Genomic DNA, 72089 nt, shown 5'->3' with positions numbered 1-72089 from the left:
ATTATGGCATCAATCTAAAGAACCATGATGGCACCTTTAATTTTAAGAGATATGAAAAAAATCTTAATTGAAGGTTAACACTGATTTTAAAAGAACATTTTTGTTTTTTTAGTTTTGCACTAATTTTGGCATTGTGTTATTCCAGACACAAATTTTTTAACATTTTAATTGTTAATTTGTATTGTTATTTATAAAACAAACATAATTTTCTACCACACACTGAAAAAAGTATTGATGTTGCTCATTCAATGTAAATTTTCTGTTTCAAGCAACATAAGATTAGTCATTTAGTGTAGTAGCTTGAAATATTTGGTTTCAGATCTCAATCAAAGTAAAAAGTTTTGTTTGTACCAAAGTAAGTTATGGTGTATGGAATAAACATAAAAATCCTATTTCAGTTAACCTAATATATTAGGCTGTTCATATGCTGTGTGGTAGGGGCTGTTTGTATATTCTTCCGGTCAAACTTTCCAGCATGCTGGCTTTCCAACTACCAAAAAAGAAGAACACTTTCCCAAGTGGAGTGGACGTGGCTAAACAAGTCTGGTCATTTTCAGCAGCAGACTTTTACAACGGAGGATTTCTGGTAAGTAACCCTGTTTCTCAACTGTTAATTTTAAGTATAAGAACTCGTAACAAAACATACTTTCAAGAAAGCTGTAGAAACGTTTAATAATTTTTTGTTGTATATTTAAGATTTACACTGCAAAATGCTTGTGTATTTGCACTAGATTTTAAAATAAATGTAAAAAGTACAGCATTGGAATGTGTTATGTTCATAATATTTCTAATAGCATAAAAAACCTTACAATCAAAAAACCATTTTAAATTGTAACAACTTAAAAAATAGATTTACTTCCATATAAAACAATTGAATTACACCCAATCACTCTAAATGATTTGCCTCAACTTAAAAATTGTGGGTTCAATAAGATAAAAAGAATTATATTGATTCAGATTGAAAATATTAAGTGTGAATCATTACCTCAATTATTTTAAGTTGAATGGAGGTTATACTTTTTTCAGTGCACTGCTCTTCTTTCTGGATAAGAGGTGAACAAACAATAGGTTTTAATGATGTCTCCAGTGCCCCCCAAATTAATTTTGTCCCAATCCAGTTCCGTTTAACTCTTGAACCCAAGATCCCAGATGTTGTTTTATATGAAAACCATTAAGCATTCATTCGTAGTGAAGAAAAGCTGGTTTCCTTTCTGTTTTCTCTTTTTTTAAATCGTCAATGTGGAGAGCAATTTCAGTGTCAGGAAATCATACCTGGCTATCTCAACAAACATGTGTCTTTTGGAGGCTGCTATTGTTGAGGTTTAGATCAAGGATCAGTATGCCTTGTTATTGGTTTTAGAACCATTGACTATGAAAAGGAGTTGCTTGACATCTTCTTAAGTGGCTTTGACAGGCACTAGTAGTTTACAGGCTACTGCTTTTGTTTTTAATGTGGCCTGCTTGCTTTTACTTGTCTTTTGTTTAAGGACCAAGGATGCAATGTTTTAAAGGGAATTAAGCAAACAAGCTTTTGTTTTGGGACATGGTGGATCTGTTGGGCCTTTTGAGTCACCAAAGTTTTAACAAGTTTTTGCTAACCTTCAAGACCCTAAACTTAAAGAAAAATAAGTAAACTTGCAGGCTAGCGCATAAACACTTTAAACATATAAAAGTTTTAAAATTGAATTTATATATTAAGGCTCATGAACATTTCAGGTGATCAGATTAAAAGCAAGCTGTATTGTGTTTCTTAGATTGAATTATACAGGAGTTTTAAGAAATGATTACAATACAATACAATACAGTTTATTTTTGTATAGCCCAAAATCACACAGGAAGTGCCGCAATGGACTTTAACAGGCCCTGCCTCTTGACAGCCCCCCAGCCTTGACTCTCTAAGAAGACAAGGAAAAACTCCCAAAAAAACCAAGTAGGGAAAAATGGAAAAAACCTTGGGAAAGGCAGTTCAAAGAGAGACCCCTTTCCAGGTAGGTTGGGCGTGCAGTGGGTGTCAAAAGATGGGGGTCAATACAATACAATACAATACACAGAACAGAACAAATCCTCAATAAAAATTAAAAAATTTTTTAGAAGTACGGAGCAGAATTTAACAGTAGATGAAATCACATAATAAGATTTAGATAATTTTAGACTCCTGGAGACCTCATCCATCAAGCTGCCTCCGCCATTTGGTCATTTCACAGCTGAAACAGTGCTGGGCTAGCCAGTCCAATGAAAGGATCCCTCTTTCTCATGATTCCTGTGATCCTCCATTAGGGATGACTTTACCTTAGGCAGGCAAAACAACTTGGCAGGTGGGCCGTGGCACCAAGTGCCACATTTGAGTACCGAGAAGAGAAACAGAATAGGTGAGGGTTAGTATCCAATTCTAACTATCATGTTACTTATGTTTTAGTGCTAAAGACTAACAACAGAGATGCAGTATGTACAGTTAATCAGCAGCTCTAGTCAGGATATGCTAAACTGAAGTAGTGAGTCTTCAGCCGGGATTTAAAAGCTGAGACCGAAGGGGCATATCTTATAGTAGCAGGCAGACCATTCCACAGCTTAGGGGCCCTGTAACTAAAAGCTCGACCTCCCATTGTTATTTTATTAATCCTTGGGACCATAAACAGGACAGCATCTTGAGATCTTAATGTGCGCTCTGGTTTGTAAGTTATGATAAGTTCAGAGAAGTAAGCTGGACCTTGGCCATTTAATGCTTTATATGTTATAAGAAGGATTTTGAAACCTGCCCTAAACTTAACCGGGAGCCAGTGTAAGGATTTAAGAACTGGAGTTATGTGTTCGTATTTTCTTGTTCTTGTAATAATTCTTGCAGCCGCATTTTGTATTAACTGGAGGCTGTATAAAGAACAGTTTGAACATCCAGTGAACACTGCATTGCAGTAGTCAATCCTACTAGAGATAAATGCATGAATTAATTTCTCAGAATCCTGTTTATTTAGAAAGCGCCTTCATTTCCTAACATTTTTAAGATGGAAGAAACATGTTTTGGACAACTTTGTAATATGCGCTTTAAATGACATGCTAGAGTCAAAGATAACTCCTAGATTGCGGGCTGATTCAGTAAAATTAATTGGGATTCCAACTGAGTTAAATGATGACAAAATATTGTTATGATCAGCGTCATTCCCTCCAACAATTAACATCTCTGTTTTATCTGTATTTAAAGACAAGTAGTTCTCATTCATCCACTCCTTTAATTCGCTAACACAACTAATTAAAGACAACATCGGAGAAACTTCATCTGATTTAAATGAAAGGTATAACTGGGTGTCATCTGCATACGAGTGAAAATGAACATTATGTTTCCTAATGATAGATCCCAGTGGAAGCATGTAAAGTGAAAACAGTAAAGGTCCCAGTACTGAGCCCTGCGGAACACCATATTGAACTTCTGTGTATAATGATGGAGTACTGTCAGCACATTTTTGTACATATTGGAATCGATTTGATAAATAAGAACTAAACCAAGCGAGCACGGTGCCTGTAAGCCCAACATCATTTTCTAGCCTGTGTAGTAAAATAGAAGGGTCGATGGTGTCAAATGCTGCACTTAAGTCCAACAACATAATTACAGTGGAGTTTCCTTCATCAGAGGATATCAGAATGTCGTTTACAACCTGCGTTAGTGCCGTTTCTGTACTATGACCAGTGTGAAAACCAGACTGGAATTTCTCAAATAAATTGTAATTCGTAAGGTGTGACTGAAGCTGACTGGCGACTACATTTTCTAGTATTTTAGAGAGAAACGGTAGATTTGAAATAGGCCTATAATTATTTAGTATGCAGGGCTTGCAAAATCGCTAGCCTGACGTCCCGGGGCTATTGTGTTTTCCAGTCGGGCTACCAAAATCTATCTCAGCCCTGCCCGTCGGGCTATCATAGGAAGGAAAAATATATGTCAATGCTTTTGCATTCTTTCGCAAATGTAGCTGGGTAATTATGTCATTTTCGGGCATCGATGAGCCACTGTCAATATGTGAAATATTGAAATCGCGTTTGAATTCGCGCTTGCTTTTTATTTTCACTTTCACTTTGCGATCGCAAGAACTGTGTATAGACAGCGGCAGTACTGATTGGTCAGTGACGGATTAATTGCGCACCAATTCCTCTGACATCGTCTTATCACTCATTAGCTTACTATTCAAACGTGACAAGTGAAATCTCCCGCAGCAAGCTTAAACATGTGATAGAGGTTGATTGCGCAGAGAATTTAAAAAATCGCTGACCATTATGTGTGTGCGTGTGTAAAAATAGATGGATTTACGCAAGTGTTTTAGTCCTGCTGAGCCAAATAAGACAGGTCAGGGTGAAAAAGGGACAGCCAAAGAAAAGCCTACCACAAAGCGGAAAAGTTATGACAAATCAGACTATGAGGCAAAAAGAAAGCGCAGCTTTTTGGTTTCATGGACAAAAGAATTTCTGAGGCTGGAATATGACAAGCTAAATAACATAATGTTCTGCCGGGTGTGTCGTGAGTTTCCCTCGATTTCTGACTCGACAAGCGCCTTTGTTACTGGGACCAGTAATTTTAGGAAAGACCCCATCAGAACCTATGAGAAATCTCTGCATCACAAGAAATGCATTGGTGCTCAGTCTGCAGCATCTTTCCCAGAACAAACACCAATTGCAAAAAACATACTAAAAATAAACCAAGCACAACAAGAAGTCCTGAAAAAGCTGTTTAGAACAGCGTACTATGTTGCAAAGAGTGAACTACCATTGGCAAAATTTAGCAGTCTTTGCAATCTTCAAAAAGCAAATGGCCTAGATCTTGGTTCCACTTACCTCAATGACCATGCTTGCAGAGAGTTTATTGGAGCAAAAGCACAAACTTCAAGAGACCAGATCGAAAAGGAAATTCAAGAAAGCAGGTTCTTATCCATTCTTGCAGATGGCAGTAGAGACACTGGTATAATAGAACAGGAGTTGGTTCATGTCAGATATGTGAGAGATAATGGTGACATATCCACATACATGATCAAATGTCAGCCAGTCAAGAGTGCAAATGCTGCCTGTATTTTAGAGGCTATTGATGAAGCAGTGAACACCATGGGTATCAGAGAAGACACATGGAAAAAGAAAGTAGTGTGTGCAAATTTTGATGGTGCTGCAGTGATGATGGGTGAGAAAACAGGAGTAGCTGGGAGTCTGGAACAGAGGATACCCCACATCATAACAATCCACTGTGCCGCTTCCAAGCTGGCTGAGATGTCTGAAGGCTGTGGAAAAAAATTACACTCCCACTGTTGTTCATATGGAGAACATGGCAGGAGGAAGTGATGTCAAGTCCAAGGATGCAGCCAAGGCTAAGGGGGTGGTGCAGGAGATGAAGACTGAGAAATTTCTTTGCTTTCTGCATTTCATGTTGGACTACAGTACCATCTTATCCAAGTGCTGTACTGATTTTCAGCATGATAACCTAAACATCACACGAACAAATCAGTTAGTTGAGAGCACCACATCACGCTTACTCAGCCAAAAAACAAAACAAGGAGAATACCAGAAAACCTTGGACACAAAGTTCACAGCGAACGAGGAGGGTAGCATTTGCTACTGTGGAACTCAGCTCACAAAAAGTCAGCAACCTGCTAGAAGAGGTGAGGGCACAGACAAAGACACCTTTGGTGGAGAGATTCAGAAGATTATTGAGAACACAGTCAAGTACATGGACAACAGATTTAAAAATCTGCATGAAAAGCCTCTCTCTTGTTTCAAGGTTTTTGACCCTTCCACTCTTCCCTACCCCTGAGAAGAGCTGGCAAATTATGGGGATGAAGAGGTAGACTATCTTGTCACATATTTTGCCAGTTTGCTAGATGAGGAAGAGAAAGAGAAAATTCCACAAGAATGGATGGATCTAAAAATGTGGCTTGCAGAACACCGGGGTAGCAAGGTAGATGATTGCTTGTACAGAGATCTCCTCTCTGGGAATCCAGAACACCTCTCTCATATCTTGTTGATGGTGAAATTAATGCTGACACTTAGTCCATCAACAGCCATCTGTGAGAGAGGATTTTCTTGCATGAACCGAGTGAAGACAACACATCGTACCTCTCTACACCCTGAAACACTGAATGACTGCATGCAACTCTCTATTAATGGGGAAACAGTTGAATCTTTTTGCCCTGACAAGTCAATTCGTTTCTGGATGTTTTCTGGAAAAGGTTCAAGACACCTGGATCATAAAACCCCGACAAGAACAAAGAGCAGTGAAATGGAGGCTGATGCACAGGAAGAGAAAGCTGATGAAGGAAATGCTATACCCTCAACGGCGAGTGGCATTTTCTCATCCGTGATTTCAGTGGAAATTTCAGATTCAGAATCTGACACAGACTGATTCATGTTCTACACAGTTCTTACAAGTTCATAGAAATTTCTGTTCAATTAGAACCAAATATTTGAGTTAATGATTGTAATTTTTATACAGTTGTTGTAATGTGTGTTTTAACAATTTTTTGATTGATGTTTTGTTTCCTTTACAATATTATACATTAAAAATAATCTCTTTTTTATTCGGGCTACTTAAATTTATTTTGGACTACCAAAAACTGAAGAGTGCCTGCCTGAAGGGCTACCAGGGATTTTGAAATTTTGCGAGCCCTGGTATGTGTGGGTCTAGGTCTGACTTTTTAAGTAATGGTTTAATGACTGACACTTTTAGTGTATCAGGTACTGTGCCATGCAATAATGAACTACTGATAATGTTTAGAATAGGCGCTGCAAGAACATTCATTGCACTTTTTACTAGTTTTGTTGGCACTGGATCTAGGGAACAAGTAGTGGGCTTCATATTAGAAATTAAAGTTAAGACTTCCTGCTCAGTTACAGGATTAAAATGACTAAAGCGCTGAATGCAATGTGAGACAGGGTCTGCTAAGCCAGTATTTGGTTTGTAGTGTGATGCAGAGATCTGGGATCTTATATTTTTAATTTTCTCATTGAAGAAGTTCATATAGTCTGTACTGCTAATATCTGTTGGTATTTTGCACTGTTGATCTGAATTTCCATTTGTTAATTTAGCCACTGTTCTAAACAGTACCCAAGGATTTTTATTATTGTTATCTATTAATGTAGAATAGTATTCTGAGTGAGCTTTAAAGAGGGCTTTTTTATATTTATTAACATTCTCTGTCCATGCAATTTGAAAGACATGTAGCTTTGTTGTTCTCCATCAGCACTCCAGTTTTCGACACTCTAATTTAAGAGCTCGAGTGTTTTCATTAAACCAGGGAGAGTTTCTATGTGCTTTGATCACTTTTGTTTTAAGGGGAGCCACTGTGTCCAGAGCATCTCTCAAGGTCACATTGTAATGTGATGTTAGCTGATCTAAATTGTTTTCCACGTTAACATTTGATGTTAACTGATCTGGATGGTTTTTCGCAGTTACACTCGACTTACTCAAAGTATCTATAAATTTTGAAGCAGAATTACAATCTAGATGTCGCACTGTCTTTGTTTTAATCTGGGAGTGTGTTGACAAGGGCAGGACTAAATCAAATGTAATTAAGTAGTGATCGGAAATAACTTCATTTAATGGAGTAATAGTTAAATTTTGAATTTCAACTTTGTAAGTTATAATTAAATCTAATGTGTGGTTATGATTATGAGTTGGACCTTTGACAATCTGACAAAATCCTACTGAATTTAACAAATAAGTAAAACATTTGCTAAAAGTGTTAGTGTCCACATCAATGTGTACATTAAAATCCCCCATCAGTACTACATGATCATAATTTATAGCCAAATCAGATAAAAGGTTGCTAAATTCAGTCATGAACAATGAATATGGCCCTGGTGGTCTGTAGACTAGCACTATAATTGTGTTGGAATCTGTTTTAATATTTAAAATGAATGCCTCAAAGTTATGTAAAGTTGCCTAAATTTTTAGAAGTGATTTTCATTTTGTTACAATGAATTATTCCAAGGCCTCCTCCTCGACCAGAATCTCTAGACTTATGAAGGAACGAGTAGCCATCTGGTGACGCCTCAGCTAGGGGAACAGTGTCACATTTACTAAGCCAGGTTTCGGTGAGAAGACACAGATCACATTTTGTACTTAATATAATATCATTTACCAAAACAGCTTTAGTGCCAAGAGAGCGAATGTTCAATAAGCAGCATTTAAAACTGCATGGTTCTTTCTGAACTGCTGATATATTTTTTGTTTTAATTTGAAGTCAATTTCTATTACAGATGCCCCTGGTGGTGGGTCTGGTTTTATCCCTTGGTCTAATTATACACCTTATTTTTTGGTTATCAATTAATTTAAGGTTTGTATCAAGACTGAATTTACTGGATGCCCCATGACAAGGATTATGGGTAACAGCTTCAGGAAAGTAACAGGTGGGATAAACAACAGCCTGTGATTTAAGATCACATGACTGCAGCCTGGATGGTGCTCTAATCAGTCAACCAGGCAGTTTTGCTGCCATATTTTGGGATAATACATAAGATCCCCTCCAGTTAGGATGAAAACCATCTCTTCTGTAAAATCCAGGCCTTTCCCAAAAATCATCCCAATTGTTCACAAACGCTGTGCTTTTGTTTGCACACCAGGTTTCTAGCCAGCAGTGAAGGGAATGCAATCTGCTATAAATCACATCCCCTCTATGTAATCTTGGTAAGGGGCCAGATACAACTAAATTCCGACATTTTCTTTTGGCTTTGATGCATAGAGAGATGAAGTCCTCGTTAATATCTCAGATTGCTGTAAATAAATATCATTAGTGCCGACATGCAGCAATAAGGTAGATACTTCATCGTCGGCGACACGGTCCAATGCGGCCTCTATGCCAGAAATCTTGGCCCCTGCGAGGCACTTAACATTAACTTCTGGTTTAACACAGTTTGGAATTCTAACATTCCGCACTATGGAATCGCCAATTATGAGCACTTTCTTATTCTCAGTTTCCACAGGCGCGCTGCGGAGTGCTGAGAATCTGTTCTGGGTCCGAATTGGTGACCTGGGTGCCTGGGGACTACATTTTGGATTCTTAGACCCCTGTCTTACTGTTACCCACTCGCCCTGTGGTTTAATTGGTGCTGGTGACTTCGGCCGTGCACTGACTACAGTGTGACCAGGAGAGACTGAAGCCGAATCAGAAGTAGCCGAATTGTCTAAACCAGGGGTAGGCAACGTCGGTCCTGGAGTGCCACAGTATGTGCAGGTTTTTGTTCCAACCCAGTTCCTTAACGAGAACTCAATTATTGCTGATGAAGCACATATTGCTTAAGTGACATTTTAATGCTTCATTTTAGTGGTCTCGCTTGTTAAGGTTCTCCAACCTTAATTGCTTATTTCAATCTTAAACTGCTGCATTCAGTGTTGTAATTGCTCCTTATTAGCAATAAGATGTAAAACAGGGGTAGGCAATGTCGGTCCTGGTGAGCCGCAGTGGCTACAGGCTTTCATTCAACCCAATTGCTTAATTAGAAACCAATCATTGCCAATCTCAGACCTTATTTAATTTTATGGCTTGTTAGGCTGTGCAATGTAAGGCTTTTATATCGTAGATTTTTTTCCTTTCCAAGGATATCATCCAAATGATTTGAAGCCTAAAACAGATCATTTTCAGTCTGTCACATTTTTCTATTAAGTGTTTTATTAAATCAAACCATGCATGATGAACACACACAGATGTAATTGGAAAAAAGCTAGCTGGAGAACTGCTGGCTGCTTTGTCTTTTACATCTTATTGCTAATAAGGAGCAATTAAAACACTGAATGCAGCGGTTTAAGATTGAAATAAGCAATTAAGGTTGGAGAACCTTAACAAGCGAGACCACTAAAATGAAGCATTAAAATGTCACTTAAGCAATATGTGCTTCATCAGCAATAATTGAGTTCTCGTTAAGGAACTGGGTTGGAACAAAAACCTGCACATACTGTGGCACTCCAGGACCGACGTTGCCTACCCCTGGTCTAAACAAACCGAGTCGATCCAATTTTCGGTTTGCCTAATCGCTATCAGATTCCAAACGCGGTCCTCCAATTCGCGTATTTTCCCGACCAACTCTAAATTAACTAAACACTTTTGGCAGGTGAAGCTGTCCACAATGTCGGCCGGAAAACCTGAACTATACATCAGTGGCGACTGCTCTAAGACTATAAGGGAAGCTCTGCTTCCTCTACTATGTCAGAAAATAAATGCTCATATATGCACTGTCGTATTTATATTGGTTTTAATAAAAGTGCGCTAGAATGCGTTCAAATTCATGACTAGCTCGTTCAGAATCAGGTATTTATTGTAGATTGTTTGACGCGATTTTCTTGTCATACATTTCCGTGCAGCACAGCACATTAAACACTCCTGAAGCCCAGCTTTACTGGAGCTCTATGGGCAAGCACAGAGGAGCTTCTTTCACTGCAGAAAAGCTGGAGGGTAATTGGATAAATGGACCAAAGTCGTCACTTCCAGGGAAGCTCAGCTTCTCTGGGAGTGAATGGAACAGTGGGCGGGCCAGGACGCTGGGCTGCTGCATGATGATTGGAGGAGGTGTTTAAAGGGCGGAACCACTTTTTTGATTGACAGCATGTCTTAACTATACATCAGCACTACAGAGATTCGAGTTCAGTCCCATGCGGATTTGCAGGTGAAGTCGTACGACAAACTGCTGCACTCTGCATTGTTTGCTGGTGATATAAACCATTTTTGTTTGTACAAATCATTCTTTAAATAATAAAAAAACATATTATAGCGTTCTTGACTTTGCTCCTTGTTTCAGCATTGTAAAGTTAGTTCCTTCATATAATTAAAGTAGCTCGTGGAAGGGGAAACTAGCCAGCTAGCAAGCTGTGCATAATGGCAGACGCTAATATTGTTGACCTGCTTTTGGCAAAACCATTTAGTATTCTTCCTTACGAGGAGAGACTCAGGGCAGACCAACGCCCAAGATTGATCTGGTGCAAAAATCAGGAAAAAATAACAGGTCTTTTGAGCTCTCCTGGTATGACAAGGTGAACTGGCTGACTGGAAGTGCTGTGACAAAGAAAATGAACTGTTGGCCATGCCTCTTGACGAAACCTTCTCAGGGAATGGGATGTGTTTGGTCAAATGTGGGTTTTGGGGATCTGGGTAACTTTGACAGGGCATACAAAAGGCATGACAAGTGCAAAGAACATGTGAGTTCATGTGCAAGGTTAAGTTGTCTGGGCAGAGTCAGGGTTGAACATGCAATCAATGAAGGTCTTCGCATTCAGGTGGCAAAACATAATGAAACAGTAAAAAAAAAACAGGGCCTTCCTAAACCGTCTAATTGATGTGACTTCCTTGCTTGGCCGTCAGGAGCTGGCATTCAGGGGGCATGATGAGAGTAGTGAATCAGCAAATAAGGGGAATTACAGGGAATTTACAGAAACATTAGCTAAATATGACTCCGTCTTGGCCACACAATTTCAGTCATCAGCTGTGTTTTCTGGTATGTCCCACTCAATCCAAAATGACTTGATCTCTGCTCTCGCAGCCACTGTTTCTGATCATATAAAAGGTGAAGTTCAGACTGCTCCTTTTTTTGCATGGCAGGTGGATAAAGCAACTGACATATCTTGCCATGCCCAACCGTTCTGTCATTGTTAGATATGTGGATAGTGCAGGTAAAATTCAAGAGTGCTTCATTGGATTTTTGGATGTGTCAGGGGGTCGAGATGCTCAGTCTGTGTTTGAAGTTGTAAACGAGAACATGCAGGGCTACAGTTTTAGAGAAAAACTTGTGGCACAAACCTACGATGGGGCTGCTGTCTTTGCTTCATCTCTCAATGGCCTACAGGCCAAAGTTAAAGTAATAGCCCCTAGTGCAGTGTTTGTGCATTGCTATGAACACAGACTGAACCTGGTGTTGTCCCAGGGTGCTAAATGCTCGCCTGAGTCAAGAATATTTTTTGCATCTCTCTCTGGGTTCACCACATTTTTTTCAAAGTCCACAAAAAAGATGTCTTTTCTTGAGTCTGCAGGGTCTTCAAGATTGCCCAGAAACGCTCCTACTCGATGGAATTTCATATCACGGATAGTGAGCACTGTGGCAAACAATTATGATGGCCTCCTCCAGACTTTTGACAAGATTACCCAGGATGAGAGCCTGGATGATGACACATTAGATGCTGCCAAAGGCTTCATAATGAAACTGGAGGATTTTGAGTTTGTGTTCATGTTGTACACATATGAACAAATATTCTCTGAGACAGATGTTGTCTTTGATATTGTCCAGCAAAGGGCTATGGATGTTCTTTACTGCAAAAAAAGAATTGGGTCTCTCCTTGCTTTTGTCAAGGAGAAGAGGTCAGAGGAGGCTTATCAAGCAGTTTATGCAAAAGCAGCAAATCTCACATCAGACCCTCGAGATGAACCTATTAGAAAGCGCCGTCTGTCACAATTACAGGATCCCCAGGACCGCTACAGAAATTTGTACATGGCCATCCTAGACAATCTCATGGAACAGATTTCTCAGCGTTTTTCAAATTTTGAAAGCATGAGCTTCTTAGAATTAGTCAATCCAGGGAAATTTGATGAAATGAGACAAGTGTTTCCAGAGGAGGCATTTGAAAGTGTGCTGAAAAGTTATGGCCATTTCTTTGACTCAGGGAGACTGAGATCTTAACTTCAAGTACTATATTCAGATCATGACTTACAGGGGAGCAGGGGTAAGCTGTGTGATTTCTTGGTGTTTTTTAAAGACATGCTGTTGTCGTTAGTGGCAGCAATTTGCACTACATCAGCAGGTGTAGAGAGGAGCTTCTCCTGTTTAAAACGGGTCAAGTCATACACCAGCAACACGATGGGCCAAGATCGTTTGAGCAACCTTGCTCTCCTGGCCATTGAGAGGAAACTGGTTAAGTCCCTGGAAAAGACGGCCAATTGGTACGACAGGGTCACAGACCATTTTCTGCAAAACTAACAGAGGGCAGAATTTACGTACAAATAACATAATGAATTTTATGATGAAGGCCTAATATGAGCTTCCCGTTTTAAAAGCTAGCAGCCGCCACTGCTGTACATGCTGCAGGACACACAACATATAAACGTGCCCTCAATGGGCAGAGAGCAGATAGAACTTACGTTTAGTATTGATGTCATCTTCTCCGTTTTTTGTAGTTACTTAAGTGCTTTCTGCTTCAGAGACCGTCGGCTTTAAGTTTCCACCACCCGCTGAGCGATCGACTTTAGTTTCTCACTGCCAGTTATTTCTACTGGTCAGCTGCCGGCTTTACTTCAGATGAACTTGCTCGGGTGTTTGTGAAGGGCTACATGCCTGTGGGAGACGCCGCTGCTCTGTGCTTCCACTAGGTGCTACGCTCGTGCTTCTCCCTGAGTGAGAGAGAGAGAAAATCAGTCAGTGTTTTCTGTTTTTCATATGTGGATCATCCTGGTTCCAACTTAATTATGAGGGCTGATCAGTTTAAAGGCCTTCAATTTTTATTAGCTCAAGATTGGGAATGTGAGTACATGAGGTATGTAAAGCATAATCAGATGATGGCCATCTCCAGGCCAGGTGGCAAGTCCTAATGATTGTTATGAGAAGACTGATGATTATTAGGGGAAATAAGTTTACAAGGCGAGGTAAATGTTATGAAAACATTTACAGCATGAGGTCATTATTATGAAGATAACAGGTACGAAACAGGGATATTTTGTGATTAGAACTAAAATAAAAACACACCGGACTCACTCCATGAACTGAGATGACTTTATGTGATTTTCAATTGCTTGTATGCTCTGCATAAGTCTAAATTCTGACTGCCTTTCTGAAGACTCTGCTTGTTTTTACTGAAGATTTCTCCACAACATTAGCTTCACACATAATTCCTAAAAAAATAATTAGTAACGTTATATGTGCTATACCTTGGCTGCATCTGTAAAGAAAGAAAACAATCCTGTTTAGTTTAATCCAGTGATTTTATTCTTTCACCACCAATGCTTTGCTCTAAAAACGTACCATATACACACACATACTGTATATACTGTATATATGTGTGTGTGCTTGTGTTTGTTTTTTAAAATATAACCTACATATTCGTTTAGAACTTATTATTTCACCTGTTCATTTTTGTTAAGATTTGCAGTTTAGCACAATCTAGCGGCTATATTTGGAATGTTTCCTACTTGCCCCTTGCTTCCTGTCACATGAGGTAATCAGGAATTTATTTTAGTGTTATGGAGGCTGCTGTACTTGTGCATGTAAATGCACCAGTTGCAATCTTCTGTTATCTTCCCTTATCTTCATTGTTCAGATAGTATCATCTGTATGTATTACTTTACTTTAAAGTTAACTTTCCTTTTATAAATATTTTGCAGACAGAAGTAATTAGTTCTTAGTTTAATAATAATTTTTTAGGTATGATGGCATAATAATGGACATTTGAAAGGCGTGTTTGTTATTTAATTTAAAGTCACTTTGTGTCTTGTGTGTTTTTCTCTGTTTTAGTCTCATGCTTTTAATTCCAATAAACTTTGTGACAAAGAAATAGCAGTGCACAGTATTTTGAATAAAGAAACACATTTTTCTCCCTGTCAAAGCACATAGTCAGTGTGGAGGAAAGAATACCACACTACTTGTGATTTGCTTTAAAATTTTGTTGTGTTTTTTTTTTTTAATTAGAAGCTAAATTTTTGCTGTTAATGAAAGTGTTTGCCAGATAAAATATAATTAGGAGGAAATACTTAAAAATTGCAATGCAATGTTTAGTTCATTCAGTAACTCCATTTCTGAAACATGAATAGACTCACTGTGCCTTGACTTATATAAAACATAGATGGGCGTCATCTATAGCTCATGTCTTTTGTTCCCAGAACCAGAAAGGCATGTAGATGAGTAAATGGCTGGAGGAAAGAGAAGGATGCGGGGGACTAAAGTAACAAATACATTTAACATGTTTAAGTAATCGAGAGGAAGTTTATTTCCCATGGAAAGCATCACAGGGCATGGGGGAGGGGGAGGATTTGCCTAAGCTTACCACATGACAATTTTTTGAAAATAATTCTGTGAATGGTAAGCCCTTGCTAAAATCTGGCCATGTGTTGTACAAAGTTTTATTACATGCAAAATCCAAAGAGATACAAAGTGATGTCTTAAAAAACAACTGCGGAAGGGTCAGAAAAAATCTTTCTATTTGTTATGAAAATTCAGTTGAGAGAGAAGGAAACAACAATACAATATAAAGTAGAATGAACTTGCATGACTCTATGACCCTGAAATGGATTGTGCAGAATCAAAAATGGGTGGATGCAAAGGTGAAGTTTGCATGTATTAGTGAGCAACTACGAAAGACTGGGCATTAAGGTATCTATATCTTTTTAGGATAGTGTAATACCATCATCAAGCATCAAAATTAATCTGTTTCATTTAGCATTTTTCACTACTCGCTCATCACTTCTCACTCGTTGCTCTTATGCATATTCATTACCCACATGCATCAATCATGCATCACTACTGAGTACTTTCCAAAAAGACAATACTTTATAAAGATTTGTGTGTTTATCCAATAGATACATTTCGCATTATCAGTATAAATCTCTCCTGTTATTGCTTTATTGCTTTATTCTGAATAATTACTTTAAAGAAAAATATTAGCTTTCTGATAGTATATTTTCATGAAATGATAATACAACTCTGACTTTGAACTATGCGGGTTAAAGAAAATTAATAAAAATTTTGGCTTTACATTGAGGATAATGTACTCATAAATATAGCACGGCAACAACATGTGGGACAAATGCAGCAATAATCCCCTTCAGTAATATTTTTTCCTTGACATATACCCAGGGCTGGATTCAGAGTCAAGTAGTCAAATACTTCAACTCCAGCATTTGAGACTCAAGTCCTTTATGTAAAGAAACAGAACGACAACAGCGATATCTCTCTGTTTGTTAAGGGCCTATAACACCAATAAAAATAGAATAATACACAAACAGCAAATGTAATCTGGGTTAAAGGTTTTCCACCTAAATTTTATACTGAGTTTTGCAGGATCCCATTCCCAATACAAAGCTCTCATGTACTTCTTCCTTTGCTAGCACCTTCACTTTCTATATAATTTGCAACATGAATGTCTGTGACTTCATTTGCAACAGTATAACTTAATAATTAGGAAATAATCAGAAAAATAACATTTTTAATTAAAGCTATGGTTTGAAACATTTTGTATAATACAGCTGGAATCATTTTTCTATGACTTGAATTTACAAACCTTTTTATACAGTACACATATAAACTGAATTTCAATTAGATAGTTTTATTTAATGTAAAATAAAATAAACTATTTATTATTCAAATCTTCTACATGAAATGAAGACAAGGTGTCAAAAAACTCAAGAGAAAACAATGGTTAATTTCTCAAAAGCAGTGTAAAGTTAAGAGCATTACAAACTTGAGTTTAAGATCAGTCATTAATTAATGGGTGTCCCTCAAAACACATCACAACTAAAACAGTTTGTTACATCAGTCGTAATCTGCATGTTCCCTCACTAACACATTAATCAACAAGTGCTTCTTAAATTGGTTATCTCTTGCATTAACCGTATTGACAGGGAAAATTGGCATGCAGAGCACCCTTAACTCATTTCATGAAAATTCTCTGAATATTTAGAATATTAAAACTTTTACTTGAGATGATATAATTTTCTAGATGATATGTTTTATTGCACTTTTATGATTACATTTTATAGATACATTGTGATTTTCAATTATTTCTACTCATTGCTAGAGTTGGAACCAAAGTACTGGCAGTATTCTGTTTATGGTAATACATTACAGTTCAATTGAAGAGCAGAGATAGAGTGTATCCCCAAAACTTCAAGTGCCATAGTACACTAAGAAACATTGCTAATACTCTACGTAGAAATTGAAAGAGGTCACCAGCCCACTTCAGGTACTATTATTATTGGTAATAATTGTATATATGTAGAATGGTCATATTTCTTTGTTCTTTAAAGGTTTCAAAATGGAAATGAAAGGAGATGAGGACTGGAGAGAAATAGTATGGCTGCAACATACTAATAATATACTAATAAGAATATCTATTACTGCACTGTGATACCTGTACATGCAATGTTGCATGATATTGGCTATAAAAGAGTACGGGTGTTGGAATTATAAAATTTCTCTATTTTAGGGCAGAGAGTTTAACACCTGGCTGGTGTTGATGCTAGGCAGGCCACCATCACTACCATTTAAAATCCCTTTAAATGTTTTCTACACAGGTGAGATTCTGATAGGGTGATACAGTAATTGACATCTACAAGAGTGACTTGCTCCCTACAGGTGAGGAAGGGGGGTGGCTGCTGCAAATATAGAAGCTCAAGTACCTCAGGATGTATTTCACCTAGAAGAGGGAAAGATCAAGTGATTGGTGCTAAACAAGGTAGACATTATCCATTTTCAAATATTGTGTAGAACTGTGGTGGTGAACCAGAAACTAAGACCAATTTACCTGTCAATTTAAATCACTACCCTCACCTTTGGTTGCAACCTTGGATAATTAAAAAAAGAAGAGCATTTTAGGATTAAAATTGCATTAATGTGTAGAATTCCTTTATTTACTGTCTTTTATAGAATGGGAAGCCTGACAATATGTGAAGATTAGAATAGAGCTACTGCTTCTCTTGATATGAATTGGCCAGTTGTGATGGTTTGAACCCAATGTAAAGAAGCCTCCCCTGAGAAAAAGCCACATTTGATTTAAGAGACACATAGTCAGACCAAAGAAACAACTAGGAGATAATGGACTGGCTTTTTGAATACCTTACACTGGTGAGAAGGGTCTTACACTGATAAAAAGAGTTTGTGAGACTCTCACTGACTTTGTCAATATGACTTGCACTGACAAATGTGAAAGCTCCTGAGAGTTATGAGCTTTCAAGTGGAATAATCTAAATGTCTCGTATCATGTTTGTGGAAAGTAAATTACTATTTTGCTAAATACCATGTTCTAAACACTCCAAAATTTTCCTCAAAAGAGTCAAAGATACAGAATAGAAGCAAATAAATGTTTAGAAAACATATATTGGTAGAGTATGTCAGGAAGAACTAGTAAAAAATATTATTTAAATAAGTACAATATCTACACTGCAAACTGCTATTAAGAAGCAAACAAGATGGCAGTTCTCCTGACCAAAAAATTGAAGCTCTGACCACTCAAAAAAATGCCTTACTAGAATTTCTTTTTCGGAATGTTCCAGATGATGTACTTTCTCAGCAAGTCAATCAATTACCAGTGTGTGCCTTGCCTGAACAACTATTTCACAACACTACAACAGGCCTGCAGATATTCAAAAGAAGGCTTTTATGCAATTTGTGGGTTTCCAAATATGACTGGTGTTGTTGATGGCACACGTTAAAGATCAGCCTCACATCTACTTGTTACATTCTTCCAAAAAAGTGTAAATCAACAGTGAGAGTAATCTAATTGGAAGAAGTGTTGTGGCCCAGTTGCACAGAATTACACAAGATGCAGCAATGTGGGAGAATGCAATTTCAGGCAAAACAAGGTGGGTGGATTTCAAGTTTGAACCCGCCACTCTTGAAATTTATTTTATAACAGTTCCAAATGATTGATCATAGACAGATTATGATTTGCATACTTTCTCACCTGGTTTCCCCACTGACTGCAGTGTTAAGCATTTGGGAGGAAGTGATTATCCCATATCTGTCTATCACTATGTCTATCTGTTGATACCTGTGAAACATCCGTTATTCTTGGCAGGGCGACTCCTTCGCTTCCAGTGTCTTCTTTTACCTCCTCTAACCTGCATTCTTTCAATCATCATTCTCTCCTTCTGCACTCATGCTTCTCCTTTTTATAAATGGGATGTGGCACAGGTGTGGCGATTAGTAGCTCTCGGCATCAATTACAGATACAGACGATTCCTCACCTGTGCACTTAAGTGAGTAAACGCCTGCATCACATAGCGTCCAAGAACCACTCCGGCCACATTACCATGCCCCCTTTATAAGCCGTGAGTGCGGTGATTATGTATATGAAAACTGGCCTTTTCATCTAAGCCGTGGACCTGCTATACCACAAGGAGGAAAGAGCGTGTGGTCAGAGCTGCGGTAGTGGATAACTCCAGCTGAGCACTTTAGAGAGCTAGAGCAACCAGAAGGTGTGCTGCTCGTCGCATAAGCCGAGAAGGCACCAGGAGTGAGTGACAGAGGTTCCGATGGGGAGGACCCGAGGCTGGGTCTGGATTGGGGGCCGGGTGTTAAGCCATGGAAACAACAGGGACCTGAACCTGTTGACTGCAGGATGAGGGAAGGCTGTGTCTGTCAGGTAGGCATCTCCTTACCTGCAAGGTCCATGAGGAGACATCAATTACTGTAGAAGATGGCAGCAAGGCTCATGTTTTAATGGACTGCTTCCTGAAGTTGTTTTTAATCTTGTTTTAACAGATTAAAGTGATTTTTAACCTTAATTAAAGCACTAGAACACTTTTCATCATCCCCTTGCTTTATGTGTGTTTGTCCTCATCTGCCTGGCTCATCCCAGTTATGACTATCAATGGTATTGGGTTTAGAGGCTCCTGGTGAAACTCGGTAGCATGGGGCTAACCTGCATTGTCACACTTAGCCAATCATGCCTTTTGAAAGGAAGGTTTTGAGACCTTTTTTCACTTCATGAGTGAGAGATTCATTGATCTTCTCACAAGCCTTCAAGGAATAGATGAAAGAGATTGGTGAGAAACTAATGAGAGGAATGTGAGTGAAACTCTCACAGTTCATTACCAAGAAACTGGCCCAGTATTTCTGCTGACAGTACTTTGGACTTTCACAGAAAGAACCAGAGTGTGGGTGCGTGTATCCTGCAGTGGGCTGGCACCCTGCCCAGGATTTGTTCCTGCCTTGTGCCCTTGTTGGCTGAGATTGGCCCCAGCAGACCCCCATGACCCTGTGTTAGGATATAGTGGGTTGGAAAATGACTGACTGACTGACAATGCCTAACTAATTTTAAACCCTAGAGTATCTATGGTTAGTGTTTATTATTTAAGGCCTCTTTTTGAAATATAAATTTTAGAAAGCAAAAATAGGGCTATTTATATCTGTAATATTAATGATGGACAGTAGGGGACACTTTTTCTTCAACCCCTACTGCCTAAATGATTTTAGGAGCAGAGTTTTTAACCAGATTTTAAATATATTTTAGGATTTATTTTAAGATATAATACACTGAAAAAAGTATAACATTGATGTTGCTCATTCAACGTAAATTTTCTGTTTCAAGCAACATAAGATTAGTCATTTAGTGTAGTATGTTGAAATATTTGGTTTCAGATCTCAATCAAAGTAAAAAGATTTGTTTGTACCAAAGTAAGTTATGGTGTATGGAATAAACATAAAAATCCTATTTCAGTTAACCTAATATTTTAGGCTGTTCATGTGCTGTGTGGGAAGGGCTGTTTGTATATTCTTCTGGTCAAACTTTCCAGCATGCTGGCTTTCCAACTGCCAAAAAAGAAGAACACTTTTCCGAGTGGAGTGGATGTGGCTAAACAAGTCTGGCCATTTTCAGCAGCAGACTTTTATAACGGAGGATTTCTGGTAAGTAACCCTGTTTCTCAACTGTTAATTTTAAGTATAAGAACTCGTAATAAAACATACTTTCAAGAAAGCTGTAGAAACGTTTAATAATTTTTTGTTGTATATTTAAGATTTACACTGCAAAATGCTTGTGTATTTGCACTAGATTTTAAAATAAATGTAAAAAGTACAGCATTGGAATGTGTTATGTTCATAATATTTCTAATAGCATAAAAACCTTACAATCAAAAAAACATTTTAAATTGTAAATACTTAAAAATAGATTTACTTCCATATAAAACAAGTGAATTACACCTAATCACTCTAAATGATTTGCCTCAACTTAAAAATTGTGGGTTCAACAAGATAAAAAGAATTATATTGATTCAGATTGAAAATATTAAGTGTGAATCATTACCTTAATTATTTTAAGTTGAATGGAGGTTATACTTTTTTCAGTGTAAAGTCATTTGCAGGAGGATATTTTAAAGGGTTTTTAGACGTTTTTAGGATAAATGTAGGACGGGCTACAAAGAATCTAAATAACATTTTATTTTCAGGACTAGTGTGCCAGTGCCTTGCCTTTTAGGCTTCCATCACCAAATCTAAACCAGTCTGAATAATTAACAGGTTAGTAAATGATGCCACACCCCTTTCTCCAAACATTTTTAGAAACATTTCCTATAACAGAAAAGACATTCATTTTTCAGGTCTTGTTTTGAATGCTTTTATAAAAAAAATTAATTTCATGTTCACATCATCTGTGTTGGATCATGGGTGATGTATAAGTTGCAAGTGTTATAATCTCTGTCATCCTTGACCAATGAGTAAAAGTGACATCCCTTATGTATAAACTGCCACCATTAAAACTGTGGAGTTCACAAACCATGAATACTATCAAGGCAGACTGACAAGATGTTTTGGAAGAATTACTTGGAGAGAACTGCACTGGTACTCTTAACACAGCATTGTGTTTTTGTTTGTATTTAAAATACTGAGTGAAACCAAGTATTGTTTTTATCCTGAAAAAAAATTCTTTGAAGAAAAGATGGCATGATTTTTTTTCAGTTCTTTTTAGATTTCTAGATTAGCATGTATCAAAAAAAGTTACTAAAAGATTTTCAGGATAACGCAATTGATTATTGACAACTCCAACCAGATAATATAATTATTACATAGCAATCTCCTTTAAATTAAGGTTTAAAATAATAAATTAAACAAATTGCTAAACAAAACAGCCTTCTTCATTGCCCTTAATTTCTACAGAAAGTAATTTTTATCATGCAGAGTGAACATTACAGACTAATAGATTAATACAATTGAAGAAGGTAACACACAAAAAAACACAATTCTCAATACATGCTAATGTTCTCTTACTTTATTGATCCTTTGTGAAGACTTTTTCTTTGTGTTTAAACATCCTCCACAATTTTTAATACTTGTTTACCCTCACACAGGGTAAAACCTACTTTGAATTTTACATATTCACTAACATTGAACAGAAAAACCTCTCAAAAAGACACTGCATATTTCTTTCAATTTGCTGTAACTATTAACATTTTAAATATTTTTGATGTGACACAGATAATTATTAAGTTTTATAAATCAATCAATTAATTTTCCAAAGTAGGATTAGGAGGACCCATAGCTTTTCCCAGTAAGATTAGGCACAAAACAGGAGAAATATACACACAAAACTTAGAGACCATACAGACTTTCTAGATAATCTTAACAGATATGTCTCAGGGAAGAAGGAGGAAACTGGAGAATGCACACAGACATGGGGAGGGAAAAATAAATTAATTAATTAAAAATATGCGTAATGGTATAAAAAATTTAAAACAAACAACACTATTTTGTAATACAAACCACAAATAAGTGAAAGGACCCACCCGGCAAAGTTCCGTCATAAATACAGTGCATGTTCTGCAATTTGTAATAAAAATGTAGGTGATTTTATATATCTTATTCCAATATTTTCCAATAATCATTATTTTATAAAATAAAAAAAAATATACATCCATCCACCCATTATCCAACCCGCTATATCCTAACTACAGGGTCACGGGGGTCTGCTGGAGCCAATCCCAGCCAACACAGGGCGCAAGGCAGGAAACAAACCCTGGGTAGGGCGCCAGCCCACCGCATGGCACACACACACACACCAAGCACACACTAGGGACAATTTAGAATCGCCAATGCACCTAACCTGCATGTCTTTGGACTGTGGGAGGAAACCGGAGCACCCGGAGGAAACCCACGCAGACACGGGGAGAAGATACAAACTCCATCCGGGTCTCCTAACTGTGAGGCAGCAGCGCTACCCACTGCGCCACCTTGCCGCCCATAAGAAAATTATGAAGTATAAATTAATCTAAACCAACATAAATCTTTCAAAATCATACGTAAAGACTTTTTTTTATTCCTTAACATGGGATTGGAAATACTGTATAATACTTTTTATATTTACAAGACAGTCATCTAAAAAATGTGTATGACATAAGGAACTTATTTGTATAATAATGATCTAACAGGCAATTTATAGGTACAAAATAAGTCAATTGTTGCTGAAGCCGGTGTACTGGGTAGTTAACCCCCTCACATCTTAAGACTCAGTGAATCTGCGATGCTGTTTGGCACGGCAGCCTTTACAATTGTTGTGTGCTTTCTACATTCGTCCAAAGTGACTCACAATCACAGTGGTAAAATTGCTTACAAGGAGCGACTGGGATAATAGAAGAAGAAGTGACTTTATAAGCGAAAATGCGACGACTTCCAAATGCATTACTCTTGCACTTTCAATGTATTTTAATTAGAGTGTCGTTATGCAACACGATCGTGAACCTATTTTTCAGAAATTAGATTAATTAGAGAAGATCCGTGACTACAAATCTGAAATGTTACCATGAGTTTAAACGATTTGCGAAACCAAGGATAAAATAATCCATAAATTATTGGATTGATGCCGGAGTTGAGAAAAGCCAGCCACCAAAATGCACGGAATACAACGGAAGGGACTGGGTAACTGAGAAACTGATTAAGAATAGTACAAATATAGAACGGCAACCAGCAAAGCAGGAAAACTAAAACCACAATACCTAAAGTTTTTGAAGCTTTTGTTTCGGACTTTTTTATTGCTGTCGTATTATTATTTTTTCTGGCCACATGTACCCTTTGTTGTTTTGAGATTGCTTTTACATGCCGCTTTGCTATTATAATAATTCTCGTGTAAAGAATCACCATTACAGAAACAGGCAAAATAAAGGTAAAAACAAGATCTATTGTACCCCAAGTTAAATTTAACACAAATACACAATCACCCGGACAAGGATCGAAATCTTTAGGTCCTTCGGGGTTTCCATTTAAAAACAACCATGTAAGAACGTAAGAAAGAGTCACAAGCCACACTGAAACAGCCCAAAAGCAAGTCAAACGAACCGAAACCCTGATGGCGTACATCATGGGATTAGAAATAGCGAGGTATCTATCGATAGCTATCACTGCTAAATTCATCATCGACGCAGTAGTCAAACCTGATAAAACTATCGTATATATTATGCACATTTTTTCTCCGAAATACCAGCAAGTTTCAATTGACTGAATTGTCATAAATGGCATAACAACAACTCCAACTAAAAAGTCTGCTACAGCCAGTGAGAGGACAAGTATGTTAGTTGGCGTGTGGAGCTGCCGGAAATGAGATATCGAAATAATGACCACCAGATTTCCAAAGAAGGTTAGCATCACCGCTCCTGCTGCAGTAATGTAGAGGAATAGAGAAGCTGCAGCTCCTCGTGCTTCTTTGATGCAGGAAACGTTACCAGGATAATAGCAGTACAACACCAAGTCCTCATCTTGCATTTCAATACACCTTGTTTAGTAGCACGTGTTTCAGAATGTGAATGTGTTGCTGGTAGAACAGGCTACTTGCCTTTATATAAGATGCCTCTAGGACACAGACTGTGTGGCTCTATCAAGGAGAATAAAAGCTAATTAGTTGACTTACCGTTTGATCTGTAACCACTCCCACTTGATCATACGTATGTTTAAATAATATATAAGAAATGCAGTGTTAAAAACACTGCACCTGAACATGCTTGAAAATATATGGGACTTTTTCATAAAAAAGGTGTTTTATATATTTTTACATTCATCTTAATTTCACAAAATATTCATTTTTATTACACACTTTTTTGACTGTTATTTTAGACATTAGTTTCAATAAGTATATAATACATTTTATCTTTAAGTTCTGGAATACTGCAGTGTGCAGATGGTGCAGACCTATAAATATCTGGGAGTGCAGCTGGATGATAAATTAGACTGGACTGCCAATACTGATGCACTGTGCAAGAAAGGACAAAGCCGGTTATACTTCCTTAGAAGGCTGGCTTCCTTCAACATCTGAAATAAGATGCTGCAGATGTTCTATCAAACAGTTGTGGCGAGCGCCCTCTTCTACGCAGTGGTGTGCTGGAGAGGCAGCATTAAGAGGAAAGACGCCTCACGCCTGGACAAACTAGTGAGGAAGGCAGGCTCTATTGTTGGCATGGAGCTGGACAGTTTAACATCTGTGGCAGAGCGAAGGGCGCTCAGCAGGATCCTATCAATTATGGAGAATCCACTGCATCCACTAAATAATGTCATCTCCAGACAGAAGAGCAGCTTCAGCGACAGACTGCTGTCACTGTCCTGCTCCACAGACAGATTGAGGAGATCGTTCCTCCCCCAAACTATGCGACTCTTTAATTCCACCAGGGGGGGTAAACGTTAATATTTAAAATTATACATAGTTATTATCTGTTTTTTTTTTTTTTTTTTTTTTTTTTCACCTGTATTATTATCATTCTTTAATTTAATATTATTTATTGTATCAGTATGCTGCTGCTGAAGAATGTGAATTTCCCATCGGGATTAATAAAGTATCTATCTATCTATCTATCTATCTATCTATCTATCTATCTATCTATCTATCTATCTATCTATCTATCTATCTATCTATCTATCTATCTATCTATCTATCTATCTATCTATCTAGCTGAAGATTTTCATTTCTTTTTTCGTTTTTTTTACACATTGAGGTTAGCCCAGTCTGGAAATTTTAGTTATCATTTGCAGGTACATAGTGTCATGCATGTGCGTCAGAGGATCTCCTCACTGGCTCAATCAAGGGTATGTGATAGCCTGCCTGGGTGAGAGGGGGCGCTGTTGCTAATGTTCCCTTCTTCTTGTTTCCCTGCAGCACCAAGAAATCGTTCAGTGAAGGCACTTAGTTCACCCCTCCTGGTTCACAAAGTATAAGGAAGCCAGCTGCCGGAAGGAGGCATTATAATGCAGGAGCTCCAAAGAATGACCCTTCCATAAAAGTTGAAGAGCTTAACCCTTTATTGTCTGTGTCCTGGAGGCATGAAGTTTTGATTACAAACAATTGCTTTAAACGGGATGACCTGGTTGGAGTCCCGGCTTTTCACTGCTGCCAGGGCCGGATTTATATGAAAAGAGGCCCTAGGCTATTCCACTTATGAGGCCCTTTCACCTTCCATTTTTAAGTTTGTAAATTACATGAGAGATAATAAAATTTTGCTAACAATTTGAATGTAGGCCCCTCTTGATCTTGAGGCCCTAGGCTGAAGCCTAGTTAGCCTATAGGAAAATCCGGCCCTGACTGCTGCCCATCCTGTCATTCCTGCACCCAGCCACAATAGATATAATTAAACATTATATGACATTAAAAGCAAGATTTGGTTTCTAAACAAGAAATAAGTTGGTATGAAAATCTGTACCAACTGTGCCAACCAAGGGCAAAGATTTTCTACTCTTGTTGAGTGTGGGATACCTAAATCTATCTATCTATCTATCTATCTAATGTGATTACAATTTCTATTATGGCTTTGTGAAATTGAACTAGGATTGGCGGGGAAATATTTAATTTCTTTAGTTGGTACAAGAGGTATAATCACTGCTGTGCCGTTTTAGTAGTTAAAGTGGTGTTAACGTCCAAGCTAAGAGCACTTGTTATAGTTATGCCTAAAATTTGAAGGATTCCACCCTGTTGACTACAGAATCATTCATTTCTAGTGGTAGAGGTTGTAATTGCTGTTTATGAAAATCAGTGACCATTTCCACTGTCTTGGTGGTATTGAGCACTTGGTTGTTGGAAGCACACCAAGGCACAAGATGAGACACCTCTTTTCTATAAGGTGTTTAGTTACCATTAGACAAGTAATGGTGGTCATCAGCAAAAATGATTGTAAGTGATGGATCAGTGAACCTACAGTCATTTGTGTTAGGACCTGCCCACACACTCTGGCCACATGACGATGGGCGTTGTCCTGAACCAGGAGGAAGCCAGGGCCCACTGCACCAGTATAAGTTCTGACAGTGGCTCTGGGTATTTTATCTTGGTATCTAACAGCAGTCAAGGTACCGTTGCCTAGCACATGGAGGTCTGTGCGACCTTCCAAGGATATGCCTCTCCAGACCACCACTGAACCATCACCACACCAGCAATGCTGGATGATATTGCATTCTACATAATGTTCACTATGGTGTCTCCAGACTCTTTCACATCTGTCTTGTGTGTTCAATATGAACCTGCTCTTATCTGTGAAGAGAATGGGACACTAATGGCAGAGCTACCAATTGTGGTATTCTCTGGCAATTGCCACTCAAGCTGCGTGGTGAATGGCTGTCAGCACAGGTTCCACTAGAAGACATTGGGTCCTCATGTCACCCTTATGGAATCTGTTTCTGACAGTTGGTCAGGAGCATGCACACCAGTAGCCAGCTGGAGGTCATCTTGTAGAGCTCCTCCTCTTTCTCCTCATGTATTGGCCTGTCTCCTTATACCTCCTCCATGCTTATAAGATTGTGCTGGGAGAAACAGTAAAAACTCTTGGGATGGCACTTGTGGATGTGCCCTTCTGGAGACTGCAGGTACTGCCTCATACTACCAGTAGTGACATAGACACTAACAAAATGCAAAACAAGAGAAGAATATGTCAGGAAGGATAAGGAGAGTGGCCACCCCCAAAACAATTCCCTTTTTTGGGTTGTCTTGCTATTGCCTCTCCAGTACACTTGTCACTTTCATTTGCACCAAAGCAGGTGAAGCTGATTCACAATTGCTTATGCTTCCTAACTAGACAGATTGATACCCTTGAAGCCTAATTGACTTGGTGTTAGACTGCAATGATTAAGTGTGCCCTTATTTTTTTTAGCAGTGTATATTTTGCTGAAGAACATTCATTCTAACAAAGACTTTTTTTTCAAACAAAATTCACAGACTGTCTTACCATGTTATATAATATCATGTGTCATGTGGTGTTTACATCATATTTCTAGCAATCACATAACATCATCTCAATTTGCTGCTGTAGCCAAACATTTATAGTGTGCCAATGTGATCTGTGAGTTTTATTCCGCATTACCTTGACTTAAGAGGGAAACTGAGGCAATGAAAAGAAACAGCTGAATCATTTAAGCCACAAAAGCAGACTAACAGGGAGAAGGAGAAATAGAGATAAGAACAGACAAATAGAGCAGAACAAATGTACCTCTTGTTTGGTGGTGGTCAACTTATGGTCAGCAGTTACTGTGTGCTATTTAAAATTGGTCTGTTCTTATTTTGAAACTAAAGACTGCTCTTGTAACTACACTGAAAATTGAAGCTCAACCTACAGACAAATGGAATACATCACTCTTGCCAGTACCTAGGAAAAATACCATCTGCCCTCTCAAAGTGGCCAGAGCTGACTGCAGGGAACCCACACCCGTATCATACTTTGCCAGGAGCTTTCTTCAAAATTGTATTATTGTTAGTGTCAGCCAATATTAAAAGAAGTTAAGTGTGTCTTTTCTTTAGGTTATTTTTCTTTCTTCATCTTAGAATTACCGCCATACCACTATGGAAGGATATAAAATTATATGAATACTGTAGGAGTGGCACGGTGGCGCTGCTGCCTCGCAGTAAGGAGACCTGGGTTCACTTCCCAGGTCCTCCCTGCATGGAGTTTGCATGTTCTCCCCGTATATGCATGGGTTTCCTCCCACAGTCCAAAGACATGTAGGTTAGGTGCATTGGCATTCCTAAATTGTCCCTAGTGTGTGCTTGATGTGTGTGTATGTGCCTTGTGGTGGGTTGGCACCCTGCCCAGGGATTTGTTTTTGCCTTGCACCCTGTGTTGGCTGGGATTGGCTCCAGCAGACCACTGTGACCCTGTGTTAAGATATAGCGGGTTGGAAAATGACTATGAATACTGTATATATACAGTATATTTGTAGCTAGTAATCCACAAAGGGAGAAGATGAGTCACATGTCTTAAAATAGTTATTTATTCCTAAGCTTTAAACTTCTACCAGGAGTCATCATCAGAGGAAAATGATTAGACATACAAGAATCAAAGGTAGTATATAGCAAATGAGGAAGGGGGGGTAGGTGAGTGTAAGTGAGGTATGGAATAATAAGATGGGGTTCAGATAGTGTTAATCATAAAGTCTTATTTAATATGTGGATGTTTTTATTTTTAAGCCTGCATATGCTGGTTCATGTACAAGTGTCTGTTGATGGTGTTTTTGTTTGACAGCCACAATTCAGCCAGTTTTCTAGAACTTTCAGTATAGAAATGTCCCAGTTAAACATTTGTCCAGTTGAACTTGTATGTGCATATATCAGAGACCATGGGTTCTTTCTTCTGACACCATTGCAATGCTCTTGTATAAATGTTGCAAACGTTTTAGATACTTGTCCTGCATATACAGCTGGGCATGTGCTGGATGGTATACTGCATACTGCATTTATTGTCTCTGCTGCTGATTTGCTGCTCTTGCCATTAAAAAGAACTGTCTGCAGAGTGTTTGCTGGTTATTGTGCCATTATGAAGGGGATGCACGCAGTACTTTCTGATACACCATAATGATAAGGAAGGCTGTGCTATATGGAATGGTGGTTCAGGTTGGAGTTGGTTGTTTGCTGAGGTCTATGGGATCTCCTTTGTAAGCATTGTTTGATAAATGTCTTAAGGTAGCTGTTTAATGTGAACAGATGGAAAACAGAACGTCTTTCATTCTTTTTCATTTCCACACCATTACAGAGGGTGTAAATCCTTCTGAACAATGTCTTAACACAACTCTGTTTATGTGATGAGGGGTGATTGCTATAAAAATGCAATATTTTGTGTGCATAACATTCCTTGCAATAAATATTGAGTGGATATTTGTAAAATAATTTATCAAACTGAATGTCCCAATGAACATATTCCGAGGGAACATTTGCCCCCTGCTGGATTCAGTCACACAAAATGGTGGTTCTTATGACAACTTTAAGTACAAAGTCAGTAATTAAGTTCATTAAGTAATTAATGTCTGAAAGTATATATCATATATACTCGCGTTTAAGTTCTCCCGCGGATAAGTCAAGGCTTGATTGTACCATATAATTTCCGGTATTTTATAATATCAGTTGTGGTGGGCTGGCGCCCTGCTCGGGGTTTGTTTCCTACCTTGCTCCCTGTGTTGGCTGGGATTGGCTCCAGCAGACCCCCGTGACCCTGTAGTTAGGATATAGTGGGTTGGATAATGGATGGATGTGATGGATGGATGGATATAATGTTGGTCATATAAGTCGAATGCGGAAAACTCATGCTATTGGTCCAAGAAATTATTATATGTTAATGCCCACCTGAGAGAGTAACCATGGAGCACATTGCCTTTTTTTTGTATGTATTGTGTCTATGTGACCACACGGTAATACCCAAAACTATTCCGAAGCGACGTTTGCACTGTTCTGTGTTTTTTTGTATCTCACACCCTCATATACCTTTATCATAAGAGCATCCCTAATTTACGATGGAGCATTCGATCAGAAGAAAATATGAAACTGGTTTTGAATTAAAAGTCATTGAAGTGGCAAAAGAAATTGGTAACTGGGCTGCTGCAACAAAATTGTATGTGTCTGAGAAACTGGAGACTGGAGGAAGCTAGAAGATGTAAAAGAAAAGAATTAAGTGTCACATTTTTGAATGAACGTATAAGGTGGGGTCTGATTTTATAGGTTTCAAGACCCGACTTATATGCGAGTATATACAGTATATATCCATCCATCCATTTTCCAACCCGCTGAATCCAAACACAGAGTCACGGGGGTCTGCTGGAGCCAATCCCAGCCAACACATGGCACAAAGCAGGAACCAATCCCAGGCAGGGTGCCAACCCACCACAAGACACACACAAACCAAGCACACACTAGGGCCAATTTAGAATCGCCAATCCACCTAACTGCATGTCTTTGGACTGTGGGAGGAAACCAGAGCGCCCGGAGGACACCCATGCAGACACGGGGAGAACATGCAAACTCCACACATGGAGGACCTGGGAAGCGAACCCAGGTCCCCAGGTCGCCCAATTGCGAGGCAGCAGCGCTACCCACTGTGCCACCGTGCCGCCCACAGTGTGTATATATATATATATATATATATATATATATATATATATATATATATATATATATATATATATATATATATATATATATATATATATATATATATATATATATATATATATATATATATATATATATATATATATATATATATATATATATATATATATATATATATATATATATATATATATATATATATATATATATATATATATATATATATATATATATATATATATATATATATATATATGTATCAAGTCAAGTCTGCCACAAGTGCTGTTTGTGCCGCCCTGTGGCTCCATAGACTAAGGTGGTTCCATTTCATATTCTGTGCGTAGTGCTAACCTGGGTTCACGTTGGATTAAAGAGTCACCTAAATTAAAAAAAAAAAAAATCAGGAGTGATATATTTATAACCTAAATTGACAAAATAATTTTGAGAAATATTGTGGAAGGATTGCATAAGAGATCTGTTCTGGAATCATTACCACTTAGAATCACTATCAAAAATGTGATGACTAATCTGCAGAAGTCAGCTCACGTGTTTCCAATAATCCATCTTCTATCAGTTGCCACTTGACATCTATGAATTCCACCATTGAAAAGGATGATAACAAACCCACCGTGTTAGATCAGGTTGAATTCACTCTTCTGGACACAAAATTCAAAGGTGTCAATCCAGAGCATGTCAGAGAGGCTGAGAGACGCAGTGCAGATGCTTTCATCAGCACATTGTTACACACACACAGGATACTCCAAGGTGAGAGCTGTTAGTATAAAGTGATCCACACTCTGTAGTTGAAATGTGCTGTACATGTAAAGTGTGTGGCAGACAACCAGGAACCTTGCCCCACCGGGATGCCTGGAGAAGGGAAGGACCAGTAGAGGAGCAATATTTCCCCCGGGATGCAAGAGGACTCCCCCTGGACTGCATTGTGGCCACGGACTTGTAGCTTCGAAGCTCAACCCTGTTGGGGACCAGGAAGTGCTGCTGGAAGAGAATCCAGGTACACCTGGAGTGCTTCTAGGTCCCCATGCAGCACTTCCACCACACCAGGAAGTGCTGCAGGAAAATCATCATAGTGCACCTGGAGTACACCCGGGTGCAACATAAATGAGGCAGCTTCACTCCATTCAGAGAGCTGGAGTTGGGAGGCAGAGGACAGAGCTTGCGAGAGAGGAGTGGAGGCAGCAGAAGTTAAAGAGAAGAGAAAGAAAGAAAGGAAAGGAAAGGACTGAATAATTGTGGTTAATTGGTGCATTGTGCTGTGTGCAGAAAACAACAAAATACTGTAAACGTGTGTGAATTTGGGACTTCGGAGCCTGCGTGTCTGTCTGTAGCTGGGCTGATCTTCTACAAGTGTAATGTGAATAAACGTATGTGCTGCATAAATAATTACAAGTGTCATTCAACCAGAAACAGCACCATGGACATCAACAGCAGCCACTATAAATACATTTGTGGTGAAAGCTCATCGTTAAAAATTCACTTGTGTGCTGTGGCAACAAAGAGCAGCAGGTAAACACATCTGGACCTGCTTTCAAAAAAAAAAAGCATTACTTTACTGTCAACATCCCTCGTGAACACATTTTTCAAGGTCCAGAAAGGTGATCAGTACAAAGTCGTCTTAGTCACAGAATGGCATAACAATAAAATATCTCCTTAAATAAAAAGATAGTTATCTATACCATTCCTAACCACTCTTCCAGTTACATCAACACAATCCCAGTCACTAACACATTTACAATGACCACCCACCCCACTGACAATCAAAGTAAGAACAAATTCTACCAGATTAAGTTAATATTTAACAATTCTAAACCCTAAACCTGCAATCATGCACCATAACAACAACTTAAATTGTCAGTCAAATATTTTATTTTGTTACTCATATAAAACAAGATGCACATTTACTTTTGATATATCTTTATAAATTAATGATAAGAGGCAAAGGAGAGATGTTTATGAGTAAAGAATATTATGGTGGGAGGTGTTATGACATATATTACTAAAGCTGTTTGCAGCATTATGCATTCTACCAGCTGGCATTTAAAAATGTGTTGATGATCCACAAGCATGTATTTTGCCTGACAATTTTGTTGAGTTTTTGAAATCTGGTGATGCTATGCATAGTTCAAATGAAGCTTGATGAATATGGATTTGAAATGCCTAGCTGACATGTGCAGTGGAAATAACTCCAAGCAGGTTCGAAGCAGTAAGCTGACATGTACAGTGAAGCTCAATTCAAAACACTGAGATGACAAGTGCAATGGAAGTGAAGTTTGGAGCATGGTTTGAAGCACTGAGCTGACATGCGAAGTTCAAAGAAAGCTTTGTGAAGCATCGACATATTTGAAGTCATTTCGCTGTACATTGTCTGAGTCTACGAGACATTTGACACTTACCACTCTAGTGATATTTTGTCATTTGTATTACTATTACACAATTCAGTTGTTATAGTTCAGTGACAGATCGAAATGACAACTTATTTATTTGCTGACAATTCATTATTGTTATTGTGGCTCGCTGTGATTTCCTTTGACTGATACATAGTGTCAAAAATACATTACTATATATTGTAATATATATTATACATATTAAGAGTTTCACTATAAAACATATTAAACTTCATGGTTGAGTGTTTGGAGACACTGGTGTCATATTGAATTTATGTTGTAGAAAAACATAACATAAAATACCATCCAGCACTTCCTTTTAATAACAAATCACTATAAATAGTTTCAGCCAATCAATGCCTTCAAAACATCCTATATAACAGTGTGTCCCTTCAATGTTTTAACAGCCTTAAATGACTGCTTCATTTACTTGGATTAAGACTATTTACTGTTAAACCTTCCTCTTGTGTTAGGGTCAGCACTGACCCGTTTTATTTTTTAAATGCATAAAACTACTACCTAATTTTGTTTATTGCATCAAGGCTTTTTGACTTTGTCAGGAATCTATATTTAATTAAAATAAAACAAAAAAAACAATTGTACTAAATTGTAAAATGCTCTGGTGAAATTTATTACCTTTCTGTTGGTAGGGTCAGTTTTGACCCAGTTATAATTTAAGGTTATAAAACAATAGTTAGGGTCAAAACAAAAATCCTAAACACACTTTGAGGGGCTTTTCTCTTTGCCTGTGTGTCTCCTTACCTGAACAAACAAAACAAACAAACAAAGACAGACAGACACGTTCAGACATGTAAGGCTTGCATAAGACAAATTTAGTTTAGCGTTGGTGACTTGCAGAGTACACATCTCCTGTTTGCAGCAGTCAAAAATGAGAAGAAGATTTACAGTATGCCAAGCTCTGGATCATATCTTTTCTGAAAATGAGGCAGAGGACACAGAACAGCATAGTGATACAGATGAGCAGGTTTCCGAGGAGGAAGACATTGTAGAGTATCTACCAGAAGGCACAGACACATCTGATGAGTCTGATGAGGAGGTCACTGATGCTGAAGCTGCACTCACTCCTGCTGAAACGTTCAAATCCAGAAGTGGTAACATCTGATGGAGCTCAGTACCTCCTGACTTACATGGCAGGGCGGCTGCTGCAAATGTCATCAAAATGACCCCTGGAATCACAAGGTTTGCTGTGACGAGAGTAAGTGACATCAAGACATGTTTTGATCTGTTTATGCCATTGTCACTAAAGAAAGTCATGATTGCTATGACAAACCTTGAAGGAAAAAAGGTTCATGGCGACATGTGGAATGACATTGATGAGGAATACCTGGATGCTTATATTGGTGTTCTTCTTCTTGCTGGTGTTTACAAATCCAGCAATGAGGCCACTGATAGTCTCTGGGATGCGTCGACAGGCAGAAATATTTTCCGGGCAACAATGTCACTTCAGTCATTTCGAATGATATCAAGAGTCCTTAGATTTGACAACAGAGAAACTAGAGAAAAATCTGACAAGCTTGCTCCCATCAGGGATGTCTGCTCTGCTTCTACTGCAAAAAATATATTTGCAAAGAACACACTAAAAGTGTCACTTTTTGCCACACAGGCATCTAAATGCACATGCATGTTCTTGCACACAAAGACGTTTTTTGGAACTAGTGTCTCATTTCTATTGGTTTGATTTGCTTGATTGTTCGTTGTTTGTTTGACCTTGCAAATCCACATTTTGACATTTACTTGTTTAGCTTTCCATTTATATTAAAGTTATTTTTGAAAATACTTTTTTCCCTTTTTCTTTGAAATAAATATATATGGGTCAAATTTGACCCGTAACACCATAGATGTTACTATAGTAATTAATATTATAATAAAAAATATATAACAAATTTATTTAAGAGATGTGTTCTAATGGGCGGCACGGTGGCGCAGTGGGTAGCGCTGCTGCCTCGCAGTTGGGAGACCTGGGGACCCGGGTTCGCTTCCCGGGTCCTCCCTGCGTGGAGTTTGCATGTTCTCTCCGTGTCTGCATGGGTGTCCTCCGGGCGCTCTGGTTTCCTCCCACAGTCCAAAGACATGCTGGTTAGGTGGATTGGCAATTCTAAATTGGCCCTAGTGTGTGCTTGGTGTGTGGGTGCGTTTGTGTGTGTCCTGCGGTGGGTTGGCACCCTGCCCAGGATTGGTTCCTGCCCTGTGTTGGCTGGGATTGGCTCCAGCAGACCCCCGTGACCCTGTGTTCGGATTCAGCGGGTTGGACAATGGATGGATGGATGGATGGATGTGTTCTAATACCCCTCAGTAATAGTCAGGTAACATAACAACCATTTATTTATTTAAATAATTCTCTTGAGGTTCATTTAATCATTTTTTAAAATTGAAAACGAGAGGTATGCTGTTAAAGTAAAAGCTCATGAGGTCACAGCAAAAATATTAAAAACATTCTTTTAATGGACAAGGAAGCATAACAAAGTAACCAAGAGGTAAGGAAAAAAATTGGATGATAAATAATTGTTTTGAGGGTAATATGGCTGATTAAGGGCGGCACGGTGGTGCAGTGGGTAGCGCTGCTGCCTCGCAGTTGGGAGACCTGGGGACCTGGGTTCGCTTCCCAGGTCCTCCCTGCGTGGAGTTTGCATGTTCTCCCCGTGTCTGCGTGGGTTTCCTCCGGGCGCTCCGGTTTCCTCCCACAGTCCAAAGACATGCAGGTTAGGTGGATTGGCGATTTTAAATTGGCCCTAGTGTGTGCTTGGTGTTTGTGTGTGTCCTGCGGTGGGTTGGCACCCTGCCCAGGATTGGTTCCCTGCCTTGTGTCCTGTGTTGGCTGGGATTGGCTCCAGCAGACCCCCGTGACCCTGTGTTCGGATTCAGCAGGTTGGATAATGGATGGATGGATGGCTGATTAAAGACACGGGTCAAACCCGACTCGTTAACATAAGAGATAGTAACAGAAAGCTAACATAAGAGGAAGGTTAAGTATTGTTTGAGCTACTGTTTAGTATAACAGAAGTCTTACTTAGTTCTTAAATGCCTCTTACATTATATACTAAAATGCCTGCATTTACAGTGTCCATTTTAGGAAGTCTTAGTTTTTACTTGTACCTGTTATTATGCATTAAAAATCCTCATTTTCATATGTTAGATAGATAGTTGTTATTCTTTACTACTCAGGAATCCTGCTTCATTGAGATTCTGTCTTATATGCTGTATTTGCAAACATTTTAAAGGGAGTGTTTATTGAACAGCAGACATCTTAAAATGACTTAATTTCTGTGATATTGACAATTAATCATAAGTTCAAAAATCAAGGAGGCTGTGAGTTTGTGTGTACTGTGCTTTATTTTTCTTTTGTTGTTTTTTGTTTGTGACGTCTCAGTATGAGAGTGCGCGCCGTTAACAATTCATTGTGTTCCACATGACAGTTCACAAACTTTTTTGATATTTCTTAAAGGTCAGTGGATCTCAGTTTGTTTATTAATATATTTTGACAGTGTTTTATTTTAATTTAATCTGAATTTTATTAAACATATCATCTGTATTTATAATGTGGGTGGTTTATAATTAATAAAACTCATCGTTTGTCTGAAATGTTATATTTTTATATTTGTATTTTTATGTTTGGCAGTGGAATGTTTCAGTACATAGTGTACATTGTCAGTATTCTCCATTGCATTTGGTCATAGCATAATGCGTGCCAGTGTGAATTATAGACAGAGGGGTAGCAAACAAGAGCTCAACTAATGGAAGACAAGGCACTTCCTTACCCTGATGCCCAGACTTTTCTCATAAATATTCCCATCTTGAGCTTTTTCTAATAATTGCCATATTACAATTATTGATATTGAACATGTATGTAGAGAAAATGCGTGTATTATTTTATCTGTGTATGACAGGAAGGACAGCAAACCCTTGAATGAAACTCAGTGTTGATGATTGGTGACAAGTAACAGCAGGTGCCTGCTTTGGGTAACACAACAGGAAAGAAGCACGGAAATGTTAGATGTGTCAGTGACTGGGATTGCATAAATATATGGTTTAAGAATACAGAAACAACAAAACTTTAATCTTTCAATAATTCTATTTACATGAATAATTTATTTATATAATTTATTCTGCTGTGCTGAATTTCAGATGACTTTTTATTTACTCATCCCACACCAGTCACGAAATGCATTCACAAGGGAGGATGTTGCTGACAAAGTCAGGTGCTATTTAAAAATTTGAGTCCATGCAGATTTGCTTATCCAGCTACTCCTTCTTGTCGGTACTTGAGTGAACTTTATGTCCACCTTTAGATGAATTTGCAAAGGTTGTTTACAACTTTTTTGTCACATTAACACAGAAGTCCCAAGGCTCCCACAAACTGCAGAAGATGCTGGTGATGGCACTGATTCTGTTTTGAAGACAATTATAATTAGTTATGCAGCTCATGCTTACATTGCATTTTGGAAATCAACAATACCTATCAGCTACAGATATGAAAATCACTGAATACTAAAAATGTTTACGTGTAATGCTCATACACTGTTGTGATGGATGGCCATGTCCGCTTTGTAAACTCTAATGTGAAGTGTCTCTCAGCCTCTCTGACATGATCGACATAGGGTAGAAGAAGCTGGACTGTTATAATTCACATGCTACCCTATATGCTCATTAATTAACAGAGACAAGACTCCACACCAGGAAACGTGGTATCTCACGTGAATCTTTCATAATGTCTCTTAAAAGATTTATTAACTTTTATACATGTACTGCAGGAACCACATGATTCAAATTCAAGAACACCACAAAGATGGAGAAGGTTTACTTTTGGAGACAAAAAAGATCAACACTAGTCTGGCTGACCAATAGAGCTGCGGACTGTGGAGATGTCCATGACATCATGGCACTAGTGTACCTCAGGAACACAGGATATTTGAAGCAAGCCTCAAAGTGCCGCTCCAAAAGTTCAACACGGTATTGACCTGTCATTATCGAGCATCCCATCACTAAGTCAGTTGGACCTTGTAGTGGGACTGATTGATCCTTTGCTACTTGCTGGTAAACCATGGCTCTTTGTTTTAGATCAGGTAAACACAGTATTTGGCAACCCCTGGTAGATTTGACTCCTACTCAAAACTGGCGTGAGAGAGAGCACTGATTACGATTGATTTATGGCTTTGATTGTCTGTCTTAAAGGATTATTTGTTTTTAGTACTGTTACTAGGCTAATTAAATTTGGATTGATTTAAGACCAAATAAATATTTAGTTTTGCATATTTTATGAAGGGCTGTCTGATTAGTCTGGATGATATTAGATATTTGCGTTTTGTACCCATCCACCTGGCAGCCGGGTTTTGTTGGCCACAGTACCTTAAAGCATTGTGTGTGCGGTATGTAATGTGATTTGCATAATTTTTCACTGTTTTCTCTTATTGTTACATTTATTTATTTTACCTAGCCAGTGCTTGCCAGGTGGTGTCTGGATTGAAACTTTTAATTATCCTATTAACCCAGACCCTTGGCTATCAGGTATGAGTCAAGTGTGTCATAACTGAGTAAACCTTTATTAGCAACTAAACTTTTTTTTTTTTAAGTTTGGAATTGTATTTTATTTAGCCCAGTAATTAAAGCACTGTATTAAAACAACAATTTTAATTGATTAAGACCTGCAAGAGAGTTTGTTTTTTAGGAGGTCCCCTTTCTCAAATAAACTAAAGGTGGCATAGTCTCCTTTTTAACATGTAGCCCTCGGGGAGGCTACAATAAGACGTTGATTCTTTGAAAAGGATCCACAGAAATCTTCAACGTGTAAGGACACTAAACCCTGAACTGAGACTGTGTCATGTAGCAAAAGGCTTTTAAAATCAGGAACCCATTTGTATTTAAATAATGTGTTATCATCTATTAATGGCTATTTATGGAACTTCAGATCTAAATTAAAAAGTTCTTTCTGGAACCTTCATGGGCGTGGTTCTTTAGGGAGCTAAAAATGGTTTTCCTGCGGCATTGCGCTGAGAAACCACTTTGGCACCTTTATTTTTAAAAGCTGGATAGAAAGATAGATAGTAAAAGTATTTAATATAAACACACTTCTTCAAGTCTGTAAGATTAGGAACTTTATTAGGTCAAAATGCTTTGGGTGAAATATTAGAAAATTTTTCATTCAGATACATTAATAATCCTTTCGTTTTACTTTAAATAATATTATTGTCCTTTCAATTTGCATTAAAACACACAGATGCGATGCATCCTGCAAGACAATGTTACGCCAGTTACTACAAAACTAATGTAAAATAGTGAAACAGTCTCGAACCTGCTTTAATTAACGGTGTCGGAAGCTTTCTAACAAATAGTAACATGTAGGATATTTCACCCTGTCTCTAAGTTTGCGGTCGCCAAACAAGTGGCACTCTAATGAAATTCTAATAACAATAATAAAAAGACAGTACATTATCTCTTATGCCCATAGGGTAACAATAAAGCTAGAGCCGGCCCTACTTACAGTGTCTTAATAACCCAAAGTAAAACCAGGTTTGCACATACATTTGTCTATTGATCGCATTATTCGAAGACCAGTTCTATTTATTTTGCTTATTTTCCTTTCTTCAAAATGGGCCATCAATGAAACGGTTCAAATATTTATATGATACTCATACGGAAACCTCAAAAATCCAAGATAAATAATTCGACGCAAAATTGTTCCATTCGCCTCTATTTAACTAACTGTAATTTTATATTATTATATATGTATATTATTTAAAAATGACATCGTTGCTATATTTTGACCAGTGTATTATTCCCGTTAATTAAAATGTATAAATATCCCAGTCAAATAACTACGTTTAATTAATTTATTTAACTAACTTAATTTGATTTGAAAACTGAATGTTGATTTCTTTAACAGAATAAAATATTAAATAATTTAAGTAAAATGATAGGTTAATTTTCGTTGAACACATTCACTAATGAAGATCCTGTAGTGCATATCCTTAACGTTATGAGGAGCCTAAAGGATTTCCTAAACCAAGGGTAAAAAAATGCGTAGATAATTGGATTCATGCCTGAGTTCAGGTAGGCTATCCATGTTAATACATTATATAAGTAAGGAGGAAGGGAAAAATCAAAGAACTGATTAATAACGGTATAACTATAAAACGGCAGCCAACAACTGAGAAAAACCGATATCACTATGCCTAATGTTTTTGCAGCTTTCCTTTCTGATTTAATGGAACCGTTATGCTTGCCTTGCTGATGAAATAACCTTTGTTGTGCAGATATTGCGCTTACTTGACGTTGTGCCACGACAAAAATATGAGCATACAATGCTATTATAATTGAAAATGGTAGAAGAAATGAAAATATGAGGTCTGCGGTATTCCACGATGGTGTGAGCATGATTATACAGTCTCCAGGACAAGGGTCCAGTCCAATTACACCCTCAAGGCTACCGTCGAAAAGAAACATTGAGCAGGAGTAAGTAAACGCGAATAGCCACACGATTCCAATCGAGAGAGAGGCCACGCGTACTGTTACCTTAGATGAATAAATTAATGGGTTACAGACTGCAATGTTTCGATCGATGGCTATTAACACCATGTTGGTTATCGAAGTAACAGTAAAAGAACAAAGGGCAATTGAATAAATAACACATGAAGTATTTCCGAAATACCAACACGTTTCTATAAATTGAATAATCATTATCGGCATGACAATAATTCCAACCATACAGTCTGCTACAGCCAACGAGAGCACAAGCACATTAGTTGGTGTATGGAGCTGCTTAAAATGAGAGATCGAAATAATTACCACGAGATTTCCATAAAAAGTGAACATTGCCGCAACAGCCGCAAGGAAATACACAGTCACAACAGTTGAGGGTGTTCGAGGTTCTTTGATGCATGAAACATTTTCAGAGTGATAGCAGTACTCCACGCTAATATTTTTCTTCATCGTCTGCGGTTTTCTGATTTGTAGCTCTTCAGGTTTTTGAGCTTCGTTCAAGAGGCTTTCATTGGTTTGATGCTAGAAGTTGTAGAAGTCTGAGCTAACGGCACATTTAAAGGAACACATTTACGTACACGCCCATTTCAAGATGAACAAAAAAAGTTTACACCCTAGAATCTCCCAGCGGCATATCCTCATTATCCTCAAGTTATATAATAATAATAATAATAATAATAATAATAATAATAATAATAAGTAATAACAGTATTAAACATATGAAATATTATTATTTGTGATTAATCGTTTATTGAAGATTTATCAAGAAGAGTGCAGTAAAGAAGTAACAAGACTTTTTAAACAACAACAAAAACATAATAATCATCATCATCATTAGAAATATACTTGTGGTCAGCAGGCTTTTTGCAGATCCAGTTGGTGAAGAAATTTTGATTGTCCATTGTTTAAAAGTAATCTTAAAAAAAAAGTTTCGACCCTTACGCTACTGTTATATGCAATACTAGTTGGGGACAAAAATTGCTTTGATTTTAAATCACCTTTGCAACATTCCCCTTCAAGAGCTTCGAGTGGTGTGTTAAATAGAAGAGGGTGATGCACATCCTTGGCATGCCTTTCCCTTTCCTCTTCTTCGCTTTCCAGGACCCTGGGTGTAATCAGCAATTGATAAATAAAATGTATTCCATATCTGTGCTCAATCTCCAAATGGATCTATCCCTTTTTGTTCCCTTTTTTTTAGCTTAAAATAATTGTTTGCTGCTTTATTTTTTAAGATACTTACATTTATATTTTAAAGGGCTTGACTCCTCTGCAACACGTGTTTAATCAAAAAGAACTTTCAACATTCCCCTTCATAAAGCAGCCTCCGCTGAAAGAACCAATCAACATATTCAGTAATCCTAGTTTTAATGGTATGATCACATTCTAAAATGAAGAAGAAGCCATGGACATTTCTACAGATCTTTCCAAACCACTCATTCTCATAATGAACATTCGGGCACATGGTTTCTTATGGTTTTTTTATGGTTCATAAGAAAGTAAGTGGAGTTAAGTTACAAAGTCGTCAAGTTCTTTCTAAAATAGTAAATGTATAAACTGCAGGAATAATTATGACAGCAGGATTAACACCAGACTGAGAGCTATACATGCATATCATGAGACTTAATATTAGTTTTATTACTTTTTTTCATGAGTTTTGTTTTGAAGGGATAGACAACTCTCTGCTGTACTATCCCATATCCCATATTGCTCCTGGAAGTGATGGGCTCAGGGCCGGATTTATATGAAAAGAGGCCCTAGGCTATTCCACTTATGAGGCCCTTTCACCTTCCATTTTTAAGTTTGTAAATTACATGAGAGATAATAAAATACGTAATACGCGTTGATCTTAACCAATACATTTTTATGTTTGTTTATTAGTCATATGCGTAGAATTTCTCCTTATTTTCGGTTCAGTGTTTTAGTGTTCACTGTTTTTAGAATAGTGTAATTTTAATTTTGCTAACAATTTGAATGTAGGCCCCTCTTGATCTTGAGGCCCTAGGCTGAAGCCTAGTTAGCCTATAGGAAATTCCGGCCCTGGATGGGCTATTGTACTTTGTACCCTTTCGTGTGCAGGAGGTTTCAAGAAATTGGTATTCTTTAATTATTTATACAACAATCCTTTTTATTTTCCCAGAGGTCTTATGTGTTTCTTATATAGAGTTTAATCAGGTATAAGTGTCTGCCTATATGTTCTTTAGAGTATTTGGCCTATTCCCTCCTCAGACTTTAGGCTAAAATTAAGCAGAGTACTGACAGCGATCTCAGAGAGAAATTGTGCATGCTGGTGTATTCAGATGAAAGTCACCTGGAGAGGTAAATTGAAAGGAGCAAAGTTAGGAAACGTTCAAAGTCGACCTGTTTAGCAAGCACTTGCCAAGCGCTGTGGCTGTAACCGTACTCAATTTTGTGTAAATGATCCATCTAATAAAGATATTTAATTTATGTTACATCCCCCACACCATTCATCTTATCTGTAACTTATCTGGGACTACAGTCCCTATCAGCCAGTGCACTGCCCCAGATGATTTCATCACCACTCACAAAGTTTATATAAGAGCATTGATAAAAGCATCATGCAATCAAAGGTAGCAACTACTAGCCTTGCGTTTTTGAAAAAGACAACACTGTTCTCCATCTGCATATAGTCATTAAGATTACAGTATTATTGAAAATTAGCATTGAAGATATCTTGAAGTTAAAAAAGAAAAGAAAAAAATCTTAAAAAGCACCACAAATAAAATGACGAAGCCAAGCCTTGACTGAGCAGAATGAAGCAAAATTTTATCTATAGCTGATGAATTTCAGAATTTGATAAAAAGAAAACAGGGTGATTCTTTTCAGTGAGCTGACATAATTATTATCTTTTCTATTTTGTTTGTGGATATTGTTTCTGGGTGTGGTAATGACAGTTCAGGATTGTGGCAAGAAATTTTGGGGCACCAACAAAGTCATCCTTTTTATTTGTCTGGAGACACCAAATAAAGAAAATTATCTGAAAATAGTGCTTGTGGGCTTGCGTCCATTCAGCAGGAATTCAAAACAAAGTACTGTAGAAAGTTTTCGTTTGCCTTTAGTGATGGGGCAATAAATGGGTTGGGCTAATTGCCTTCACAAGGCAGATTCTTAGCACTGTGGATAAAGAAGGAGATGACTGCATTAGCAGCAGCATTCCCTCTCAGCTTGGCAGGTTATTACATATTTTTACTGATCCTGCGATGGGGTCCTTGGACGTGCATACATGACAACAATTTGTAGCAGTTTTTAGCTTTGAATGAATCAGTTTTAAATCACCTTTGTAATATTATGAATACCACTTTAATATAGACCTGCTGCAGTCTCTTTCACACCAATACCACCAAGAGCAGTATGTAGCATATAACAAATAGTAAATATATTTTTACATTCAAAATATCCAAAAATAATATATCCAAAATATGTATAACATATCCAAAAATATTCCAAATATCCTCATTATTTCATTTTTAATTTACATTTCTTCACATCAGATTCCTTACATTTTTACTATTCATTATCGAGAAACTAGCCTAGTATCTCTTTTCTGGCAGTACCTGAAAATTTCAAAAAAAGGAAACAAACACTTAGATATAGGCTGGTCGGCGCTTTCCTAATCAGCATAAAGCCACAGTCTTCACCACATTGAGTGGATACTGAGTGTGCTTTGAGATTGATAGTCAGTATATTTTTAAATAGTCATCCATATTTATGAACATCAATGAAAGCGTAAAAGGCAACAGAGCAACATTTATTAATGACTTATGTACTGCCATGACTATATCCTGTCTGCATAATAAATTGACAGGTCATTGAATGAAACCACATCTCTTTCTCTAAGAATATTTAGAAGCACAACACAATCCAAGTTCAGATCTTGTTTCTAATATACAGTATTATAAATTACAACTATTTCAAGTTCAAACCATGTGTGTTGGATCATGGGTGATGATGTTAGTTGTAACTACCAGTGTCAGACTCTTTCTCATCTTTGACCCATAGATAAAAGTGACGGCCCTTACTACATATGTATAAATTAGTACCATTAGAATGGTGGACTTAACAAACCATGAGTGCTAAGAAGGCTGGCTGACAAGTGAGTGGGATGTCTTAGAAGAAAAGATGGTATCACATTTTCTTTACTTCTTCTTAGTTGTTGATATTTTTTGCAGTTTATCTGTATTAAAAATAAAAGTGTTTTCGCGTCTGCTGACACAGCACCCACCAAATAATATAATTAATAAATAGGCCTCTCCTTTGAGATTTAAAATAATAAATTAAGCAACTTGTTAAACAGTGCATCCATGTTCATTGTTATGAATTTCTAAAGAACATAAACTTTACCATCAGGTCAGATCAGGTTGGGGAGCATACATTGGTACAGCGCGTTGCTGCACCCACCTCCTGACAGAACAGCTTGGGATCCTGGTTGACAACCCCCCAGGCAGATATGTGGTCCTGTCCCTCCATCTGGAAATGACCGTCTTTCTGCCACAGCCAGGTGTTATGTGGACATCCTCTTGGCCTGGTCTAGCCTCAACAATGACGATCCTGCAAGCTGGAACACACTAGGGGAATCATGCCACATGGCCGTAGTGCCGTAACTGATGCTCCCTCACAATGCAGGTAATATGACTCATTCAGCACTCCATAAGCAACCACTCATTGAAAACAAAGTCAAATCAGCGGTACCCAAGGATTCTCTGAAGACATACAGTACCAAAGGAGTCCAGTCTTTATCTCAGATCAATGGATCCATCCATGTCTTGCAACCATATACCAAAACAGGAAGCACCAGGACTCTAAAGACTTGGACCTTCATCCTTTTGCAAAGATATCAGGTGTGCCAGTGACCTCATGACCCCCCATGCTCTACCAATCCATCTACTGACTTCATAGGAAGAGTAACCAGAGACATGAATGTCACTGCTGAGGTAAGTTAACCTCTTGACAAGGTTGACACTCTCTCTGCAGACAGACACACTGCTGATGGCTATGCCAAAAAGGTCATTAAAGGCCTGGATCTTGTTTTTTACCCAGGACACTCGCAAGCACAGGCACTCAAACTCTTTGCTCGGTCTCTCAACAGCCCACTGAGAGCCTCCATTGTCTCTGCAACAGCATCATCGGCAAAGTCCGCATCAGTGAATCTCTCTTCACCAACAGATGCCCTACAGCCGCTAGACCCCACGACCCTGCCCAATATCTAGTCTATGCAAGCATTGAACAGAGTAGGAGCAAGAACGCACCCCCGATGAACCCCAGAATCAACTGGGAAAAACGCAGAGATTCTACCACCACGTTGAAGAGCACTCACAATACCAGTGTACAGGCCAGCCATGATATCCAACAACTTTCAGGGGATTTCACAAAGTCTCAGGGCAGCTTGATCAACTGAGTTGAACACTTTATGAAAATCAAGCAAGAGGTCCTCCAACTTGCAGGGAAATCGTGGGGGTTGGTGGCAGGATTGGCAATTTAGCCATCATAAAAAAAACTTCATGCAGCTCTGAGATGACAGACAGGACTCATTTCTGCTCTTTGCAGGAGTAGCTCTGCTGCAGCCACCCATAGGAAGGCTGCTCACATTTTGAAGGGAATGAGGCCCTCAGTAGCCTCATCCTCAGAAGAGTCAAAACTGTTGGAGACTCAATGGGTTCAGGCTTGTTGGGGATCAGAACTGTTGTGGTGCTGAGGCATTGCCTGCTGCATGGCAGAACTTGGGTCGCAATTCAAGCCAGCCCATCATGATAGGCACATGGAATATTTTGTCTCTCCTACATGATGATCATCTTCCTCTGCTGTCGGAGGAGCTTTGCAAACTCCTCATTTCAGTGGTGGCTGTATCCGTGGTGCACAGACCTGCCACTGGCCAGATTTCTGTAGATGGGCACACCTTTTATTGGTCTGGTCACTCTGATGTCTGTCATACTCATGGAGTAGCTGTTGCTGTGGCGGATCAGCTCCTTTCAATGGTGTCCTATGTCACTCCTTTCAAAGAGCGTATTATGAGACTCAGATTAAGGCACTCTCCATGTGCCTTGTCGGTTGCCTCAGTGTATGCTCTGACCGCAGTGAGTGATGTCTCTGAGAAATTAATTCATGCATTTATTTCTAGTAGGATTGACTACTGCAATGTGGTGTTCACTGGATGTTCAAACTGTTCTTTATACAGCCTCCAGTTAATCCAAAATGCTGTTGTAAAAATTATTACAAGAACAAGAAAATATGAACACATACAGTAACTCCAGTTCTTAAATCCTTACACTGGCTCCCGGTTAAATTTAGGGCAGATTTCAAAATCCTCCTTTTAACATATAAAGCCTTAAATGGTCAAGGTCCGGCTTACTTGTCTGAACTTATCATGACTTACAAACCAGAGTGCACATTAAGAATTCAAGATGCCGGTCTACTTATGATTCCAAGAATTAATAAAATAACAGTGGAAGGTTGGGCTTTTAGTTTCAGGGCCCCTAAACTGTGGAATGGTCTGCTTGCGACTATAAGATATGCCCCTTCGGTCTCAGCTTTCAAATCCAGCCTGAAGACTCACTACTTCAGTTTAGCATATCCTGACTAGAGCTGCTGATTAACTGTACAGACTGCATCTTTGTTGTTAGTTATTAGCACTAAAACATAAGTAACATGATAGTTATAATTTGTTAATAATCCTCACCTATTCTGTTTCTCTTCTCGGTACTCAAATGTGCCACTTGGTGCCACGGCCCACCTGCCAAGTTGTTTTGCCTGCCTAAGGTAAAGTCACCCAGGATGGAGGATCGCAGGAATCGTCAAGTAGATGGGTCCTTTCATTGGATTGGCTGGCCCAGCACTGTTTCAACTATGGAACGGCCAAATGGGGGAGACAGCTTGATGGCTGAGGTCTCCAGAACTGTAAACAAATCCAAATCATATTATGTGATATCATCGACTGTTAGATTCTGCTCTGTACTTGTAATATTTTTATTTTTATGCTGTATTGAGGATTTGTTCTGTTCTGTGTATTGTATTGTATTGACCCCCTTCTTTCTGACACCCACTGCATGCCCAACCTACCTGGAAAGGGGTCTCTCTTTGAACTGCCTTTCCCAAGGTTTCTTCCATTTTTTCCCTACAAAGGTTTTTTTGAGAGTTTTTCCTTGTCTTCTTAGAGATTCAAGGCTGGGGGGCTGTCAAAAGGCAGGGCCTGTTAAAGCCCATTGCAGCACAATAAATTGTATTGTATTGTATTGTAGCTTCACTCGGTAGTTCATGGGTGCATGTGAGGTGACACTCCTCTGGTCATGGGTCAATGCAAACTGTACCATGTGGATTTAAAATTACAGACTAATAGATTAATACTGTTGAAGAAGGTACACACACACAAACACAACTCTCAATACATATGATAATGTTCTCTTTTTATTTGTCTTTGTTCAGCTTATTTGTTTGTATGTGTTATACAACATCTGTCATTTTTACTTATTTACTTATTTACACAGGGTACTTGGAAATTTACAGATTGACATTGAAATGAAAAATTTCTAGAATATATAATGCATATTTCCTTCAGTTTACAAATAATTATTCATAATTAAATAATATTGTAAAATTCTTTGATGTGACACTGATACGTAATGTAAAAAATGCATAAATCAATGAATTAATTTTATAATGTTGGATTATGAGGACCCGCAGCTTCTCCTGGCAACATTAGAAACACAGCAAATGAATTAGTTATGGATAGGACAGCAGTCCTTTGAAACATAAACACAAAATTAAGAGATTAGAGTCTCCAGATTAACTCAAGGGAAATGTCTCAGAGAAGCAGGTGGAAATTGAAGAAAACACAAAGACATAAGGAGGAAAAACTCATTACAGTTGTGAGACTTGTGAAATTACTGTTAGCAATTAAAAAAATGAATAAGAAAATTAGGACCAATGTGAAAATATTTTAAAATATTTAGATTATTGCAAGGGTGGCACAGTGGTAGCGCTGCTGCCTTGCAGTTAGGAGACCTGGGTTCACTTCCCAGGTCCTCCCTGCATGGAGTTTGCATGTTCTCCCCGAGTCTGTGTGGGTTTCCTCTGGTTTCCTCCCACAGTCTAAAGACATGCAAGTTAGGTGGTTTGGCGATCCTAAATTGTCCCTGGTGTGTGCCCTGTGGTGGGCTGGCACCCTGCCCGGGGTTTGTTTCCTGCTTTGCGCTCTGTGTTGCCCCGTGACCCTGTAGTTAGGATATAGCGGGGTGAATTATTGCAATTTATTTTGTATTTTAAAACGTTTTTCAATAGATGTGTAATATATTTATTATTACAGTATATTTTTAAAATTATATAACATACAGTATGATATATTTTAGGTTATGCATTATCCTGTAAAATGCTAGTATTTTATTCTCAAAGTTATATTTGTGATATTGCAATATGACATCTTAAAATGTCTACTGTATATAATTTTTTAATATATTCCACTGTCTTTTAAAAATATAACTAAATATGTGAAATAGTATTGAAATATTTTTTCTAAAATAAATCACACTAATTTGCAATACAAATTTTAAACCCATTACTGATAAAATTTGCAAAAGAACCCTGTAAAGGTCTGTCAAAAAAATCCATGCATGTAATTCGTAATTAAAAGTGAATTATTTTGAAATATTTGTTTTTAAACAAAGTCTTAAGAAAATTATAAAGTACAAGTTATACCAGCATATCTTTCAAAATCATACCTAAAGATGTAATTCAAAATTTTTTAATTGTTCAAAACGAGATTGAAAATACTGCATAACACTCTTTAAATTTACAAGACAGTTCATCTAAAATGTACATGATATAAAGAAACTTATATCGTGTACATTTCATATCCTTTCATAATGACTAAATAACCAAGGCAATTGTTTCTCTAGGGCTGGATGGAGCCCGAGCACCGTACGGCTGGTTAACCTCCAAACCTCTTAAGGCTCAGCAAATCAGCGTTGCAGTTTGATGTGATGGTGTTTTATTGCATTCGTCCAAAGTGACTCACGAACACAGTGGTAAATTTGCTTACAAGAACTAACTTGAATAATAGCAGATTAAGGAACTTTATAGCAATGAATATTTATAGCTTGTTTATATACTGCTCAAAAACAGCAAAAATGCAGATCAAGGGACGTTCAAAAAGCTTCCGCACTTGTTTTTAACTCTATTTATTAAGAATTTCAACATCACTTTTCTACATAGTCATCTTCGTTTGCGATGCAATTTTCCCAGCGTCGTACCAACTTTTTAATGCCCAGTTACTACTGCTCCCGCTTTCACCGCTTCCAATGAAAATATAAAAGTGCGGAAACTTTTTGAATGTCTCTCGTAAAATGCGATGAGTTCCAGGAGGTATGTGTAAAAGAGTTTTATGACGCTTGCATTTACGGCGTATTTTAACTGCAGTTACTTGCTGGATCCGTGAATCTATTTTTCAGAAATCAGATTAATTAGAGATGATCCGTGACTGAAAATCTGAATTGTTATCATGAGTTTAAACGACCTGCGAAACCAAGGGTAAAACAAACCATAAATGACTGGATTGATGCCGGAGTTGAGAAAAGCCAGCCACCAACATGCACGGAACACAACGGAAGGGACTGGGTAACTGATAAACTGATTAAGAATAGTACAAATGTAAAACGGCAACCAGCAAAGCAGGAAAACTAAAACCACAATGCCTAAAGTTTTTGAAGCTTTCGTTTCGGATTTTTTAATTGCTAACGTATTATTGTTTTTTCTGTCCACATGTACCCTTTGTTGTTTTGAGATTGCTTTTGCGTGCCGCTTTGCTATTATAATAATTTTCGTGTAAAGAATCACTGTTACGGAAACGGGAATGATAAAGGTAAACACAATATCTATTGTACCCCAAGTTATATTTAACACAAATACACAATCACCAGGACAAGGATCTAAATCTTTAGCTCCTTCAGGGTTTCCATTTAAAAACAACCATGTAAGAATATAAAAAAGAGCCATGAGCCACACTGAAACAGCGCAAAAGCAAGTCAAACGAACCGAAACCCTGATGGCGTACAACAACGGATTATATATAGCGAGGTATCTATCAATTGCTATCACTGCTAAATTCATCATCGACACAGTAGTCAAACCTGATAAAACTAACGTATAAATTATGCACATTTTTTCTCCGAAATACCAGCAAGTTTCAATTGACTGAATTGTCATAAATGGCATAACAACAACTCCAACTAAAAAGTCTGCTACAGCCAGTGAGAGGATAAGTATGTTAGTTGGCGTGTGGAGCTGCCGGAAATGAGATATCGAAATAATGACCACCAGATTTCCAAAGAAGGTTAGCATCACCGCTCCTGCTGCAGTAATGTAGAGGAACAGAGACTCTGTAGCGTCTCGAGCTTCTTTGATGCAGGAAACGTTGTCAGGATAATAGCAATACAACACCACGTCGTTATTTTGCATTTCAATACACCTTGTTCGGTAGCACGTGCTTCAGAATGTGAATGTGTTGCTGGTAGAACAGGCTACTTGCCTTTATATAAGATGCCTGTAGGGCAGAGACTGTGTGGCTCTATCAAGGAGAATAAAAGCTAATTATTTGACTTACCCTTTGAACTGTAACCACTCCCACTTGATCATATGTATGATTAAATAATATGTAAGAAATCGGGTAACAGTGTTCTACACTGGTATTTTATTTGTAGCTCAAGTGTAAGCATAAAAATACACCTTAACCTTTTTAAAAATACATGGGACATTTTCATTTTAAGCATGTTTTACTTATGTTATGATCATTTCAATTTCCCCAAATGTATATTTTATGCATTCTAGACCCCAGACATTATTTTCAAAGTGGTATACACTAAATATTATTTTTAAGTCGCTAAAGATTTTCTTTTACACATTATTATTATTATTTTCGAGGTTAGCCCAATATGAAAATTAAAGTTCTCATTTATATAGATCTAAGTGAACGTCTTGCAACATGAAAAATCTGGTTTCTAAACAAGCAACAAGTTGAAATGAAAACTAGTAGCCACGGCACAGGTTCTGTGTTGTTGTTGTGTATGGTGTGCCCGATGTAACAGAAAGTTACCTATAAACTACAGACGTGACTGCTAATGTAGAAGTAAATGAGTTGTTGGTTTAGTTTTAACACTGCAAAAAACAAAACGTGTAAAATTTACAATAAAAAACTGTCAGCTGTGGTTGCCAAAATTTTACCACACAAAATACAGTGGCAGTGTTTTTAGGTCTTGAGTATATTTGAAGCTGTATATTATACAGCAAATAACTGTTGCTTATTTTCAGCACATTACCATAGAAATTAAGATTTTAGGGTATAAACCAAAATTCACACATTAAAACATATATCAATTATAAACCATCAAAAATGTTATTAGAACCACAGAACACGGCACAAGTTGCATCCATAAAATAACAGCAATCAATCACAAGCATGCAATGTCATTTTATTTTAGGTGAACATTAATTAAAAGTAATTTTGAAGAAACAGCTGCATAAAGCCAGTATTTGTGATCATTTGAGCTAAATTAATCTAAGGTAGCTGTTTAAAGTTACAAAATATATATTCTTGGTCACCATGTGATAGTGTAGTAGTGAATTTCCCCTTGGGAATTAATAAAGTATCTATCGATCTATCTATCTATCTAGAGCAAAGTGGACATGGGGATCAACAAACAGTAATTTTTCTTTTAACAGCTTGGTGTAGTAAAATGGAAGGTATAATATGATTTGATTTCTGATCACATTATTTTTTCACAGAAAAATTATTTTTTTTATGGGTTAACAATGTAAAAAATATATCAGTCTGGACATTTCATTTCAGTGTTTCAGTGTTACTGAAACAGTGCTTTACTATTTTACATTTTACAGTTGTTTGCCTTCTCTATTTAAGTTTAACATAAATTATAATCTAATAATTGTATAGACAAAGATCTGTACAGATAGACAAAAATTCCTGTTGTATGTTGCTCTCATTCTGCCATAGCAGTGCAGCATTGAAAAGGCTGAATTGAGGCAGGTGGGTACAAGTGAGCTAGCATGGGGAAAGATAGCATTAGGATAGCCTTTGTATAGCGGATAGTTTAGTGCAGGATCACTGCAGGGAAGCATATAGATTTGGTAGTTTTCTATACATAATAGTATAAATCTTACACAGGCTTGAAAATAGTTTTGCACATAGGTTTGCATTTTTTTAGGCATAAGCAAAATATAACTTTGTAAGGTTAGGTGCTAATGTAGCCTTCAAGTTAGTATAAATAATCCACAATATCAAAAATAATAAGCTAATAGTATTGAGCTAATATTGATCTGGTCAATTACGTAGAAGAGGGGGTTGTTAATCAGTTTCAGCTGCTTTGGTGTTAATGAAATTAACAACAGGTGTGCTAGAGGGGCAACAATGAGATGACACCCAAAACAGTAATAGTTTAACAGGTGGAGGTTCCTGTTAATACATATATCCAACAGCCCAACTGGAAAGGACAGCAGAAAAATAAAAAGGTTGCAATATTAAACTACAACAGTGAACACCCAACGTGTGTTGGGGATTTGGACAGTCAGGTGATAGTAGGGGGAACTGCCCAAGTGACCCATGGCAACAAGGCAATAATCAGCCTACTAAAAATAATCAAAATTACTAGGCAAATTCTCAGCAGATCCTAATCCAGTCAAACTGGAACAAATAACAAGCTGCTTCGGGACCAGCAAATCTATGGTTAGGGTTCAATCGAGGGTTTTAGGGGTGCCTAGAGAAGCCTACTTGGTAAGATCAGTACCCAATGCTAACAGGGTGCTCAGATATTGAGCTGGTAATGAACACTATAATTGAGGGAAAATTGAGGGAAAAAGCATCCCTGTAATCATTGGTACTGGAGCCACAAATGCTTGCATTAAATAGAAAGACGGTAGGATTCACAGGACAAGCTCAGTTACTTCCTTTGACAGCTTCAGTGCACCTTTGTGCACAGGGTATGATGACTAAAATTCCCATACTGGTCAATGATCAATCACCCATAAATTTGGACAGATGCACTTTGCAGAGTAAATATGACCAATTGGTGTACCCTTGATGGGGTATACCTTGATTCAAGGGGCATCCAGACACAAATGATAGTGCAAACCACAGTATCTACAGTTCTGTTGATAGGGGAAATGCGACTCTGTTCAATTAGCCACACATTGTCTGGACTGTAGAATGAATGGGGACAGTTTATTTCCACTAAATTACCAGGAGCTAAGAAGCCCAGGTTGGAGTCCCACTGTACAATGATATATGAAGTGAAGTGTGATGAACATTTAGAAAAAAGATGGCTTTCCAAGATTGGTTCTCAACCAGTCCTCTTTACTTTGCAGTATGTAATAATTGGTAAGCTGGGGGCTGCCATGCAGATAGACAGAAATAGGTTTATTGACAAATAGTTCAGGAATCCAGTGACATCATCACATATAGCCTTGTTTGTGGCACAGGGATATGAAAGTAAGGATCTGGGCCCCACGGTGAGGGAGGTAGAGCAGGCAAAGTTGGTTCAGTTGGATGAACTGTCAGTTGATCACTCCATGAATGGCCAATATTTGAAGCTTTTGTATTCAGCACATATGAAAGGAGTACCAAAAATCAGGGAACTCTTAGCATCCAAAAGATCGGAAAGGATTGGAAAGGATTAGATCAAAACAGGAGGTTTTGAGACAGGAGATGGAAAGTGCGATCTTAAGCAAGTTTTTGTCAGCCCATGATATGGATGTAGGCCTAGCCTAATTGTAGACCACCCTGGAAGATACAGTATGCGCGTAGATTGGAGGCAGAAGAGGGAATACAAATTACAATTACTGGACAGCTAGCAACAGGTGTGGTAATAGAGACAAGAAGCATTTGTAACACAATTGCCAGATTTGAAGACATATAAATCAAAATGGAGACTGGTTCATGACCTAAGAGCAGTTAATACATACAATTGTAGAAGACTGGTCAGGTAGTTCCTAACCCGCATACACTCCTGAGAATGCAGAATATTTTATTGACATTGAATTGTGCTCAGCCTCTTTTTAGTATACTATTAGCTGAGGCATTCTGTAGGCAAAAGTTTTCAATGTGCCACTGTAATCTGTGTGGTTTATTACAAACACATTATTTTATAAAAGAATAGCCACACAAACTAGTTGATAGGGTGAAATTGGCCCAGAAGATGGGCAGAAACATGTGAAAGACAACCCTGGCAGGCTATTTTAAAATGCTGACATTTTCTTAATCAGTATATGGCCTGTATAGGGACTGTAGAAGCAGATAAGATAGTAAGAAAATAACTAGCAGCAGATATTCACTAAGCAAGTTTTATTTAATTTTTATTTATTTTAGATTGAACAGGGCGCCAGCATAAGAGTTGATTAATATGGGGGAATACAAACAGGCAAAGAAAAGTAAAAACCTCATAGAAGGACAAACAGCAAGCATTTGAGAGGGTGAATATTACATGAGCTTAACGGGACAGAAGGTGTAAAATAGCTGTAGTTTTAGTTTTACCATTTAAGTTAAATCATTTAATTTTAATTTAAAAAAACAGAAAATAAGGCAGTTTTAGTAATCCTAATTAGGCCAGAGCAAAGCAATTCCTGCTGGATGTTGGACTTTTTAGATGTTGACTTGAGATGCCAGCTGATCTAGGACTTTGAGATCAGGGTCACTGAATTCAAAACCAGTTCCCAGAAAGAGAGAGGTAGAGATAGTTGGGGACTCAATCATTAGGGGGATTGAAGCACAAGTTTGCTCCCGAGACACAGTGTGTTGCCTTCTGGGTGCACGGGTGGGGGACCTCCCTGGAAGGGTGGATAGGCTCTTGGCTAGAACAGGAGTGGATCCAGTTGTTACTGTCCATGTTGGAACAAATGACATACATAAGGGTAGTCTGTCAGTTCTGCAATCCAAATTCAAAGAGTTAGGTGCCAGGCTGAGAAGCAGAACTGACAAAGTAGTCTTCTCTGAGTTTCTGCCTGTGCCACGTGCCAGTCCAGGTAAGATTGAGGAAATTAGAAAGCTTAACTCATTGCTCAAATCTTAGTGCAGGGTGGAAGGGTATAGGGCATTGGGACTCTTTTGGAACAGCTGGGACCTGTTCCACTGTGACAGGTTACATCTAAACCGGAGGGGCACCAATGTATTGGGGAGATGTATGAGTAGGCTAGTCGAGGATTATGTAAACTAGGGAATGGGGTGCAGGGAGTTTAGGACAGGCCTTTTTTAGAACTATGTATGGAGGAACAAGCAAGAGAATAGAAATAAAAATGTGTAGTAATATAATTTCTAACCTAATATTTAAATGTAGAAGGATTAACACATTAAAAATAGCTTGCCTTAATACTAGAAGTATCAAAGACAAGGCAAGTAAATTGGAGTTGTATGCAGCAGAGCATAATTATCATATTATTGGAATAATGGAAACCTTGCTAAATAACAAAGATGGGGATGAGTATAACATAGAGGGATACAAATATTTTAGGAAAGATAGACAGAACAAAAAAGGAGGTGAGGTTGTTGTTTATGTCAAACAGAATTTAAATGCAAGTCCTCTTCAGTTGGACAGTTAGCCCCATCTTAGTGTCGACATGTGTCTTTGGCTGGAAAGCAGTAGGGAAAGAGGCCTTATTTCAGGATGGGGATGAGTATAACAGAGGGATACACATATTTTAGGAAAGATAGACAGAACAAAAAGTAGGTGAGGTTGTTGTTTATGTCAAACAGAATTTAAATGCAAGTCCTCTTCAGTTGGACGGTTAGCCCCATCTTAGTGACGACATGTGTCTTTGGCTGGAAAGCAATAGGGAAAGAGGCCTTATTTCAGGAGTGTGTTATAGACCACACAATGCACACAGTAATTCCAACACACATCTTTTTAGTAATATTAAAAAGGCAAGTTTACAGGGGGATATTACAGTCATGTGGGATTTTAATTATCTAAGATATTAACTGGAATAACTTTGCAAAAGTCAGAGCACAAGAGCAGGAGTTTTTAGATCAGTGACTGTTTTTTAACACAGTATGTTAAAGAACCAACGTGTGTTGAAGCTTGTCTGGATTTAGTATTTTGTAATAATCAGGATACAATTGAGGGTGCAGAAGTGATTGAACCACTAGGGTCAAGTGACCATGCTGTAATACTGTTCTCAGTGTATTGTAAGAGTGTGGATGCAAAGCTAATATTGTTAAGTTTAAATTTGGTGGGGAAAATTTTGAGCAGATGCTGCAAACTCTAGACCAGGATAACAGTTATGGAGCAGTGGAACAGGTTTAAAAATATTTTACATGTAATGCAGGACAGGTACATACCTAAATTTGGAATTAATAGGGAACTAAAAAAAAACTCCACATTGGGTTAATAAAGAGTTGAAAAAGGACCTGCAAAGGAAAAAAACTTCTGTATAAGTCATATAGGACTAATAACTACAAAGTAAATCATAGGGCATATGAGAATATGAGGACAACGATTAAGAAGGATATTAGGGAGGCTTAAAGACAGCTGGAGAGGAATCATATAGCAAATAAGGTGAAAGATGACCCTAAGAGATTCTTTTCATATTTTAGCAGTATAAGAACAGTCAAGAAGGAGGTGAAGTGCATCAAGAATAGTAAAGGGGAAAAAAAAGATACAAGCAGTGAAATAACTGACGCTCTAAACTAACATTTTTCAGAGGTCTTCACAAATGAGGAAGTGAATAACCTCCCAGTAGTAAATGGGACTACTAAGGAGGTACTGAAGGATTTGGAAATTGTAGAGGGAGAAGTGCTGCTCAGATAAAATAAGATGATATCAAACAAATCACCAGTACCAGATTATGTTTACCCTCGAGTTCTTAAGGAGTCCAGCGAGTACATATATAAACCCCTGACATATATTTTTAGGAAGTCACTGTGCACTGGGGATATTCCAAAGGACTGGAAAATGGCAAATATTATCCCGTTATATAAAAAGGGTGATCAGGCAGATCCAAGCAACTGTAGGCCAGTAAGCTTAATATGCATCACAAGAAAATTAATGGAAGGAATTTTTAAGGATAACATTGAGCAGCACAAAGCAAGGACAGGAGTTATTCTGAACAGTCAGCATGGGTTCAGAAGAGGGAGGTCGTGTTTTACTAGCATGCTGGAATTCTACGAGGAGGCAACAAAAGGATATGATCAAAGTGGAGCATATTATATTATTTATCTTGACCTTCATAAAGCTTTTGATAAGGTGCCACATGAGAGGTTGGGCATCAAATTAAAAGAAGTGGGAGTTCAGGGTGATGTTTTTTGATGGGTGCAGAATTGGTTCAGACACAGGAAGCAGAGGGTGATGGTGCGAGGAACCTCATCAGAACTGGCCGATGTTAAGAGTGATGTCCCACAGGGGTCAGTGCGAGTGATGTTCCACAGGGGTCAGTGCTAGGGCCGCTGCTATTTTTAATATATATAAATGATTTAGATATGAATATAAGTAACAAGCTGGTTAAGTTTGCAGATGATACCAAGATAGGTGGATTAGCAGATAATTTGGAATTCATTATATCATTACAGAAAGACTTGGATAGCATACAGGCTTGGGCAGATTTGTGGCAGATGAAATTTAATCTCAGTAAATGTAAACTATTACACATAGGAAGTAAAAATGTTAGGTTTGAATACACAATGGGCAATCGGAAAAACTTATGAAAAGGATTTAGGAGTCATAGTGGACTCTAAGCTATCGACTTCCAGACAGTGTTCAGAAGCCATTAAGAAGGCTAACAGAATGTTAGGTTATATAGCACAATGTGTGGAGTACAAGTCCAAGGAAGTTACGCTCAAGCTTTATAATGCACTGGTGAGGCCTCATCTTCAGTCCTGTGCGTAGTTTTAGTCTCCAGGCTACAAAAAGGACATAGCAGCACTAGAAAAGGTCCAGAGAAGAGAGACTAGGCTGATTCCAGGGCTACAGGGGTTGAATTATGAGGAAAGATTAAAAGAGCTGAGCCTATACAGTTTAAGCAGAAGAAGATTAAGAGGTGACATGATTGAAGTGTTTAAAATTATAAAGGGAATTAGTACAGTGGATCGAGACTGTTGTTTTAAAATGTAATAAAATAGTTCTTTATTGTTTTCTAAGCTTCATTCTAAAGGTTTTGATGCAGTGCATCTCGTCGACAGTTGGAGTTTCCACTTTTAATTGAACATCACAGGCACCTGCACAGTACTTTGATCTGGTGTTGGTGGAACAAAATGCCACCACAGAAAATAATGAATAGAAAGCAGAGAAAAGTGTCCCAGAAGAATATAACATTTCAATGCATACAGAACATATTGGGAGTAAAACTGACAGCAGGTATGTAAAAGTCAAAGTAAAAAAGTGGGGTTTTAGGAGTTTTTTTTAAATTATCCACAGTTTTAGCAAGGCATCTCTATTCTTAAAGTATTCCAGATTTCTGGTGCAAACAGTGAAAAGCTGCTTCTTTTATGCTTACCTCTTGGATTAATAAACAGTCTTCTAAGGTTACAACTGGGAGTGCAAGATAACAGGTGCTTCAGACAGGAAGAAGAAACATTATTTAGATCTCCATTTACCATAATGTTTTAAAATCAATTCAAACACAGATAACAAACATATTTTGGTTAAGTAGTGTCTTTCTTAGGTGACACGGTTAATTTGTGATTAACCATAATATTATAGTTAATCTGTGATTTAAAGTTTAGGCCAGAGGCAAGATTTCACCAATTTTTTATGTAACTTCCATCTTTTAATACTAAGGGATCAAGTTTATCCTAAAACCAAAAACTTTCTAGCTTTTGCTAACAAATACGATGTATGTTTTTTCTTATTTAGTTTGAGGAAATTACAAATCATCTTCTCAGAAATTCCAGACATTGGATCAGAGATGCCAAAGCCTTAGGGTTATCAGGTGCTATACATAAATAAAGATGTGTGTCATCTATATAACTATCTATAAACACCTTGTGTTTTGAGATACCCTGTTTTAATGGAAGGATGTCAATTGAAAATAAAAGTGGGCCCAGAGTAGATCCTTGTGGTATACAGCATATACAATATCATGGATCCAGGTTTTTTTTTCATCTCTCTTGTCCCCTTAAGTATTTGCTCATCTAACTTCATGCTGACTATTGCCTCTGCAAGATTTTCCAGAGAAGGCACAGCTTTTACACCACACCACAAAACTGGAAGAGTTAGAGAATGAGGTTGTCAAGGGTTGTCAATGATGGCCAGTGAAAGGGCACTCTGTGATTGTTTTTTTTTTGCTGCCTTCAGACAACTCTCTTCTCACATTCCTATTAGAAAACTTTCACACAAATACATATGGTTACTTCAAATCCAGCTTGCAGGTGTTTTGTCATGGAGTCTCATCACAATCCACTGTGGTAACTGCCAGTGGTCAGCTGCAAATCTGAAATATCTGGATTACAAACGACCTGAGAAGAAACTCCCTTTTGTACATTAAGAGCAATAGGGAATTCACCCAATCTGGGTGGTTTGTTGTGTGGTGGGTGCAGCAACGCACTGTAATCAGCGCATGCTCTCAACCTCCTCCTCCTCCTCCTACAGTATGGAGAGTGCTTTCTAGTGATGTCAATTGAGTTCTCTCTCTCTCTCTTTCTCTCTCTCTCTCAGCCCCCACCTTTTGAAAAGCACCACCACTATACCCTAACTACAAATATCCTTTTAGTTTGTTTTTAGAAAATAAATACAATGCTTGAGAACTAAATTCTACCTGCTGCCATTATAAATAAGGTCCATATCATGACATAATATGTGACTATAAATGAACTCCATTGTTGTAAGCAGTATGTGTACGTCTAATAAAAAACTCATAATACTCATATCTACAGCAAATGACAAAAATATAAACAAAAAGAAGAACTTTTTTTTAATCCAGAAATGGGAAAACCACAAAGGGCAATGCCAGAACATAGATTCACTGCAAAAGAAGGTTTGAGACTATTTTGTTATTAATAAATAAATTGGTAAGTATTAATATATGAAGACATGGCAAACTGGAAGTGGTGCATAGAATATCAAAATTACACTGCACATACAGTATATTCTGTTTGTTATTTGCCAGCTGGTTAGCCAGTGCCACCTTCACTTTGTGAAATGCATCCCAGTGGAAAAAAATGTTAATAGATACAGCTTAATAGGTGATTACTCTAAATATCACTAAATAACATTAAGAAAGTAAAGTGAACATAAAAGGCTATGTAGCTGCAGTCACCATGCTTGCCACAATTTTTAAATTGTAAAATCTATTCAAACATTTCTTGGAAAATTCATGTGGTGTGAAAGTTAAAAGTCCCTCCAGCATCCACCATGATGTCTTAAGACCTCTTAATGTCCCTTTTTCTTTGCAGAACTGCCCTTCAGTGCTTGTCTGTCTATATAATACAACAGCGTTTTTGAGCTTTGACATTTAGTCCATGTGCACATTTGAGAAGGATAAACAAATAAAAATATCCATACTTATTAATAATTGGATTGATTCAGCAAGTGACATTATCAAAAATTTTAAACTGGAAAAAGAAAGCAAAAAAAAAAAAACAGTTTTGTATATTAATTATGCACCATAATTGTGTTCTAAGATGCAATTACATTTATTAGAAGTGAAGATAAGAACTGAAGACATGCCTTTCAGCTCACACTTTAAGATGTTTGTATAGTAGTACATAAAAATATTTTATATACATGAACATGTATGTATGTAAATAGATAGATAGATACATAGATAGATAGAATGAATACTTCAAGTGTATATGATTAGGAATTTTGGTCACAAGATGCACTTGAAGAAAAAATTTAAAGAATAAAGAAAAAACATTGTTTCATTTTAAAGTAACTAAATCTCTTCTGCATTAATCCGGAGTACAAAGCATACACATTCGCTAAATCTTGAAGGAAGATGGCATATCATTGACTACAAAGCTAATGTAAACTAGCATAACAGTCTCAAACCTGTGTTTTATTCAATTAAGGGTATCTGAAGCTTTTTTTTTTATATAAAATACTCAGACTTAGGGTATTACACCCATAGATTTAGGCTGTAGTCTCTGTAAGTACGTAAGTGGTATGCTAATTAAATACCAATAATAATCATAAGATAACACACTATTGCTCAAAATACGGCTTTGGAAAGAAAGAAAGAAAGAAAGAAAGAAAGAAAGAAAGAAAGAAAGAAAGAAAGAAAGAAAGAAAGAAAGAAAGAATTTCGATTTAGACCTGACCAAGAAATTGCAAACAAAAAACGACAGAAAATGCTTGAAACTTAAAACAGTTCACGAATCATTTCAAAAGACCTGTCAAAGCATATTTATCTTATTCTAAGCATGCATACGACACTGTACAATTTATTCTCTAAACGGTGGTGCAGTGGTAGCGCTGCTGCCTCGCAGTAAGGAGACCTGGGTTCGCTTCCCGGGTCCTCCTTGCTTGGAGTTTATATGTTCTCCCCGTGTCTGCGTGGGTGTGCTCCGGTTTCCTCCCACAGTCCAAAGACATGCAGGTTAGGTGCATTGGCGATCCTAAATAGTCCTTGGTGTGTGTGCCGTGCCCTGTGCTGGCTTGGATTGGCTCCAGAAGAACCCCGTGACCCTGTGTTAGGATATACCAATGGATGGATGGACGACATACCGAGGCATCGCAAACAAGTTTGTCGGTAATTTCCAAAAGTGAACTTCACAGTGTGATTGAAGGCAGCTACCTGATTTTTGAAACTCCATCAGAAGCTAGCTTTGACTTTCAGAGTGGCAGCCTCTTTCAGATATTTAACCTGAAAAATATTCCAGCAGATTTCTAATAAATGAGAAAGAGAAAAACGTTCACAGTTAAAGTGTATCTCATTTATTTTTAGTCCATATAATATGTTTGTGTGAAAAAAAAGCTTTTTTTGCGACGTTTATGTTTTACATGCATATGGTGCCTTATTAATCAAAAATAAACCAGGTTTGCACATGTATTTGTCTACTGATTCTCAATGATGGGTTATTATTATTATTGTTATTATTATTATTGCGTTCATCAATGGGCCATCAAAGAAATGGTATTCAAATATTTATAGCATACTTATATAGAACAATAAAAAAACCATCTAAGATAACTAATCTTTAAATCGTTAAAAAAAATCGTACTACTTGCTACGAGGGACGTTCAAAACGTTTCCGCACTTTTATATTTTCGTTGGAAACGGTGAAGGCGGGAGGAGTAGTAATTGGGCATTAAAATATTGGTATGACGTTGGGAAAATCGCATCGCAAACTAACGTGACTATGTAGAAAGTGATGTTTTGTTTTTGAAATTCTTAATAAATAGAGTTTTAAAAAGTGCGGAAACCTTTTGAACGTCCCTCGTACTTAAACTACTGAGTGCCTTAATTTTATTTTTATTATACGTTTATATTGTTTAAATACGTGCTCGTTTTAGTATTTGCACCGGAAGTGGATTATTCATATTACTAAAAATGTATAAATACTCAAACCAGAAGCGTGTTGAAATTAATTAATTTATTTTAACAAATGGCTTGAAAATAACGCACGTCGATTGTTTATCAGAATAAAAAAATCAAACAATGGAAAGTAAAAAAAACGTTAATTTTCGTTGAACACATTAACTAATGAAGATCCTGTACTGCATATCCTTAACGTTATGAGGAGCCTAAACGATTTCCTAAACCAAGGGTAAAAGAATGCATAGATAACTGGATTGATTCCAGAGTTCAGGTAGGCTATCCATGTCAATATATTATATAAATAAGGAGGAAGAGAAAAGAACTGGTTGATAACTGTATAACAATAATATGGCAGCCAGCAACTCAGAAAAATCGAGATCACTATGCCTAAAGTTTTTGCAGCCTTTCTTTCTGATTTTTTAGAAATATTTTTTCCTTGCTGATTAAATAACCTTTGTTGTGCAGCTATTGCACTCACTTGCCGTTTTGCTACTACGAAAACATGAGCATAGAGGACTATTATAATTGAAAAGGGGAGAAGAAATGAAAATATAAGGTCTGCGATATTCCAGGATGGTGTGAGCGTTATTATACAGTCTCCAGGACAAGGGTCCAGTCCAATGATTCCCTCAGTGCTGCCACCGAAGAGAGACATTGAGCAGGAGTAAGTAAACGCAAACAGCCACACGACTCCAACCGAGAGAGAGGCCACGCGAATTGTTATCTTAGAAGAATAAATTAATGGGTTACAGACTGCAATATTTCGATCGATGGCAATTAACACCATGTTGGTTATCGAAGTAACAGTGAATGAGCAAAGAGCAATTGAATAAATAACACATGAAGTATTTCCGAAATACCAACACATTTCTATAAATTGAATAATCATTATCGGCATGACAATAATTCCAACCATACAGTCTGCTACAGCCAACGAGAGCACAAGCACATTAGTTGGTGTATGGAGCTGCTTAAAATGAGAGATCGAAATAATTACCACGAGGTTTCCATAAAAAGTGAACATTGCCGCCGCTGCAGCAAGAAAATACACAGTCACAACAGTTGAGGGTGTTCGAGGTTCTTTGATGCAAGAAAAGTTTTCTGAATGATAGCAGTACTCCACGCTAATGTTTGTCTGCATCTTCTGTGGTTTCCTGAGTTGTAACTGTTCAGAATATTAAATATTCGCTCAAGAGTTCTTCATTTGCTTGACTGGTGATAGCAGTTGTAAGAGCTGGACCTAACGGCTCATATAAAGAAACAAACTCACGTACACGCCCATTTCTAGATGAACACGAAATCTGCGTCGTAATCACCTAGCGGTGTATCCTCATTTTCCTTTAAATACAAATATATTGTTTACGTGTGTAAGTTCTGTCTAATCAGCATATGAAATGGTCAGATTTTTTTTTCTCAGTTCGCTAGACCAGTCATTTTCTAGTTCAGTCCTTAGGACCTGCTAAAGCTGCAGGTATTCATCCCCACCAGTTTCTGTTTGTAAATGAACAGACCTTAGTGAAACCAGCTGGTAGTATTTTGTTTATGTGTTGTATTAATCCAGTAATAACAAACAGAATATGATACATATTTACAGAATAAAGCAATAATTTTTGTCTGTTAAATTGGAAAAAAAAAATTATTTTTGCTATGAAATATTTTGGATGTTCTGAGTATTTAAGATATTTTTTACAAATAAGCACACAAGTTCATAATAATGAAATAAGTGCCCATTAATTCTGTGTTATTTGACCTGGTGTCAGGGGTTGAACAGTAATAAAAGAGTAATCTCCAAAGAAAAAGTGAATTAAAAGCAATTTAGAAAATAGGGCTAAGCATTGATATATATATAGCAAACAACACACATATTTCTCATAAATGTAAATCTCAAATGACTATATTTTTCTGAATATACACTAAGAAGAAAAAAGTGCAGTTAATTACTGTAAATACAAAGATCAAATAAAGGTAAAATACCTTATGATTTTCAAATTGGAGGGATGAAAACATACAGCCACAGGGGCCGCCAAGACTGAACTTGAGAACCACTGTTCTAGACCATTTGGCTCCACAAAATGAACCTATTTTTTTTTTTTTTTTAGTTTTTCTGGAAAATACCAGGACTAAGCTCCCATGGCCAAATCCCTGAAGTGTTTTGCATTGATACAACTATGTATCCCACTGGCGTGGCAGGGGGGTGACTAATGATGGCTGTTGTCGCAGTCAAATGGCCCTGGGCTTAAAGGGTGGAGTGACCAGTCAGATCTGGAGGGATGGGGAACTGGAAGTCCTGGGCAGTGGCTGGCTTGGGCCCTTGGGCTGCAGGCTGCATGGAGGGGAAGGGTTCTAAAGCCATGGTTGAGGTGCTTCGCAAGGTCACAGTATGCTCCAGAGCTCATCCTACCATCTCCCTGGTTTTAGCATAGTGCCTGCAGGGATAGAAAGTAACGGATGTCAGAGGTTAAGAAAAATGGCTCAGAGGACCCCGCCATCCGCAGTCCATATTTACCACTGCACCAGGTTGCGCTAACTGAGAGGGAAGAGCTGAACATAGGTCCGGGCCAAGAGTACTGGGTTGCTGAGGATGTTTTCTTGGATGCAAAAGTAGTCCATCTTGATGGCCACCCAGCAGTTCACCTTCATGCCACAGATGGTGGTTCCCTTGGAGTGAATCCTGGACAGCTGGATGCAAGCAGCCTCCACAAGGCATCTCACGTCAGGCATCTGTGCCTGCATCAGGGGAGAGAAGAGTCAGTCCTGCTAAGGACATGTCTGATCAAAAGGAAGGAGGCCGCTGACACTGCCAAAGACGTCGAGCACCTACCATTGCAAGCTTTTCACTCCCATGGTGATGCTGGTATGCAATTGTTTGCGTTGGAACCTCCCCTTCACCAGTCTTTCCTGGTGGCATGGTAGGAACCAAACCAAGACCCTGTTGTCCTTTGGCAATCATTCCCAGAAGGTGACGATCTCCACCTTTTGTCGCAGCATCACAAAGACATGATGACAGAGTTTCACAATACTGTAGGTCAGCTTGACCATGTGCTGGTAACCCGGGGCACCATCTGGTTCCAAGCTATCCTTTTGGAGAAGTGGGAGAGAGAGTGCGAGTGAGAGTGGAGTACTTGTCAGATAATCCACGGGCATATCACGACTCCCTAGCCGCTCCTTGTGGGAGACTTACCAGCCTGTGGCACACTGTGGGAATGGCCTCGTCTCCTGGGTAGATCTCCTGGTTGGCCTGCCCAGACTATGAGGTGACGTTGGCAAGGTATGACTATGACATCTCCGATGATGTGGGCTTAGCAGTCAGCAGGGCGAAGTTCTCTTTATGACTGAAGAGGGTATGGTCCAGAGGCACTTCTGCCACCTCATCCTGGAAGCCCTCATCAACGCTGTCATTTTCGTCAGCGTCCCATCTGGAACATTGGGATCCCTGTGGATCACTTCCTCCAGCACTTGACCGGTCTGTGAAAACAGATTCTGCGCACTGATGAGCTCCCCTGTGGAAAAGTCATGATGGGTTAAATTGAAAAGGTGGTAGGTATGGACATACAGACTGACCAAAATAGACCAGGGCCAGATGGAGCTAGAGACCCTCCTCACCAGTGCATTTCGCAGGCTGGCGGTAATCCTCAACCAGCATCTTTCCAAGCAGACGTTCGCTCAGCTGATTGAGGGAGTGCTGGAGTTGGCCACTGTACCAGATGAGTTGACAGTCTGTTTCATGCACTGCCTGTGCCACACGGTCCTCATTATATTGCTCCTGGCTGTCCGGGAGATAGGTCTGAAAGTAGGGCACACTGACTGAAGTGCCTGAAACAGAGGGTGTGACAGTGAAAGAGAGAGATTACAATGCCAGCCCCTCCCTCACACAGCACAGGTCACAGAGGATGGGTTTCCAGGCCCTTACCAGGTATAAAGCGGTCCAGAAGCAGGTGGAATGATTCCAAAGTAGCTGAACCCCGTGCACACTTAAACACCAGCAGCGTGATTCCCCTCTTTGACTAGCTGCCCGGTTTGCATGTAAAGGCCAGCACTTTGAGAGGGATGTTTCTGATGCCAGAGACCCAGGTTCCTCTCCCTGCTTTGCCGGCCTTAGCCTGTCACAGCCGGGCAACATCTTCCTTGTCCCTCTCAAAGATACAAAAGGAGAGACGTGTCATGAACAGGCTGTACAGAGCACACCAAGCCTAATATTCCAGAAAGTGTTTTTTTATTAATCTTTGTAAATGTTATTTAACCTATGGATACTTACATATCAAAAACACAAGGGATGTTGTCTCTATTAAAAGAATGCAATCTACTGGTAAGTCAATTAAAAAAAAAGCAACTTTGTTTTAAGAGGAAAACTGCTAGTACAAACAAAGACTCACATAGTAGCACTAGAGGAAGCCTTAGTAAGGGATACCAAAAACCAGTAATTCTATAAGATTAAGGGAAAAAGAACCCACCAGTACTAGTATTACTATCCGTCATATTTGAGACCTTTAATTACATTAAAAAGACCTTGCTGCACTATAATTTACTAGTCTGGACAGCACTACATTATTATAATCATTATTACTATTATGATCGTTCTCATCATTATGTAGTAGTTGAAGTATAAGTAGTACAGTATTATATTACTTAAATTTATAATACTTGTAATAGTATTATAGCAGTAGTATTATAATTTTTATTATTAGGTGACAGACCCAGGAACCAGTAATTCTGAAAGACTAAGGTGTTGGGGTGGGGGGAATCAGTACTAGTATTACTATCCATTATATTTAAGACCTTTACTTACATTACATTTAACTTGTTACAGTATAATTTGCTATGGTTAGCATATGTCTTTTAATAGTTTGGACAGCACTGCATTATTATAATACTTATTACCATTATCATCAGCATCATTTATTATTATGTGTTCATCTGCCACCAACCCCAAGGTTTTTCCCTGCAGGTTGGAGGGCCTACTTGCAGGGCTGGATGCAGGTTAACGTCATATCCAGGACAAAGCAATTGCAGCTTAAGGGCCTTTCTCAGGGGCCCAACGGAGTAGAGTCACTTTGGGGGTTTACGGGATTTGAACCGGCAACCTTCCAATTACCAGTGCAGAACCCTACCTCAGAGAAACCACTCTGCCCAAAAAGCCAAAAGAGCAGCCAAAAGAAGAAGTAATAATTAATAATACTACATAGCACTAGAAGTGCCACTTTAAGAGATCTTGGAACCTGACATTGCCACTTTTACATTTACTTATTTGGCTGACAAGATGACTTACATTTATAATACTCTTTAGACCAGGGGCAGGCAACGTCGGTCCTGGAGTGCCACAGTATGTGCAGGTTTTTGTTCCAACCCAGTTCCTTAACGAGAACTCAATTATTGCTGATGAAGCACATATTGCTTAAGTGACATTTTAATGCTTCATTTTAGTGGTCTCGCTTGTTAAGGTTCTCCAACCTTAATTGCTTATTTCAATCTTAAACTGCTGCATTCAGTGTTTTAATTGCTCCTTATTAGCAATAAGATGTAAAACAGGGGTAGGCAATGTCGGTCCTGGTGAGCCGCAGTGGCTACAGGTTTTCATTCCAACCCAATTGCTTAATTAGAAACCAATCATTGCCAATCTCAGACCTTATTTAATTTTATGGCTTGTTAGTCTGTGCAATGTAAGGCTTTTATATCGTAGATTTTTTTCCTTTCCAAGGATATCATCCAAATGATTTGAAGCCTAAAACAGATCATTTTCAGTCTGTCACATTTTTCTGTTAAGTGTTTTATTAAATCAAACCGTGCCTGATGAACACACACATATGTAATTGGAAAAAAGCTAGCTGGAGAACTGCTGGCTGCTTTGTCTTTTACATCTTATTGCTAATAAGGAGCAATTAAAACACTGAATGCAGCAGTTTAAGATTGAAATAAGCAATTAAGGTTGGAGAACCTTAACAAGCGAGACCACTAAAATGAAGCATTAAAATGTCACTTAAACAATATGTGCTTCATCAGCAATAATTGAGTTCTCGTTAAGGAACTGGGTTGGAACAAAAACCTGCACATACTGTGGCACTCCAGGACCGACGTTGCCTACCCCTGCTTTAGACTATCCAATTGTAGTACAGGCAGGTCAAGTGACCAGCTCATGATCACACAGTGTGGTAGCAAGATTGGAACCCACAACTTCAGGGTTTGAAGTCCAAAGCGTTAACCACTACACCACACTGCCTTCCAGCTTTAAGTGGAGAGCTGGGTCATTGGAACAGAAAATGGAACTTTGGCCAATCCAACCTTGCAAGAGTCTTGCAAAAATGGAACCTCGGGCAATTGCAAAGCACATGTTTTACATTTTAGTATTGCCCACTTTAAGAGATATTGGAGATTGACATCGCCTCTTTTAGACAGGGAGGAGGGTCTTTGGAGCTGAAAATGGAACTTTGTCCAATCAAACATTACAGGAATTGAGCAAAAATTGAACCTTGGCCAATCACAAGGAGCGCATTTCCACAGCAAGCCAATCACAGCCCATCACTGTCTGTCAGTCTCCAGAGAAAATGGGACTAAATTAGAATGAACTGGCACCAAAGATTGGGACTCTTCGATTAGCTAAGAATGATGTCATAGCCAGAGGTACAAAGTACAAACAGGGTTAGTTTTTCTCTGAAGAGATGAATTGTGTACTTTGTTGTTGGGGAAACAGCAGGCTGTAGAATTTACTGATTTGGGCATTCACTGTTTAACAGAAGTAGTTCAAGAATCAAAACATACAGTGGTGTGAAAAACTATTTGCCCCCTTCCTGATTTCTCATTCTTTTGCATGTTTGTCACACAAAATGTTTCTGATCATCAAACACATTTAACCATTAGTCAAATATAACACAAGTAAACACAAAATGCAGTTTTTAAATGATGGTTTTTATTATTTAGGGAGAAAAAAAATCCAAACCTACATGGCCCTGTGTGAAAAAGTAATTGCCCCCTTGTTAAAAAATAACCTAACTGTGGTGTATCACACCTGAGTTCAATTTCCGTAGCCACCCCCAGGCCTGATTACTGCCACACCTGTTTCAATCAAGAAATCACTTAAATAGGAGCTGCCTGACACAGAGAAGTAGACCAAAAGCACCTCAAAAGCTAGACATCATGCCAAGATCCAAAGAAATTCAGGAACAAATGAGAACAGAAGTAATTGAGATCTATCAGTCTGGTAAAGGTTATAAAGCCATTTCTAAAGCTTTGGGGACTCCAGCGAACCACAGTGAGAGCCATTATCCACAAATGGCAAAAACATGGAACAGTGGTGAACCTTCCCAGGAGTGGCCGGCCGACCAAAATTACCCCAAGAGCGCAGAGACGACTCATCCGAGAGGTCACAAAAGACCCCAGGACAACGTCTAAAGAACTGCAGGCCTCACTTGCCTCAATTAAGGTCAGTGTTCACGACTCCACCATAAGAAAGAGACTGGGCAAAAACGGCCTGCATGGCAGATTTCCAAGACGCAAAACCACTGTTAAGCAAAAGAACATTAGGGCTCGTCTCAATTTTGCTAAGAAACATCTCAATGATTGCCAAGACTTTTGGGAAAATACCTTGTGGACTGATGAGACAAAAGTTGAACTTTTTGGAAGGCAAATGTCCCGTTACATCTGGCGTAAAAGGAACACAGCATTTCAGAAAAAGAACATCATACCAACAGTAAAATATGGTGGTGGTAGTGTGATGGTCTGGGGTTGTTTTGCTGCTTCAGGACCTGGAAGGCTTGCTGTGATAGATGGAACCATGAATTCTACTGTCTACCAAAAAATCCTGAAGGAGAATGTCCGGCCATCTGTTCATCAACTCAAGCTGAAGCGATCTTGGGTGCTGCAACAGGACAATGACCCAAAACACACCAGCAAATCCACCTCTGAATGGCTGAAGAAAAACAAAATGAAGACTTTGGAGTGGCCTAGTCAAAGTCCTGACCTGAATCCAATTGAGATGCTATGGCATGACCTTAAAAAGGCGGTTCATGCTAGAAAACCCTCAAATAAAGCTGAATTACAACAATTTTGCAAAGATGAGTGGGCCAAAATTCCTCCAGAGCGCTGTAATAGACTCATTGCAAGTTATCGCAAATGCTTGATTGCAGTTATTGCTGCTAAGGGTGGCCAAACCAGTTATTAGGTTCAGGGGGCAATTACTTTTTCACACAGGGCCATGTAGGTTTGGATTTTTTTTTCTCCCTAAATAATAAAAACCACCATTTACAAACTGCATTTTGTGTTTACTTGTGTTATATTTGACTAATGGTTAAATGTGTTTGATGATCAGAAACATTTTGTGTGACAAACATGCAAAAGAATAAGAAATCAGGAAGGGGGCAAATAGTTTTTCACACCACTGTATGTGTGTTAAGCAAGAGGTCATCCTTGATGACTATCCATTATGATGAAGACAAGATGAATGGCACATCAGTGATAATCTTTCATTACACTCTCAGAGGCTACAACATCATTAGGGCATATATCCTAACTACAAGGTCACGGGGGTCTGCTGGAGCCAATCCCAGCCAGGAAACAAATCAAACAAGCACAACACACAAGCACACACTAGGGACAATTTAGAATCACCAGTGCACCTAACCTGCATGTCTTTGGGAGGAAACCCATGCAGACACGGGGAAAACATGCAAACTCCATGCAGGGAGGTACCTCTTGTATTAGGAATTTTTTCATTTTCGCATACCACTTGGGGTTAGAGTGCAGGGTTAGCC

General features: G+C 38.2%; 1 protein-coding gene across 1 annotated transcript; it reads right to left on the bottom strand.

Moving 5' to 3' along the window:
* Positions 1-23052: 23052 nt before the first annotated feature.
* LOC127526942 (trace amine-associated receptor 13c-like) lies at positions 23053-51364 on the bottom strand. The gene is made up of 2 exons (XM_051924183.1): positions 51006-51364; positions 23053-24068 (listed from the first exon to the last, which is right to left on the bottom strand). The coding sequence occupies exons 1-2, from the start codon at positions 51331-51333 to the stop codon at positions 23380-23382; spliced, it is 1017 nt and encodes a 338-aa protein (XP_051780143.1). The 5' UTR covers positions 51334-51364; the 3' UTR covers positions 23053-23379.
* Positions 51365-72089: the final 20725 nt, after the last annotated feature.

This window comes from Erpetoichthys calabaricus, chromosome 3, assembly GCF_900747795.2.
Source record: "Erpetoichthys calabaricus chromosome 3, fErpCal1.3, whole genome shotgun sequence".
Classification (NCBI taxonomy): domain Eukaryota; kingdom Metazoa; phylum Chordata; class Cladistia; order Polypteriformes; family Polypteridae; genus Erpetoichthys; species Erpetoichthys calabaricus.
Note: the sequence above shows the minus strand (reverse complement) of the source record. Positions and strands in the feature narration are given on the sequence as shown.

Bases quoted from the DNA above. Each gene is read 5' to 3' on its own strand.
- LOC127526942 (XM_051924183.1), bottom strand. From the start codon at position 51,333: ATGCAAAATAACGACGTGGTGTTGTATTGCTATTATCCTGACAACGTT. The intron at 24,069-51,005 runs GTTTGACTACTG...TAGTTTTATCAG, and splicing joins TTATACGTTAGTTTTATCAG to GTTTGACTACTGCGTCGATG.